We start from the raw sequence: 69,593 nt of genomic DNA, 5'->3' as shown, positions 1-69,593 counted from the left end.
ATCCAATGTCTTGAGCAGTGTAACTCCTGACTGAAACAACTGGATCCTGTCCCTGTTACTCCAGCTTGGCCAGAAATGGAAATTCTGGCTTGCTTTTTATTTTTAAACTTACCCCTTTCCCAATACTTAAAATCTGAAAAAAAATTTCCCATTTTAAATTTAAATTAAATAACATTTAATTTACTTTAATTTAAATGAAATTAAATTTCAAAGGAAGGCTGTCTTGTTGGCATTTTAGGTGGGAGGCTCTCCAGCCTAGTTGTGGGATATTGAATCAACACTCTGGATTTGAAACTTGGATCCTCCAAGATTCACAATTTAAGCTATACGATCTTAGCAAGGTAAATTATTTATCTGTGCCTGTATCCACATTTAAAAAATGATTATGAAAAATGAACATAATAATAATATCTTCCTTATAGGGTTATTGTGAGGAATAAATTAGTTAATACTCACAAAACACTTGCACAATGCCTGACACCTAAGTGATTATTAAATGTTAGCTATTCACCTTTATGAAGAGTGCAAGCCTTGTACAATCAAATGAGCTTGGCTAATGTGGGATACAAATTGATGAAGTTGGTGAGGTGGATGGATACAGTGGAAAAGGGCTGTGAAGACTGAGCTAATGAATTTAGTTGAGATAGATGGACCGAGAAGCATTTGAAAAAAATGTACAGCCTCCCTTATGATAGGTACAAATTAAAATAAGATGTTTACCTATCAATATCAACTTGGCAAATATTAGAAAAATGAAATTATCACAGTGTGGACAAGAAGAGTGCCATGAATAAGAAACTGTCATTGAATGAATGAAGTAAAAACTGATTTTTACTTTCTAAGGGAAAATTTGGCAGTATGAATAAAAGGCCTTAAAATTACATATCCTTTTACCCCGTAATTCTTCAAAGGTGATCATTGCAGCAACAGTATTTATATTAATAAAATCTTGGGAAAATGCCAGATAATAGCCCAGTTACATGGTAAAATATTATCAGGTATCCAAATTTTGTTAAGCAGAACAAAATAAGAAACACAAAACATTTTCTTACATACACACACATGATTATTAGGTAATATTCCAACATGTTAACTATATTATTTCTGGGTAAGGAAATGACAAGTGGTTCGTATCTTCTTTATACTTCTCTGTTTTTTTCCAAGTTTCTACAATAACCTGTATCAACTTAACAATAAAAACATCTAATATATTTTTAAAAATTATTTTAATTTTAAGATAGGACAGCAGGGAGCCAGCAAGATTATTTAGTAAAAAAGGGAAAGGGTAAACACCATATCTAATTCTAGCAGCAATATGTAAAGCGGGATGGGTAAAGGCCCAGATATGCTGATTGACACTCTTCATACACTTGAGTTTCCTTGGAGGCGTTTAGGGGGTCCTTTAGGGACTTGCACAGCACTGGACTTTCCTACCTGCTTCTGTTTTCTTCACTCAAATCCTTGTCTCAGAGTTTCCTGTGGGGGAATCAAACATGAAAAAAACTTTGCCTTAAAAGAAAACTTTGCCTAAAGACAGCATGATATAGCTGGGCTTGCACCGAGGTCTTGGAGGGAGGAGGTAGGGAGGAGGAGGAGGTAGGTAAGAGAGGGAGATTCCCGTGGCAGTTGGGTCCCCATGCTGGGCTATCTGCGAGATCACCTGCCCCTCCCAGCTGGAGGAGGGGAAGGAGGACCTGACATAGAGGCTGTCCCTCTGGTCATATCTGGCCTCTTGGGGATTCTACTGGCTCTCAAGCTGGTGAGCAGGAGGCCAGCCCATCTGTATTTTGCTAGAGAAATCACAAGGAGCCATCACAGCCTCCAGCGTTTTGCTGACAGGCTGGGCTCCCTGCCTGGTGGTTTCTGAGAAGCATGTTAGCTGCAGGGAGAGCCCAGCATGGTGGCCAAGCCTGTCCGGATGCCTCACTAATCTTCACAGCTGGTGAGCACGCAGCAGTCAGACGGAAGAGGTTCTCAACCAAGATCATAATGAACTCCCAGAGAGGGAGTGACCTTGCCTTTGCTTGAAAAAAGTGGGTTAGCATTAAGGGTAGAAGTGGGAGGCATGGGGGATGGGAGGTGGTGAGATAGGCTGAAAGATGAGTCTAGAATTGGGGGCCCTAAAATGAATGTATAGGAAGAAGTAATGAAGATAGAGAAGCAAACATTAAATGGAGTGGACTAGAATAAGATGGGCATTGGATGAAAGAGGAAACCCTAATCAATCCAGACGCAGTCCCTGAGATTCACATATAGGGGAGGGAGAGACCCTTGGTAGCACAGATTTTTCCTTATGAGTGTTAGCAATGTATCTTCATGGTGGTGGTGGTGGTGGTGGTGGGAAACAGAAAGGGGTCTGCAAAGAGCCAGGTATCTTAGCAGAACTGAGTTAATGAGGGTTATCAAAGCTCTGGGTAAATAAAAAGAGTTAATAAAGAGAGCCTCCTGTTTGCCTAAGTGGACAGACCAAGCTAGGGCAGGCCAGGTTAGCACAAACAGCATAGAGTACACAGGTCAGAGTCCAAAGGGTTTAGGGAACTAGAGCCCAGCCCATGAGCCAGGAAACACAGGGACATGACTGAAGAGTGCAGAAAAGCTGAGCATTGATTTGTTGGGATCCCAGCAGAGCGTGGGCAGCACACATCGGGAGTATCATACTGGGAGGTTGGGAGCAACCTTGAGGCCATTGTCTTTTAGACAGGGGCTTTTAGATCTTAGAGCTGTGAGGTTGCTCAGAGGTGACCCAATTTAATCCACCACCCCCCTTTATTTTTCCAGAAGAGAAAGTTGAAGCCCAGAGAGGTGACCATAACTCTTCCATCCCCTTTGAGACTCTTACAACTCAACCACATGACCATCTATCCCTACGTATCAATGACATATAGGGAATTGGTCACAGCTAAGAATCTGGCAGCTGGCCAGTATCTTACAGCTCCTACTATCACCTTGGACAGCTTCAGACTCAAAATCAGTGACAGTGCAACAGTCAAGCCTTTTTTGTTCTTTGACCTTTCATGTCAGTTCCACATACTTTCACTCTATGTCATCCACTTACTCTTGTGGCCATTTCATGTATCTTATCACCTACTTCATCACTTTAGATCTAATATCCCTGGCTACAACTTCCTGCCCTACCAGCTCTTACCACTTGCTGCATCTGTTCTCTCTCTGTCTCACTGAAACTAACATTCTCTTCACTCCTCCAATTTCTTTAGTCTCCTAGATTTGATCTATGATCCATCACTTCAATAACTCTCTTATTAATACCTCGAAATCCATTGCCCCTATGGAAACTTCAACCCTAGAGCTGTACATTTGTCCTCCTTTTCTGACTCTACTATTGTGCTATTGAGGACTGCAGGACAGTAACCCAACCACGGAATTTAATACCAGTACAGATTCATGGTCCCTCACCTGGGCTTGGTTTTCTGTGGTCCTGTGTGTTCCTGAGAGGTATAAACTCTTCTCTTCCCAGTAGCAACTATTGTAAACCTTACCACTTGCCTCAAGTATTCCTCACCATATCCCTTCTCATTCTTTTTTTTTTTCTGAAAATAAAAAGATGAATTTATAACTCTCTCACACTCAATCTTTACCCCCACCCCTAAGGTTGCTCTGTATTCTATACCTCTCTGCCTTATATTTTTTTCTTCAAATCTCATTGAGGACTTAATTGTGTCACAAAACATCATTTTGTCTCCTAGACCTTCAGCCTCTCCTTTTCTACTGTCTCTTTCCTCTCGCATATTCATTCATCTCTTCCATTTACAAAACACAAAAACGTCCTAACCCTCTTTAACTGCTGGCATCCCTTCAAGCTCCTGGAAAGAATGTTCTACATTCATCCCCTCCATTGCTAATTCATTCTTCAGCTTGCTTCAGCCTGGCTTCCTTCCCTGCTGTGCCTCTGAACTGCTCAAGCAGTGGCCCCCAGTGGCTTCCATTCTGCCAGATCAAGTGGACACGTTTCAGTGATCACTGGATTCCTTTGAGACACTTAACACAACTGATGAGAGCCCCTAAACTCTGCCTTGGCTTTTGTGACACTTTCTAATTTTTCCTCCTACCTATCTGACTACTTCTACCTATTAAATGCTTGTTTCTTTTACCTTTACCATTTGTTAGCCAGGATTCTATCCTCATTCTTCTCACTCTGTCTCCTAAGTTATTGCAGTCACCCCTATGGCTTTAGCCATCATCCATACACTGGTGGTTTGCCCAGATACTTGTCTGTAGCCCAGCACTCTCTTCCAAGCTCCAGACCTGTATTACCAATTATTTACCATCCTTCTTCATGAAAGTACATCAGTTACTTCAAACTCAACATGTCTGACTGAGCTCACCATCTTCCATGCTACTTCATTCACCCCATTCCCCAAGTCTGCTATAGTTCCTGTATTTCCTATCTTGACGTATGGCACCACTGTCTGCTCAGTGGGCTAATTTGAAATATAAGACCTTTTATTCTCCCTCCCACTTATCCACCTTCCCCAAACACCTGACAATATCTATTGTTTAATAAGAACTTAACAGATGCTATGTAATTTATGTACATTAATTCTTCCAATCAGTCATCAAGACCTTTTGACTATTACTTTAAATCTTTTTAAATTTTGTTTTTCTAATAATTTTTAATTATAAAAGTAGTATGTTTATTGTGGAATATTTGGAGCAGAAAAAAAAAGAATCCCCCAAGGTGCCAGCATCAGGAGATAGTCCCTGTTAATTCTGTGTATTTTCTCCCAGTTAATGCCTCTTGAATCTGTCCCCACCTCTCCATTCCCTTCTTGTTTCTTGTCCAAACTTCCCAACCAATTGACTTGATACCCTTTTGGACTATGCTTCATATTCCTGCCAGATCGAACTTTAAAAAAAAAAAAAAAGCAGACCTGATCACCTGGTCATAGTCTTCCCTTGCTTCACTGTTTTTCCAGCACCTTCAGGTAGAATCCAAATTCCCTAAAACCTCTGAATCTGCTCCCTGACCACTTATGCTCTTTTATCTCTTGCCTTTCCCCTAACACACACAGTCTGGTTTTGCTCCTGATTCATCCTGCTCCCTTGATTCCCTATACTTTTACACTGGTTGTTTTCCTGTCAGGATTTCATCACCTTCCTCTCTTCACCAGCCTTGCATGAAGGGATCCTTTTTAAGATCAAAGTAAGATATTTTCCTATTGTCTACTTTAGTTCTCTTTCTGCTCTACCATTCTTTCAAAATCTAACTCTTATATTCAAACTCAGTTTTTGATTTCTTCATTTCTATACTGGGAATATGAGGGGGCACGCATAGTTAGAACCTTGAACTGAGCATGCATTTTTGAGACACTGCTTTTGCCTTTGGGGATCTAACAGTCTCTTGGGAACAAAGGTCATGCATATACATCAGGAGGTGACCCATGAATAAATAACTTCTTAGCAGAGTTCAACATCACCAATTGCTGAGGGAATCCAAAACCAAGAAGGGCTAATGCACTTTATTTTTCAAGAGCAAACACTAATTAAACGCATCCTGTATATGAGATACTATATTTGGAATGGGATTACAAAAATTAATAATGTTGCCTTTTGAGTGCTCCCAATCTAAATGTAAGAGAGATAAGCAAATAAATCATGTAAATTGCTAAAGTGGAGGAATACATTTAATTTTTTGAGAGCACAGGGAAAGTGGTCACCAGGCTGTGTCTTAAAAAATGAATAGGAATTTGGTAGGCATTTTCAAGAAAGTAAGGCATTCCTGGTAGAGAGATCAGCCAGTGCTAAGGTTAGGAAGTGGGGAAAAGGGAGAGTGTTAATGGAGAAAAGAATCTATGTGGTTGGAGCATACAGTTTACTGGGGAAGGTCATGGGATATGAGGCTGGAAAGGTCTACTAAGGTCAGATCATTGAAGGTCTTATATATAATGTTGAAGAGCTAGGATTTGGTCAGGGAAAGTGCCGAGGGCTGGCCTAACCCTCAGCAACGGTCAGGGTCCTGATAAGGGAGCTGGAGTCGGCGAAGAAACGAGACATACAGCTTGTTGTGTCTGGGTACGAAGATGGAATCTCCGACCAAGCAGAGCATCAGAGCTTTATTTTTATAATTTTCTACAACATACACACTAGCATTTAGACATACAATACTAGAATAGTTTGGCTAAATTTCAGACATTATTTATTCTTACACAGTGATCAGTGGGTTTGCAGGGACAGATTCCTTGAAGCGTAGCAAGACACAGTGTTCGGGCACAGGCATAGCAGTTCCTATTATTTAGTACCAAGCAACCTGTAACTATTTTTTGTGTTCATGTTTTAGAGTCTGTTAATCATTACCTTTTTGTTTCTTCTAACTAACTCTTTCAAACCTACTTATCTCTTCTAGCTAACTCTTTCAAAGCTTGCTAAGGGGGATTTTGAGCACTAAGGGTGACCTATTGTCTTCTAAGAAAGGAGCAGGCATTTTCACTACGCTGACGCTAATGCAGGGTAAGCTGCTGGCTCATTAATGTAGCTAGGTGTAGGAGCATTCCACCACCACAGAGCCCAAAAGACACCAAATGAGAAAAAGAAGCAGTATGAGTATAAGAAACATATAAGAAACAGCATAAGAAACAAATTCCTTTTAGGCAGGAGTCATAGGTGCCACTCGATCACCACGACATGTACTGAAGGCCCAGGGACCGTGCCACTAGGCCGACTGCCGGGTGCTGAATTGGCTGCCCACAGGAAAACATCTTGAAAGTGAATTCTACTAGTCATAGCAGACAAAAGAACTCAGCACTATCTCCCCACTGAGAATTGTCATAAAGCTGAATGAAATATTTAAAACGCATCAAGAAGTGCTCAAGATAGGAATCAATAGGCCAACATCTACGAAAAGATGAAAATCCAGAGGCACTTGCCTTTCACTCAAAGTTATATTTGCTCTGAGAGCAATTTTCAATCCTAAAGAAGTTAATGTCAAATTGACCTGCAGGTTTGAAGATTTCATGGGGCTAAGATGACAAAAGTCAACTCTCAAGACCTACCAAAGGTAAGACTCTGATAAGTCATCCCCATTTTAAGCTGGGATCTCAAAAGCCTATACCTTTAGAGGATCTCAAAGGGCTACATCCTTAAGATAAAGGTGAACTGGTAGTAAGGCAGCCATGTCATGGACTTGCAGCCCTGCTTCATGCCATCAGGTTGGTCAAGAGACCCTCAAGCTTTAAACTAGGATTAAGATGGCCAGGTGCCTGGCAGAAGTGAACTAAAATTACAGGCCTCAAATTATTTGTATAAACTAGAATACTAGATCTTAAATTATTTACATAAATAAAATTTTCAAATTTAATGGCCAACCCAGAGATTACCAAGAACACAAGGAAATAGGATACCATGAGCAAGAATTTTCTATAGAGAACAGACAATAGAAACAGACCCAAAAAGTCTTCAGATATTGGAATTGTAAGGCATTTTAAAACAGCTAAGCTTACTACGTTAAAAAAAATTAAACCAAACTTGAAGATTTCAGCATGGGACTGGAAACCATATAGTGACACGTAAGACTTGAAAAAGAGACAAATAATTCTAGGGTTGAAATGTAAAATAACTGAAATCTAGGACTTGGTGGGAAGATTTAATGGTAGATAAAGAACTAGTAAATTGGAAGATAGATCAGAAGAAAGTCTCTAGAATACAAATAGTGGACAAAAAGATGGGAAATACAGAAGAGTGGGTAAGAGACATAGTGGAGATGGTGAAAAGGTATAGTGTATGTTTAATGGAAAGGAAGGAGGGAGAGAATGAGGCAAAGGCAATAACTGAAGATAAAATGGCTGAGAAGTTTTCAAAACCTATTAAAGACATTGACTCCCAGGTTAAAGAAAGCAACAAATCCTGGGAGATTTTAAAAGAAATCCATATCTAGACACATCATAGTGAGCCTGCAGAAAATGAAAGACTAAGAGAAAATTATCATCAAAGATTCAGGAACCAACTTGAAAAGGCTCTTACTGGCCAAAGATAGGAAAATTTAAGGATCAAGAGGAATAATAATTACAGTAGCTTGAAACAACAAATATGTTTAAATCTATGCATTCTTAATGACAAACAACAACAACAACAGAGCAAACAAAATGATCACTTGGAGGATTCCAGGGGACCACCTCATTTTTTGAGAACTGGTAAATAAAGGTAAATGATCACATTTATGTTCTGTCTTTCCTATATGAACTGTACCACTAAGTAACTAATAGTAGAAGAGGGGGAGTTTATCCTTGTAGAAGTAGTCCATCTAATAAATGAAGGCATCACAGAATTAGGATATCAATGCTATATAACTCCCAGGAGCTCATGGATCTAGACACTGATCATAAATGAGCATATAAAGAGAGATTGCCAGAAATTGTGTCTCCTAATGAAAGCATAACACTCTCTGTGAAGTAATTGTGCCCAAAGGACAACATTGGGATGCCATTAGCCAAAGGCAGACTGTGGAAAACTAAAAGGTAAGCAAATTTTTTTAACAAATACACTTCCAGGAAAAAGAAGTATATAGAGAGCTAGAAATAGATACAGTGAGAGAGTGACAGAATGAGAGAGCAAGAGATAGTCAGAAGGGGAATCTACAGATTAAAAGAGATTTAAAAAGACATATCACCCAATGGGATTGGGAACATCTTGACCAAAAGGGGGATGCGAAATGAAACAAAATAAAGTTTCAGTGGCTGAAAGATTCCAAGTGAAGTTGAGAGGGCACTCAGATGGTCATTCTTATGCACTACATTGGAATAGCTAGAAGTAAGTACCCGAAACTATCAAACTGCAACCCAGTAGCCTTGACTCTTGAAGAAAACTGTATTGCAATGTAGCTTACAGGGGGTGGCAGTGTGATTGTGAAAACCTTGTGGATCACACTCCCTTTATCCAGCATATGGATGGATGAGTAGAAAAATGAGGACAAAAAACTAAACGAAAAATAGGGTGTGTGTGTGTCGGGGGGGGGTGATTTGTGTGTTCTTTTTTACTTTTATTTTTCATTCTTATTTTCACTTTTTCTGGTACAAGAACAATGTTCAAAAAATAGATTGGGGTGATGAATGCACAACTATATGATGGTACTGTAACAACTGATTGTATACTTTAGATGATTGTATGGTATGTGAATATATCTCAATAAAATTGAATTAAAAAAAAAAAGACATATCACCCAACATACTGTGTGGGTCTTCAGGATAATGAATCAAACAAATAGATTTTTTTTAAAAATGTGTTATTTGTGAGAACATTATAAATTTGAACACTGGATATTTGGTGATATAAGGAATCACTCTTAATATTTTGGTACAATAATGATATTGTGGTTATGTTAAAAATAAAGAGTTCTTCCTTATATTTTACATATTGAGATAATTTCAGAGGAAATTATTTTTTAATCATATTTTTTATTGTGGAATATAGCATACATCCATAGAAGTGATAAGTTTCCAAGTGAAATTTAACAAGTAGTCAGAGAGCAAATTTCAAAGAATGTTATGGTTTACAGTTCCATAGTTTCAGTTATTTCCTTGATGTGAAATATAACATATATGCAAAAAGGTAATAACTTTCAAAGTATGATTTAATAAGTAGTTATATAGGACATTTTTAAAAATGTTTAGTTTCAGTACCATAGTTTCAGTTATTTCCTTATTGTGAAATATAATATATACACAAAAAGGTGATACCTTTCAAATTACAATTTAACAAGTAGCTATAGAGCAAATTTCAAATTTCAAAATGCTATGGGTACCCTAGGGTGCTATTCTAGTACCCTAGCAACTAAGAAAAAGAAAATTATATAGAGATTCAGTATTCATAACATTTTATTAAATTCCATCTTTTCTGTTGCTACCGCTTCCTCTAGTTTACTCACTTTCCCAATTTCAGGGATGTTTGGCAGTGACCACCCTAACTTGTTCATGTTGAAAAATGTTGTCAACATTATGGGGAAAGGGGACACATCTGGTTGATGTTCTTGAAGAGGCTATTGCCTCTGTATTTTTGGACTTAACTGGCATAGGAATTCTCTGGAGGATTTAAATTTCTGAAGAATAAACTTAGTGAGTGAAACTTCTATAGAATCTCAGATAGGGACTCAGGTATCCTTCAGGGTTTTCAGGACTACTATTGACTTGGGCTTATCATACTGTGGCCTTTTGGGATATCTAGCTGAAGCTTGCATAGGTGTAAACTCCAGGACAGCCTCTTGACTCTATTTGAATTCTCTTGGCCTGTGAAACCTTATTTTGTTGCCTTTCTTTTCCCCCCTTTTGGTCAGAAAGGCATTCTCAACCCCTCGATGCCAGGGTCAGGCTCATTCCTGGAATCAGTGTCCCACATAGCCAGGGAGATTCATTTAATGGGGAGGGGGTGGGGAGTCCTGTCCCACATTGGGGGAGGGTGATGAATTTATTTGCAGAGTTGGGCTTAGAGAAAGTCCACATTTGAGCAACAAAAGAGGTTCTCTGGAGGTGACTCCTAGGCACAATTAAAGGTGGGCTTATCCTCCCCCTTTACAACCATAAGTTTCACCTGAGCAAGCCTCAATATTGAGGGCTTGACTTATAAATAGGGAGCTCCTAAATTCAAATAGCATATGTTATATCCATGATAATCCATCCATATCTCACATCATCATTTAGTTGTACAATCCTCATCACTCTCCATTTTAAACAATTCTCATGACCCAAAACACCCCATAACTCTTTTCATCCCTTAATTATTTGTCCCTAGTATTTGTGTGGTAATAGTAAGGTATTCCTATTAATTATAGTCCCTAGTATGCAATAGGTAGCTTTTTCCCATATACCCTTCTGTTGTCAACTCTCTGTGCTAATGTCATACCTTAAAAGTATATCATGGGGAGAACCCAAGATGGCTGCTAGGTAAGAGAGGGCAGAAAAAACACCTCTGTGAAAAATACTAGATAAAAGCCAGAAAGTGACCCAGAACACCAGTTCCAGTGATGCCCCAGCCAGACAAGGTCTGCTAAATGCACAAGGACTGTGCATTTGGTGAAACTGGGAGTCTGCATTCTGAAATAAGTGAGTGAGCTGGCTGAAAGTCTGGCAGCCGTGCTGTGGTGTGGGGAAACCATGGGTTGGTGTTTGGAGATGGACTAGTTCTTTTTTTAAAAAAAACCTGGGACCAACTGTGGATACAATGGTGAGAACCATGCAGTGAAGCACGGCAGGACTGGGCTGGGCCAACGCCTCGGTGTCTGGCGTGGAGGATAGCCCTTCCCACACCTGCTGCTGATTGTCAGGGCCAGGGGGGCAGAGGGGAGCCAAAAGGAGAAAGAAACCGCGCCCCTTGCAACCATCTCCCTGGTGGGCTGGGGACGCTCCTGCCCAGAGCCAGACCCATATCCCAGAGTTGTGCCAAGAAACCCAGTGTGACAGGGAGTTTTTTCTGCAGCACCATGCACATGACACAATATCAGCCATGGACAGTGGCCTTCAGTGCACCCACAGCTAATTGTCCCGGAGCTGGCAAGGAGGAGCTGTGCGAAGAAGGGGAAATTAACACGCCCCATTCAGTCATCTTTACAGCAGGCTGGGAATGCCCCTGCACAGCCCAGTGGCCCAGGGCTTCCCTGGAGGGCCGGCGCACACTTGTGACATGGCACAGCCTTCCCTAGGCAGGGGTCCTGGAAGAGCACGGCTGAGAAGGGGGACCTGCTTGGAAATCCCAGGAACCCCACACCAGTGCAAGGGTCTTGTGGGTCAGCGGCAGAGACGATCTGTGGTGGGACTGAGGTGAAGGCTTGGAGTCTTGCAACAGCCTTAAATCTCCAGAAACACCTAGGAGGTTTGATTATTAAAGCTGCCCTGCCTCCCTAACCGCTCAGACACATGCCCCATATTCAGGGCAGACAGCACCAACAACACACACAAATTTGGTGCACCAATTGAACCCCACAAGAATCAGACCCCTACACACCACAAAGACAAAGTTGGGGAGAACTGACTTGAGGGGAATGGGTGACTCGCGGATGCCACCTGCTGCTTAGTTAGAGAAAGTGTATGCCACCAAGCTGTAGATCTGACAAATTAGAGATTGGTATTTTATACACCCTGAAAGAACCCTATCAAGTAAAGCAAATGCCAAGAGGCCAAAAACAACAGAAAATCTTAAAGCATATTATAAAACCAGGTGATATGGAGAACGCAAACCCAAACAACCAAATCAAAAGATCAGAAGAGACACAGTACTTGAAGCAATTAATCAAAGAATTAAAGTCAAACAATGAGAGCATGGCACAGGATATAAAGGACATAACAAAGACCCTAGAAGAGCATGAAGAAGAAATTGCAAGAGTAAATAAAAAAATAGAAGATCTTATGGAAATGAAACTGTTGGCCAAATTAAAAAGACACTGGATACTCATAATACAAGATTAGAGGAAGCTGAACAACAACTCAGCATCCTCAAGGTCCACAGAACTGAAAATGAGAGAACAAAAGAAAGAATGGGGGAAAAATAAAAAGAATCGAAATGGACCTCAGGGATACGACAGATAAAATAAAACATCCAAATTTAAGACTCATTGGTGTCTCAGAAGGGGAAGAGAAAGGTAAAGGTCTAGAAAGAGTATTTGAAGAAATTGTTGGCGAAAACTTCCCAAACCTTCTACACAATATAAATACACAAAACATAAATGCCCAGCAAACTCCAAATAGAATAAATCCAAATAAACCCACTCCAAGACATTCTGATCAGACTGTCAAATACTGAAGAGAAGGAGTAAGTTCTGAAAGCAGCAAGAGAAAAGCAATTCACCACATACAAAGGAAACAACATAGGACTAAGTAGTGACTACTTAGTGGCCACCATGGAAGCAAGAAGGCAGTGGCATGACATATTTAAAATTCTGAGAGAGAAAAATTTCCAACCAAGAATACTTTATCCAGCAAAACTCTCCTTCAAATTTGAGGGAGAGCTTAAATTTTTCACAGACAAACAAATGCTGAGAGATTTTGCTAATAAAAGACCTGCCCTACTTCAGATACTAAAGGGGGCCCTACTGACAGAGAAGCAAAGAAAGGAGAGAGAGATACAGAGAAATTTAATGGGCATATGTACAGCATTACATCCCAGGTCACCCGGACACACATTCTTCTCTAGTGATCACAGATCTTTCTCCAGAGTGGACTGCATGCTGGGACATGAAACAAGCTTCAATAAATTTAAAAAAAATTTGAATTTATTCAGGGTGCATTCTCTGACCACAGTGGAGTACAGGGGGAGGTCGGTGACCATCAGAGACTTGGAAAATTCACAAACACCTGGAGGGTAAAAATGAGGAGGAGATGAAAACATTCCCAGATAATCAAAAGCTGAGGGACTTCATCACCAGTAGGTCAGTCCTATAAGAAATGCTAAAGGGAATTGAGCAGGCTGAAAGGAAGGGACACTAAACAATTGACTGAACCACATGAAGAAATAAAGATTTCCAGTAAAGATCACATGGTACATATAAATACCAATAGTACTGTATTTTTGATTTGTAACTCTGCTATTTACTTCCTACAGGATCTAAAATACATAAACTGTAATGATGAATCAGTGGTTTTGGACTCAGTGTAAAATATGTAATTTTTGACAAGAACTACATAAAGGTGGGGGAATGGAGGAGTAAAGGAACATAGTTTATGTGTCCTATTGAAGTTAAGTTGGTATCAAAGAAAAACAAGATTGTTATAGACTTAAGAGGTTAAATTTAAGCCCCAAAGTAAACACAAAGAAAGTATCAGAGAATATGACCATAGAGATGAAAAGTGGAATATGGGTTACGAGAAGTGGGGGAAGGGGCAATGGGGAGTTAAGAAAGGAGTGTAAGGCTTCTGTTTGGGGGAAGGGAAATTTCTAGTAACGGATGGTGGGAAGGTGATAGCATTGCAACATTCTGAATGTGATTAATCCCACTAATGGAATGCAAGGGAGGGGTTGGAATGGGAAGATTTAGGCTGTATATATGTTTCCACAAGTGAAAAAAAAAAAAAAAAAGACAGTCTAAATAGATAATGACAATTAAATATCAAGGATGATCCTGGATGGGATCTGAGGATGGAGGAGAGGAGGCTCAAAGGGACACAGTTGGGACATAAGAAAAAAAAAAAGGAAATATAGAATGTAAGCTTTGTATCAATGTTGAATTTCTTGAACTTCTTAGCTGCATTTAATGGGAATGCATAAAAGAATGTTCTTGTTCATGGGAAATCTATATGTGAATTATATTGTTTGTTCAAGGATGTGTGCAGCTTGCTCTCATATGTTAAGACAGAGCAATAGATGATGGATGATAGGGAGGGAGGGAAAGAAAGAAATGGTAAAGTGACAAAATATTGAAGTTGGTAGATCTGGGTATCGGTGGAGGGGGTTTGGGGTATGCTGGAGTTCTGTGTATGGAGTTTGTACTGTTTTTGCAACTGTTCCTGTAAGTTTGAATTTCTTTAAAAAAAAAAAAGTATATCATGCAAGCACTTATCTATATTTGTAGTGCTGATCTGTGGGAAACATGACTTTAAACAACCCCTTTCAATCTTTCAATCCTGTTTGCCTTCAATACAGCTCTGTTACTTATAATCCTATTAACAAACAATCATCACCCCTATCCAATCTCATACTTTTGAATTCACCCTCATTTACATATCTGACCATATTAGATTATCATTCCTCCTCCACTAGCTTCTGTCACTAGGTCCTCAATATTCTACATTGTAAGACATTGATTTTACATTGTTCAGGGAGTTCATTGTAGTGGTAACATACAATATCTCTCCTTTTGTGTCTGACTTCACTCGGCATTATATCTTCAAGGTTCATCCATGTTGCCATATGTTTCAAGACCTTTTCTTTCTAACTGCTGCATAGTATTCCATCATACGTATAAACTACATTTTGTTTATCCACTCATCAGTTGAAGGACAGTTGGATTATTCCCATCTCTTGGCAATTGTGAACAATGCTGCTATGAACATCAGTGTACAAATGTCTGTGTCACTGCATTCAGATCTTCTGGGTATATACTGAGAAGTGGGATTGCCAGATTGTAGGATAATTTGATATCTAGTTTTCTGAGAAACCACCGAACTGTCTTCCACAGTGGCTGTACCATTATACATTCCCACCAGCAATGAATTAGAGTTCCAATTTCTCCATATCCTTTCCAGTATGTATTCTTTCCTGTTTGTTTAATGGCAGCATTCTTACTGGTGTGAGATGGTATTTCATTGTGGTTTTGATTTGCATTTCCCTAATAGTTAGTGAAGGTGTTTTTTTTTTTAGCCATTTGTGTTTCGTCTTTGGAAAAATGCCTTTTCATATCTTTTGTCCATTTGATAATGGGGCTGTTTGTACTATTGTTGAGTTGTAGGAGTTCTTTATGTATGCAGGATATCAGCTTCTTATCAGATATATGGTTCCAAATATTTTCTCCCATTGAGTTGGCTGCCCCTTCATCTTTTTGACAAGGTATTTCAGGAACAGAAGCTTTTGATTTTGAAGAGTTCTCATATATTTATTTTTTCTTTTATTGCTTGTGCTTTGGTTATAAGGTCTAAGAAGTAGCCTCCTAATACTAGGCCTTGAAGATGCTTCTCTACATTATCTTCTAGGAGTTTTATGGTACTTTCTCTTATATTGAGGTCTTTGATCCACCTTGAGGTAACTTTTGTATAGGGTGGGAGGTAGGGGTTCTCTTTCTTTCAGATATGGATATCCAGTTCTCCCAGACCCATTTGTTGAAGAGACTGTTATGTCCCAGTTCAGTGGACTTGAGGTCCTTATCAAAGGTCAGTTGACTATAGATCTGGAGGTCTATTTCTGAACTCCCAATCTGATTCCATTGATCAATATGTCTATCTCTGTGCCAATACCATGCTGTTTTGACCACCATGGCTTTATAGTAGTCATCAAAGTCTGAAAGTGTAAGTCCTCCCATTTTGTTCTTCTCTTTTTTTAAGGATATTTTTGGCAATTTGAGCCCCTGTCCCTTCCAAATAAATTTGATAACTAGCTTTTCCAAGTCTGTAAAGTATGTTGTCGGAATGTTGATTGGAATTGCATTGAATCTGTAGAGCAGTTTGGGTAGAATTGACATCCTAACGATGTTTAGCCTTCTTATCCATGAGCATGGACTATTTTTCTACCTATTTAGGTCCTTTCTTATTTCTTTTAGTACAGTTTTGTGATTTTCTGTGTAGAGGTCTTTTATGTCCTTGGTTAAGTTTATTTCTAGGTACTCGAATTTTTTAGTTGCTATTGTGAATGGAATATTTTTTATTGTCTCTCCAGTTAGGTCATTACTAGTGTATCAGAACATTACTGACTTATGTGCATTAATCTTGTATCCTGCCACTCTGCTGAATTTGTTTATTAGCTCAAGTAGCTTTGTTGTCGATTTCTTAGGATTTTCCAAATATAAGATCAAATCATCTACAAATAATGACAGTTTTACTTCTTCCTTTCCAATCTGGATAGATTTTATATCTTTATCTTGGTGAATTGCTCTAGCTAGAACTTCTAGCACAATGTTGAATAATAGAGGTGACAGTGGGCATCCTTGTCTCATTCCTGATCTTAGGGGGAGGGATTCAGCCTCTCACCATTGAGTATTATGCTGGCTGTGGGTTTTTCATAGATGCCCTTTATCATATTGAGGAAGTTTCCTTCAATTCCTACCTTTTGAAGTGTTTTTATCAAAAAGGGATTTTGAATTTTGTCAAATGCTTTTTCAGTGTCTATTGAGAAGATCATTTGATTTTTCCCTTTCTATTTGTTAATGTGTTGAATTACATTGATTGATTTTCTTGTGTTGAACCACCCTTGCATGCCAGGAATGAACCCCACTTGGTCATGGTGTTTAACTCTTTTCATGTGCCTTTGTATTCAATTTGCAAGTATTTTGTATAGGATCTTTGTATCTATATTCCTTAGGGAGATTGGTCTATAGTTTTCCTTTTTTGTAGTGTCTTTATCTGATTTGGGTATCAGAGTAATATTAGCTTCATAAAAGAAGCTAATATCTTCAATTTTTTTAAAGAGTTTGAGCAGGAATGGTGTCAATTCTTTTAAGTTTGGTGAAATGCCTCTGTGGCACCATCTGGCCCTGGGCTTTTATTTGTAGGTTGAATTTTTTTTCATTTTTATTGAGATTGTTCAGATACCATACAATTATCCAAAGATCCAAAGTGTGCAATCACTTGCCCCTGGGTACCCTCATACAGCTGTGCATCCATCACACTTAATTTTTGTTCAGTTTTTAGAAACTTTTCATTACTCCAGGCAAGAAATAAAGTGAAAGATGAAAAAAGAAAAAAAAGAAAAGGAAACTCTAATCCTTTCCTATCCCTAACCAACCCCCCTCAATTGTTGACTCGTAGTATTGATATAGTACATTTGTTACTGCTTATGAAAAAATGTTGAAATACTACTAACTGTAGTATATAGTTTGCAATAGGTATATAGTTCTTCCCTATATGCCCCTCTATTATTAACTTCTAATTGTATTGTCATACATTTGTTCTGGTTCATGGAAGTGATTTCTAGTATTTGTACAGTTGATCATGGACATTGCCCACCATAGGATTCAGTTTTATACATTCCCATCTTTTGACCTCCAACTTTCCTTCTGGTGACATATATGACTCTGAGCTTCCCCTTTCCACCTCATTCACACACCATTCGGCGCTGTTAGTTATTCTCACATCTTGCTACCAACACCCCTGTTCATTTCCAAACATTTAAGTTCATCCTCATTGAACATTCTGCTCATACTAAGTAACCACTCCCCATTCTTAAGCCTCATCCTATATCTTGGTACCTTATATTTCATGTCTATGAGTTTACATATTATAATTAATTCCTATCAGTGAGACCCTGCAATAATTGTCCTTATGTGTCTGGCTTATTTCACTCAGTATATTGCCCTCGAGGTTTTGTCATCAACCCATTTTTTTTAATATGGTTTTGTTCACTCACCACACATTCCATCCCAAGTAAATAATCGATGGTTCTCTGCATGGTCATACATTGATGTGTTCACCATCTTCACCACTATCTATATAAGGGCATCTACATTTCTTCCACAAGGCAGGAGGGAGAGTCAAAGAAGGTAGAGAGGCAAAAGAAAGAGGGAAAAAAAAAATGACAGCTAGGAAGCAGCAAAAGGAAAAATAACCTTAAATCAAAGTAGAATAAAGAATCAGACAATACCACCAATGTCAAGTGTCTAACATGTCTCCCCTATCCCCGCCTCTTGTCTGCATTTACCTTGGTATATCTCCTTTGTTACATTAAAGGAAGCATAATACAATGATTCTATTAGTTACAGTCTCTAGTTTATGCTGATTGCATCCCTCCGCCAATGCCTCCCCATTTTTAACACCTTGCAAGGTTGACATTTGCTTGTTCTCCCTCGTAAAAGAACATATTTGTACATTTTATTACAATTGTTGAATACTCTAGATTTCACTAAGTTACACAGTCCCAGTCTTTATCTTTCCTCCTTTCTTGGGTGTCTCACATGCTCCCCACCTTCCTCTCTCAACCGTATTCATAGTTACCTTTGTTCAGTGTACTTACATTGTTGTGCTACCATCTCCCAAATTTGAGTTCCAAACCACATACTCCTGTCTTCTATCACCCTGTAGTGCTCCCTTTAGTATTTCCTGTAGGGCAGGTGTCTTGTTCACAAAGTCCCTCATTGTCTGTTTGTCAGAAAATATTTTGAGCTCTCCCTCATATTTGAAGGACAGCTTTGCTGGATACAGGATTCTTGGTTGGCAGTTTTTCTCTTTCAGTATCTTAAATATATCACACCACTTCCTTCTTGCCTCCATGGTTTCTGCTGAGAGATCCGCACATAGTCTTATTAAGCTTCCTTTGTATGTAATGGATCGCTTTTTTCTTGCTGCTTTCAGGATTCTCTCTTTGTCTTTGACATTTGATAATCTGATTCTTAAGTGTCTTGGCGTAGGCCTCTTCATATCTCTTCTGTTTGGAGTATGCTGCGCTTCTTGGATCTGTAATTTTATGTCTTTCATAAGAGATGGGAAATTTTCATTAATTATTTCCTCTATTATTGCTTCTGCCCCCTTTCCCTTCTCTTCTCCTTCTGGGACACCAATGATACGTACATTATTGTACTTTGTTTCATCCTTGAGTTCCCGGAGACGTTGCTCATATTTTTTCATTCTTTTCTCCATCTGCTCCTTTGCGTGTAGGCTTTCAGGTGTTTTGTTCTCCAGTTCCTGAGTGTTTTCTTCTGCCTCTTGAGATCTGCTGTTGTATGTTTCCATTGTGTCTTTCATCTCTTGTGTTGTGCCTTTCATTTCCATAGATTCTACTAATTGTTTTTTTGAACTTTTGATTTCTGCCGTATATATGCCCAATGTTTCCTTTACAGCCTCTATCTCTTTTGCAATATCTTCTCTAAACTTTTTGAATTGATTTAGCATTAGTTGTTTAAATTCCTGTATCTCAGTTGAAGTGTATGTTTGTTCGTTTGACTGGGCCATAACTTTGTTTTTCTTAGTGTAGGTTGTAATTTTCTGTTGTCTAGGCATGGTTTCCTTGGTTATCCAAATCAGGTTTTCCCAGACCAGAACAGGCTCAGGTCCCAGAGGGAAGAAATTTTCAGTATCTGGTTTCCCTGTGGGTGTGTCTTAGAAAATTGCTCCACCCTTTGATGCCTCAGGTCACTGTGCTTTTCTGCCCAGCAGGTGACGCCTGTTAGCCTATAATTCTTGACTGGTGTGAGGAGGTATGGCCGTGTTCCCTGAGGCTCTGGGGTCTGGTTCTGAATGGAAAGGGCCCCACCCCTTTCCTCCTAGAGAAGACAGACCCCCCAGGTGGAGGTCATTAGCATTTCAATGGTCTCGCTCTCTGCTTGTGCTGTCTTCACCCTTCCCCAAGTCACAGCCCTGGAAACTGAATATGACTGGGGCTTTCTCCACTGAGCCGAAAAAGAAACAGATAGTCCCCTTCAGACCCAGTCCAAGGCGACCCTCTGGCTCTCCAAGGTCAGTCGTCACCCAAAGCCTCTGTCTGTTTTTTGGGGGCTGCGTACCTGTAGTGAGCAGTTCACACTCGCTACTTAAAACCCCAGTTGGAGCTCAGCTGAGCTATATTCACTTGCTGGGAGAGAGCTTCTCTCTGGCACCACGCGGCTCTGCAGCTCGGGCTATGGGGGAGGGGGTCTCACGACTTGGTTCCGCAGGTTTTACTTACAGATTTTATGCTGTGTTCTCGGGCATTCCTCCCAATTCAGGTTGGTGTCTGATGAGTGGATGGTCTCGTTTGTCTCCCACGCAGTTATTCTGGAGTATTTACTAGTTGTTTCTGGTTTTTTGTAGTTGCTCCAGGGGGACTACTTAGCTTCCACTCCTCTCTATGCCGCCATCTTGCCCCGCCTCCTGTAGGTTGATTTTTGATGACTGATTGGATCTCTTCATTTGTGATTGGTTTGTTGAGGTCTTCAGTTTCTTCTTGGGTCAGTCTAGGTTGCTCATGTGTTTCCAGGAAATTGTCCGTTTCCTCTAAATTGTCTAGCTTGTTGGCATACAGTTGTTTGTAGTATCCTCTTATGATTTTTTTTTTTTAATTTATTTGGGATCCATAGTCATCATCCTGCTCTTATTTCTGATTCTTATTATTTGGGTCTTGTCTCTTTTATACTTTCTCATACTAGCTAAGGGTCTGTCAATCTTGTTGATCTTCTCAAAGAACCAAATTTTGATTTGATTTATTCTGTTGTTTTTCTGTTCTCCAGCTCATTCATTTCTGCTTTAATCTTTGTTATTTCTTTTTGCCTATTTGCTGTAGGGTTAGTTTGCTGATCATTCTCTAGCCTCTTCAGTTGTTCAGCTATGTCTTTAGCTTTAGCTCTTTCTTGCTTTTTGATATATGCATTTAGAACTATAAACTTCCCTCTCAGCACTGCCTTCGCTGCATCCCACAGGTTTTGGTATGTTGTGTTCTCATTTTCATTTGTCTCTAGATATTTACCAATTTCTCTTGCAATTTCTTCTTTGACCCATTGGTTGTTTAGGAGTGTGTTGTTTAACCTCCATATATTTGTTAAAGATCTGGCTCTTTGGCAGTTGTTGATTTCTAGTTGCATTCCATTGTGGTCAGACAATGTGCTTTGAATAATTTCAATCTTTTAAAATTTATTAAGACTTGTTTTGTGCCCCAGCATATGATCTATCCTGGAAAACATTCCCTGGGCACTAGAGAAGAATTTATATCCTGGTACTTTGGGATGTAATGATCTATATATGTCTATTAAGTCTAATTCATTTGTCGTATTGTTTAGGTTCTCAGTTTCCTTATTGATCCTCTGTCTAGTTGTTCTATCTATAGAAGATAATGGTGTATTGAAGTGTCCCTCTATTGTTGTAGACATGTCTATTGCTCCCTTCAGTTTAGCCAATGTTTGTCTCATGTATTTTGGAGCTCTTTGATTGGGTGCATAAACGTTTATAATTGTTATTTCTTCTTGGTGAATTATCCCTTTTACTAATATATAGTGTCCTTTTTTTATCTCTTATGACATCTTTGCATTTAAAGTCTATTTTGTCTGATATTAGTATAGCTACCCCAGCTTTCTTTTGATTTCAGTTTGTGTGGAATGTTTTTTTTCTATCCTTCCACTTTCAGTATCTTGGTGTCACAGGGTCTAAGATGAGTCTCTTGTAAATAGCATATCACTGGGTCATATTTTTTAATCCATTCTACCAGTCTGTATCTTTTAATTAGTGAGTTGAATCCATTCACATTCAAAGTTATTAGTGTGATGGGAGTTCTTGAACCAGCAACTTATCTTTTGGTTTTTAGTTGTCAGATCTATATTATTTTTTCCCTCTCTCTTTTTATCTCTTTAAATTACCCTTACTAATAACTTTTCAGTTCTGTGCTCATCTCGAGACCTCTCCTTTCTTTTTTTTCAAATGGTGGAGCTCTCTTTAGTATTTCTTGCAGGGTAGGTCTCTTGTTAACAAATTCTCTCAGCATTTGTTTGTCTGTGAAAATTTTAAACTCTCCCTCAATTTTGAAAGAGAGCTTTGCTGCATAAAGAATTCTTGGCTGGCAATTTTTCTCTCTCAGAATCTGAAATATGTCATACCACTGCCTTCTTGCCTCCATGGTGCCTGTGAGTAGTAAACTTAATCTTATGTTGTTTCTCTTGTATGTAGTGAATTGCTTCTCTCTTGCTGCTTTCAGAAGTCTCTCCTTCTCTTCAGCATTTGACAATCTAATCAGTATATGTCTCGGATTTATTTGGATTTATTCTTGTTGGAGTTTGTTGGGCATCTTTAATTTGCATATTTATGTCATTTAGAAGGGTTGGGAAGTTTTCCCCAACAATTTCTTCAAATACCTTCCTAGTTCTTTACTCTTCTCTTCCCTTTCTGGAACACCAATGATTCTTATATTTGTGCACTTCATGTTGTCCATCATTTCCCTGAGATCATTTTCAATTTTTTTGATTTTTTTTCACCATTTGTTCTTTTTTGCTTTCACTTTCCATCACCCTATCTTTGAGGTTGCTAATTCATTCCCCTACTTCTTCAAGTCTGGTGTTATGTGTCTCAAGAATATTTTAAATTTAATCAACAGTATCTTTTATTTCCATAAGGTCTACTTTTTAAAAAATTTACTCTCGCAAATTCTTCTTTATGCTCTTCTAGGGTCTTCTTCATGTCCTTTATATCCTGAGCCATAAGATATTTGTGTGTACTTCTTTAATTAATTGCTCCAAATTTTCTGTCTCTTCTGGCTTTTTAATTTGTTCACTTGGCTTGTCCATATCTTCTATACCCTTCAAGTGCTTTGCAATTTTCTTCTGGTTTCAGGGCATTTGCTTATCTTGATAGTGTTATTTTGGGAAGTGCAGAATTAATTGAGCCTTTATATATAATTTGGTTTGCTGGAGTGCAGTTTCCCAATCCTACCAGCAGGTGGTGCACTCAAGTAGGTCTTCCCTGAACTTCTCCAGTGTGATGGGTGGAGTCCAAACTGGGTGGGGAACCAGTGTGCCAGTTCTCTGTGTGCTCTGGGGAATCCCGTTACTGGAGCTGCAATGTGGGCCCCAAGCAGGTAGGCAGGGAGCCTGATCGAGGGCACCCCACAGGTGGGACATGGGCCCTGCCTGCCAGTTCTCTGCCTGCCTTGCACCTGTGAGTCTCTGGCATGTGGATGGGGCTCCCGATCGCTGGTATAGCTCCTCTCTCTTCATCATTTCTTGCTGCTACACCCTCCCCCTCCAGACTTCCATGGGGGAAGAGCAATTGCTGCCCAGCAGGTTCTCTCATGGGAGCTCCCTGCTGTCGGGCTGTGGAAGATCACCCTCCAGCAAACTGTCAAGCTAGGTGGATGGGAGAGGAGAGCTGCTGCTTACTCCCTTGCCCACTGGTTTTGCTGCTGCTGGTCTGATGGGGGGGCTGTCTGGATAGGGAACACACCCACCACATCCCTCCAGCCACCATCACTCTTCTGTTTTTAGTGGGTGTCCCCTCCACATACTGTGGGGGACCCTCTATGGCTGGTCACACCCTGGAACTGCAGTCCCTTTCTAGTTACTCTGATGGAGGAGAAGCCTGTTCTGCTTCACCTACTCTGCCTTCTTCCTGGAAGTCCTCACCATTTGTTCTTTTGTGCATTTGCATTCAATTGTCTGTCCTATAGGTCACCTATTGTTTCTTCGGCATCTTCAAATCTGTTGTTGTGTATCTCTAGTATATTTTTAATTTGATCCAGTGTCTTATATTTCCATAAGATCTGCTGTTTTTTAATTTACTCTTTCAAATTCTTTATGCTCTTCTTGAGTCTTCTTGATTTCCTTTATGTCTTTGCCATCTCATTAAATTGTTTTTGGAGATTTGTGTGTACTTCTTTAATTAATTGCTCCAAAATTTGTGTCTCTTCCTGCTTTTTAAGTTTTTCATTTGGCTTATCCATATCTTCTAGATTCTTCAAGTGCTTTATGATTTTCTGTTGGCCTCAGGGCATTTGCTTGTCTTGATAAGGTTATTTTGGGAAATGCAGGATTATTTGAACATTTATATATAATTCGACAGAGCTACAGCTTGCTGGGTTGCAGTTCCCCTATCCTACAGCAGGTGGCGCTCTTCAGCTGCCTTTTACTCTCAAGTCTGTCTTCCCGGAACTTCTCTTATGTGCTAGGTGGGGTCCAAACAAGGTAGGGAACCAAACAATGCAGCAATTCTCCATGTGCACTGTGGACTGCCTGCCCTGAGGCTGCGATATGGGCCCTGTGCCCTTGGGCAGGGAGTTGGCTCAAAGGCACCTTCCAGTGCAAATATGCTCTGCTCCCTGCCTGCCACAAGCTCAGGAGCCTCTGAGGTGCTGGAGGAACTCCTGATGCCTCTGAATGGCCCCCTCTCCCATCCCCGCTTCTTGACAGTGCACGTTCTGGACTTCCGTGGGGGGAGAGTAAATGCTGCTCGGGTTCCCTCATGGGTGCTCCTGGCCATATGGCTGTGGTGGATACCTTCCCACCTAACTGCCAAGGTGGGTGCACTGGAGTGGAGAGCTACCACTTACTTCCCTACTGGGCCATCTCGCTGCTGCTAGCCAGGGAGGCAGTCATTCCCGGCCAAAAAACTCACCCCATTCCTGAAGGCACCATCTCTCCACATTTTTCTCCCCCCACATCTGAATCACTTACTGTAGGGAGCCCTCTATGCTTGGTCACACCCTGAAACCATGGACCCCGGCATCCTCTGGCCCCTCTCTAGTTGCTTTCATGGAGAAGCCCATTCTGCCTCATTCACTCCACCACCTTCCTGGAAGTCCAGAATTTATTTTTTAAGTGGTTAGAGAAAAAAAATTACTTTCAAAGGGGCAATATACTACAGCTGACTTCTAAGTATCAAAAAAAGGAAACCAGAAGACAGTGGAATTATGTCTTCACTGTGGTGAATGAAAATACTTACTACCCAGTGACGATCTCTATATTAATTATGACAATGCCAGCTTTTGTAACAAAGAAATCCCAAAATTTCAGTGGCTTAACGAACATAGGTGTATTTCTTACTGACCTAATAGCCTCCCTCTACTTATTCATTCAAGCACCCAAACAGGGAAAGACTCTACCATTTTCAACACATTGCTTCCAAAGTTGCCCTGAGGGTCATCTTTTTAGCCAGCCCAAAGTAGAAAAGAGCATAGAGGAGCTTATGATTGAGGAGGCAGGTTGTAATTTTTGAGTTAACCATTGTAAGAATAGGAGTAGTGTGTAGAATTTCCAAACTGCAGAGGATTAAAATGAAATGTGTTTTTAAAACATTCCTAAGAAGGCAAAAGGAAAAGAAAAAGAAACAGTGTGGTAGATATAAACTCAAATATATCAGAAGGTGATTTCTAAACTTATGAGTATCTTGTAGTTGTAGGATATATGGAATGATTTATTTTGCTGGACAACTGCCTTGGAAGCTCAGTTGCCCCCCTTTACCCTCAAAATTGCTCTTGCAGTTTACCTTCACATGCACTCCCCAGTCTGAGCCCAACCAAAGGTATCGCTTGGCTGGTCCTTTTCCTCTTCAGCTGGGGAAAGAGCTCATTGGAAGGTTTAAAGCAGTGGGCACAAATGAGTGGTTTGTGGGCTTGTTTGGTTTGGTCTATACAGCGTTTTTTTGTTTGTTTGTTTGCTTTGTTTTAATAAAGTCCTTTGTATTAGTCAAAATCACAATCACCTTAATTAAAAGGATGGGACACTCCACCTTCAACAAAAAACGATATAGTTTATAGAAAACCTCCCCATCCCACTCCCGTCACCTCGATTAAAAACTGGAAAAAAATCTACCTTCCTTCCCTGCGATGTCATGGTAGTCTGACTCCTCCAGCAGCACTGCAGCTCTGGAGTGGGCCAGCTCACCGCAGCACCCTCCGCTTCACCTTGGGGAGAGGAAGGATGCTGGTGGTTACGGAGGTTAAAACCATCAGTTCCAGTAATACCAGTTCTCAACCCCAAACATGCATGCCCTTCCTTCCCCCCAGGACCTGGGACCAAGGAGAAAGGGGGACAAATATGAGCCCAGCCAGGAGGAGCAATTTGAGGAGGGAAAAATATAGCCCAAGATGGTTAGGAGAGGAGTTCCAATATACCTCCCCCTTCCCCCACTCAAAAAAAAAAAAGGCAGTTTGGAGTCTTTATCACACCAGAAATGGTTCCCTTCAGACCTGAGAAAAAGACCAAGATGTCCAGTCTGGGGAGGGGATACTGGGAAACTCAGAGCCCATCTACCCTTGAGCCTCTATCATCTCTGGGGCAATGTCTAGGCTAGGTCCCTTTTCTTGGCAAACTGCACTGTCCAGAACTGGAGAAGGAGAAACACAGGGTGAGGAGATCAGGAGGGCACCCCAGGCCCTGGGGTCTCCCACTGTGTTCCCTCAGTCCTCAGATGGGATGTGCAGGGCAGAATACACCCTCACCCGACTGTCTTCCTGCCTTCGGCCTGCAGAGGAGAAGGGGGTAAGTCTTGGGCAGGGGGAGAGCAGAGCAATGACACATAGGGAGCCCTGGACAAAAAGGGGGTCCGGTGGTGGGGATAAGCGCAGATTCAAACCCACCATTCAGTGACTGGCTGAACCCAGGCTATTCCTGGTAAAGCCTAGAGACTAAAGGTCACAAGTGGACAAAGCAAAACACTGAAGGTGGTGGGACAGACCGATGAGAAGGAGATGGAAAACGGTGGACAATGGACCCGGGCTGGGGCTGGTCTCAGTCATGGTCAGTGGACAGGCAGGTGAGTGATCTGGCAGGCGATCAGCCCAGGTAGTCAGTCATTACACGAGAGGCTGAGCTAGATACTTTGCAGGGACCCTCCAGCTGGGATGAAGGCCCAGAAACCAATGGAAACAGCAGGCTGGCCTTGTACCAGGGGTTCAGGAATGTGAGTCCTGATGTCAGCAGGTGACTCCCAACCACTATGACCAAAGCCCAGGATCGTCTCCTCTCACAGGCATCAAAGAACAGAGCTCCCCAAAAGAAAAAGGAGCAGGATAACGGCCCCTGTCAGAAAGGCTGAGGTCAGGAAGTCATATGGTGAGTCTCCATGGATCCCAACCACACCTGGCCCAAGTGCATCAGCCAAAATATTGATAGTAGAGAAGACCCCACTGATGACACCAAAGGAGAGACCAGAAACATGAGCCATCTGGCAGACGGAGATGGGTGATCTCTCGTCTTCACTCAGATGCTAACTCCTCACCTGCCTTCGTAAGCAGCTTATAGTAGGCAAAGCGGAACATCTCCTGCAGAAGGACTGAAGCTGCAGCACCAAAAAAATTGGAGCCGGACATCTGACCGGTCAGTCTCCTGGACCAAGATGAACCAGACCACAGAGGCCAAGAGCAGGGAAACCAGCCAGAAAAATGCCCCCGCGACCAGGATGATGACGCGAAGCAGGTGCCCAGCCACTGTGATCAAGAAAAGTGTGAAGGCCAGGCTGAATGTGACAAAAGTGCATCCAAAAAACACGGCAGCCCCATGTCTGGGCAGCTGGGACAGGTGGAGGCTCAACCCAGAGAGGTGGATGGGAGGAGTGCACCAGGTGGGGAGTCTGCGTGGTTTGGCAATGCCACCCTGCAAGGGATGCAGTGCAGTGTTACCCACAGACCCCAGGGAAGGGGAAGGGGGGCCTGGAATGAGGGCCAACATTTATAAATAGGAAGATTGCATAAAAATTTGGATGTCCAGCTTCTCTTGGAAAATTGTAACATGACACGTGCTCTGTTGCCACCATCTCTGCCATGCTTTATTGTGCATGACCTTGTAGGCCTTTGGGTTCAAGACCCTAGAGCAACCCCCTATTAATCACATTTTCTAGGGTACCCAGATGTCTGTTCTTCCCCAACCTTCCCTTTCTCACATGAATGGGCACTAGGTATTGGATTGAATATTAATAACTCCATTTATTGGGGAGGAATTGGAAGCACTATATATACATCTCATGTACTTGTTACAGCAATCCTATGAGAGGGTTTTTTTTTTTTTTTTTTTTTAATCATCATTTTATTGAGATATATTCACATACCACGCAGTCATACAAAACAAATCGTACTTTCTATTGTTTACAGTACCATTACATAGTTGTACATTCATCACCTAAATCAATCCCTGACACCTTCATTAGCACACACACAAAGATAACAAGAATAATAATTAGAGTGAAAAAGAGCAATTGAAGTAAAAAAGAACACTGGGTACCTTTGTCTGTTTGTTTCCTTCCCCTACTTTTCTACACATCCATCCATAAACTAGACAAAGTGGAGTTTGGTCCTTATGGCATTCCCAATCCCATTGTCACCCCTCATAAGCTACATTTTTATACAACTGTCTTCGAGATTCATGGGTTCTGGGTTGTAGTTTAATAGTTTCAGGTATCCACCACCAGCTACCCCAATTCTTTAGAACCTAAAAAAGGTTGTCTAAAGTGTGCGTAAGAGTGCCCACCAGAGTGATCTCTCGGCTCGTTTTGGAATCTCTCTGCCACTGAAGCTTATTTCATTTCCTTTCACATCCCCCTTTTGGTCAAGAAGATGTTCTCCATCCCACGATGCTGGGTCTACATTCCTCCTATGAGAGGGTTTTATACTCATTTCATAGATGAGGAAACTGAGGCTTGGAGAAGTTAAAGAACTGTCTCATAATCACATACCTAGTAAGTGTTGGAACTCTCTGGTGAATTTAGAATAAATTTCAAACTCCTGCCTGTTGTCTACAAGCTGCTGCATGATTTGGCTCTAGCCTTTCTCTCCAACCTCATCTCATCCCACTCTTCCAGGGTCTTCCCTGGTTCTTCACAAGGCTACCTCCTTGTCATCTCTCACATCTCTACTTAAATGCCATCCCCTTGAGACATCTGTGCACATCCCTTCTGAATTCAGCTTCTCCACTCCTCCTCCTTCCCCTGTCCAAGCAGGGTGCTGGAGCTGGCTCATATTGGCTCATGCAGGCTCATGACAGCCATTTGTTAAATTTTCAGGAATTTTGCAAAACAGTTGAAGTCACCTTGGTAGCTTGAAATCAGCCATGGTGGGAGTATTTACACTATGAAAATTGGCAAACTCCACGAAATAGTGCTACCCCCACTCCTCTCATAACTTGTTAAGCATTTGCTAGCATACCAGCCACTGTCTATTCTATTATCTATTACAGTACCTCATTTTCTTCGTATCACTGACCACAATTTGAGATTATGTGCTTAGTTTCTTGTTGTCAGATGATAATACTTACCTTATAGGGTTTTGTGATGATTAAATGGTTTATAACGATATAATGCTTAGAATAAATATCTGGTACATAGTCAGCACTCAGTAAATAATAGTTATTATTATACTATAAGCTCATGAATATAGAATCTATGTGTATCTTGTTTGTTATCCAGTGATGTGCTGAAGCCAGCTTATACTGGCTCATGATAATCAGTTGTGTGCATCTCTTTCTAGTTCCACATTTGGTGACTTCATACAGCTTAATATCAGCTGTGCTGGGAGTATTTACACCATGGTAATTGGCAAATGATTATATCAGGGCATTTTTCTTTTTCTTTTTGGAGGTCTGGTTTATCAGCACACCATTACCTAGCCCAGTGCCTGGCTCTTAGTTGGCACTCAGTAAATATTTTTTAATGACTAAATGTGTGACATCAAAGTCCATGTGTTGAACAATTTCTAAAGTCTTTTTAGCCATGCCTTGAACTGAGCAGGGCTCAGTACAGAATTCCTTGTCATAGGATACTCTTGCTGTGGGCATTATTGGGGTGCTATTTGCATATTACCTGGCTACTCCTCAAAAGCAAACCTTGATATCCTTCCCCTTCAGTTTTGGCTTCTTTGAAACATTTGGCAAATGGGGAGAAGGAGGAGAAGCAAGAAGGCCATCAGAGGTGACTCATCCTGATGGCTAGGGCTGTTTCAAGTTCTCTGGAGTCAGGATCCAGTATATTTGTGTGTGGAGCCTGTTGTGGCTATTTGGGTTTTGTAGCCTCAAGATTTCTGTAAGAGCATCTGGTGAGTGAGGGAAGGTCACCAGATCTAGTGTGTATACTAGGCTAAGGAGAAAGTGTTTCATGGAGTTGATGGCAGATGTTTGAGACCATCTTTGGAGGAGCCCTGGGGTATGTGAGGGTCCGTAAGAAGGTATGGAGTGGAACTGGGGCATAGGAGGGGAGGGCAGGAAGGAGACAGACTCATTTTGAAGAGGGTGCCAATATAAGGCTCGCTGAGGGGAGAGTTCAGGTGTGAGGGCCTCTGCAGCAGAAGCAGGTATGAGGTCATGTGTCAATCTAGCTGTTACTTCCCTCCTTTCTGCCTCCTTTCTTCTATAAAATGATAGTAAAGCATAATCCTTCCCTAACGGGTATTAATTAGAGGAAGGTGGGGATGGAGAAGGGAAGGTATATGACATATTTGCATAATAATTATTAGTAGTACTATAGGATAGTAGCTTCAGCATGAAAATGTCATCGTTTATACTTTATAATAACAACACATGACTATTTTATTTGATCTTTCTACTTGATTCTTTGACGTAGGTATGGTAGGTAATATTATACTTTAGTTTTAAATTTATGTTTTGAATAGGTAATACCTCTTATAGTTAAAAAATCTTAAATATAAAATACATGCAATGAAAAATTGACTTGCCACATCTGTCTTCTAACTGCCCATTTCCTTCTCCCCAGCGGGTCACCTCTGTTATTTGTTCTTGTTTATCTTTCCAGACATTTGATTCCATAAGCAAGTAAATACAAATATATTTAAGTTTCCCCTTTTTTATACAAACAGTAATATCACATTTCTGCCTTTACAATTTTTCTCTTAAAACAAATCTTAGAGGTTATTTCCACATTAGTATACAAAGAGATTCCTCTTTCTTTATGACAATGCAATGCTCATTGTCTGGATGTGCCATAATTTGTTTAACCAGCACCCTACAGGTGGGCATTTAGGTTTCTTCCAATATTTTGCTATTAAAATCATGCTGCCTTGAATTTCCCTAGTAATTTTGCACCTGTTCCAGTATGTCTGCATTGTCCCTATTTCATAGACAGGGCAGCTGAGGCTCAAGGTGATAAAATGACATGTCCAAAGTCACAAATGGTCAACAAAGCAAGTTCTACAGCTCAGCTGCAGGTGAGAGGTTCTCTCCACTACCACAGGGAGGCTGGATTTCTGTTCAGCAGCCTTTGTTTGAAAGCTGCCATATGCCAGGTCTTGTCTAAGTGCTAGGACCATAGAGATTGACAGAACCCTGTCCCTGCCCTGGTGCAGCTTGTGCTCCAGGATAATTTCCACAAGATGCAGTAAGTGCTAGGGTAAATCTATGCACAGGTGCTTTTGCAGCTAGAGGAAAGGCAGTTGACTCTGCCTATTGGGGGTCAGGATAAGCTTCTGGGCAAAATCCTACAGGATGAGGAGGAAGTAGCCTAAGAAGAGAAAGGGTAGGGCCTTTGGGCAGAGTGAGGAGCAAGCACACAGAGCACGGAGGCACAAGCAATTGGGCACCACCAGGGTGTCAAGTGAGTGGTGGGAAGTGGCTGTAGATGTGTTTCTGTGAGTATCTGTGTGGGTTTGTGGGTGCAGTGGTGAACTCCTGGATCCCCTGCTATATGGAACTTGTACTGGTTCTTTAGATCTCAACCCAGAGTCCATGGAATTTCTGGAGAAAGGTTAACTTTCCTGTCTTACTTTTAACGATAATATGAAAGACGAATGAGCATAATCATATTTTGGATCATCCGGGTGGCACTTAACAAAACTACATTGCCAAATGATTTCAGAATCTGTGTCTGCTTTTGTGTTTGTGATGAGTTGGCACCAAGTAGAGCTGCTTTAATTGTTTCAGCTAATGAGAAAAGAATAGAGGAGGACTTAATATGTAAATGATGCGTTTGTGCCTAGAGGAGGCCAAATGTCCTCTCAGCAAGCTGCATGAACAAAGGGTTAGCAGAAATTCTAATAGAGAAAAGTGATGGGAGAAATGAGTCATCATGCGGCATGCCAAACTCCAAAGACCACTGAAGCAATCAGGCCCACGAGCTCATTTTGAGCATCAATTAGTTTCAACAAATATCATCTGTTGCAATAAATTAATGTTATTATTTTTAAATGTATTGGTTTTGTAATTTTGTTTCTATTTAATTGGTAACTTGCTATTGCTTTTACAGTTTCATGTGTCATAAATACATATTTGTACCTAGGATTATGTTCATACTTATTTAAATGACATTGTGGTACAAATAAATTACCAACAGTGAGGGTACAGGAAAATTCTTTTCCTTTCAGAGGGAGCCACTGAAGGGTTTTAAGTTACGTGATCAGACTGACATTTTAAATAGTGCATCCTGGCAGTATGGAATACAGATTTGAAAGGGACAAGATTAGACAAGAGGCTGATGAGTGTCTAAACTAGGTCAGTGTAGAGTTGTCCAGGAAAGAACAGATTTGAAAAATGTTTAGGAGGTGAAACTGATAGGATTTGGAGACTGACTGGATGTGGGAAGTGAGGGAGAAGAAAATGTGGGCTGACACCCTGGTCCCTGGTTTCTGCTTGGGTGTAATTGGATGGATTGTGGTATCATTAGCTAAAGTAAGAAACAGACAGAAGAGGGGAGTGGGAGACAGCGGAGACAAAGACTTACTTTTGGGACATGATGAGTTTGAGATACCTATGGGATATCCAGGTGGAGATGCCCAGTGGGCAGTCTGACTGAGTAGCTAAAGCCTGAGGGTGAGGTTGGGGCCAGCAGTGCAATCTGGGAGCAATCAACATTGTGGTGGTCACGGCAAGGAGAGAAGACAAAATCAAAACCAAATAGGAGGCATGTGTAGAATAAGCAGAGCTGTGGGCCAGTGCTCTGGAGACTGGAGGTGGCGTTGCAGAGGAGAGCCCAGAAAGGAGAATGAAAAAGGACCATCTTAGGAATAGTGGAACTGGTTGGGGATGGGTCTTGGCAGCTAATGGAACAAAGGATGTCAACAATGCCCCATGCAGAGGAAAGGTTTGATACGAGAAAGACCAGAATGGAGTCACTGGATTTAGTACTGCGGAAGGCATGGCATATGTGCACCACTCTCCTTCCCAAGCCCCAGCACAGCCATGGAATCATTCTTAACTTCTGAGCTTCAGGCAGCCCCTGTCAATTAATTGGAGTTGCCACAAGAGTTGAAACCCGTCTGACCTTCCTTGTTTGGTACAGGTGGGAGGGGTTACATCACTGGGGAGAGGAACAACACATTCCTGGGACTGGAAGAAAAGACCGTACAGGGGAGGGGAACCCAAGTAGAAGGTGAAGTCAATGGTGGAAAGGAAGGAAGTGGGGTATGGGCAAGGGCAAAAGTTTAGAATAGAAGCTGAGAGCTGACCCAGAACAAGCAGAAGGCGTGTGAAAACCCAGATGAGGTTGGAGAGAGTGGCTTTACCGTGGCGCCAAGCCTCGTGGTTGTGGGACTTTTCTCCACCAGCCCACAGCAATTTGGCTGTAGGAAAAGTGCATGTGAACCATGGGGTCGAATCACAGCTAGGTTTTGCTGTTTCTAGTGCCTGGGACAACTTTCTCCCCAGTGGCCTTTGAACCCTCAGCTAAAAAAATAAATGGGTTGGAGTGGATGGTAATCTCTGGCTCTATTTTAAATTCCTGGCAATGGTCCGTGCTGCTGTGTGGGTCTCATTCATTAGGATGCAAAACGTCTGGCCCAAAGACCAAATCTCCCCCATGGCTTGATTTCCTCTGGCTGACCCCTCCAGGTAATTATTGCTGGGCTCACTCAATTTTTCCCTGGTGGGTTGCCAGTGATGGTCTGAGCTTTTGAAAGGTTAAGGACAAAGCCACAAATGAATTACAAATGGTAATTAATTGGCTATAGTATTAACATTTCAAATGGAAATTACTGCTCTCAAAGTGACCAGAGGGGAGTCTTACAAAAGTGGTCTATTTTTTTTAACACGGAATGAGGGAAGTGATTCAGGGAATCTTTCCTTCCCCCCTTTCCCCCCAAACCTTCTGAAGAGCACTCCCCTTTTGATTTCCTCTGTTTTTCTTGTTTCTTTGTTTGTTTGTTTGTTTGTTTTTCTGTTTTGTTTTGTTTTTACCTATCCTTATTTCCTTCTACACTCCTTATCTGGCTGTAATATGAATTTGAAATATCCTTTAAGTATTGTATGTATTAATGAAATAGTCCTTGTTCCTAATTTTAAAATGAGAGTCCAAGTTATAAATAGTAAACAAGTGTAAAAATGTTAGGTTTCCCTCACCACTACTAAAGAAATACAAAAGAAGATAGTAATGATGTAACATTTTACTTTTATTAATAAGAGTAGTGAAAGGCAGGGAAAGGCTGCAGCTGCTGATGCTCCAGGAAAACCCATCTTTCGCAGCTGGCATCCTAGACTGGCTTTGAGCACATACCCGAGAGCCAGCCTGCCTTGGTGTGAACCCTGGCTCTGCAGCTTGTCATGAACGTGACCTTGAGCAGGTTATTTTGCATCTTGTGCCTCAGTTTCCTCATCTGTAAAATGGGATGATAGTCGTGTCTGCCTCATAAAGTTGTTGTGAGTATTGAATGTGTCAGTGTATGTGAAGGACTTAGGGCAGGTCTGGTTCATAGTAAGTGGTGAATAGTCGGGGCTGTTACATTATAATCTTTAGGAGGACAGTTGGACAATATGTACCTAAAGCCATTAAAATGTCGACATTTTTGATCCACCAATTTCACCACTCCTGAGAAATTGTCTCAAAGAACTAATTCAAGGAAAGAAAAAAATAATCCATAACCATGGGCAAAGGTGTGAAACTGCTTTATTTACAAGCCAAATAACAAGAAACGACCTAAAAGATCAGCAACAGAGAGATGGTTAAATGTGTGCTGTATCAACATGACAGAATATTCTGCCATGGTTAAGGTGATCACATTATCTATAAACAAGCTATGAAGTGTTTATGAAGTAATATTAGATGAAAAAAATAGATGACGGAATTGTAGCTGGGTCATAACATCATAAGCAATCACACATATTACCTGGCTATCTGAGTTCGGGAATTAGGCTGGACTCCTTAAAACTTACTTTTAGGTACCTTAAAGTAGGCTGATTTCTAAATAAAATTTATGTTTAATTTGGGTATGACCATTTCTGACGGAACCCTTCCTCCGCAGCTCTGTGCTCAGTGCCCTGCTGGGATTTTTGGTCCCGGTTTATCTGAGCAGGCCCTGTGCTGGCCTCTCCTTGCAGCATACCACCTCCACCCCACCCCTAACCCGCCTTCACAGAACCTCCCCTGCCAGCTCTGCTTCTCACCTGAACCCTCACTTTCTATGCAAAGTACTGACTTCCTTCATGCCGCCTGGAGCATTTCCCAGACGGAAGCATCTTAAGGGCAGGTACTTTGAGTCCTCAGTATCTGGCAGCACAGTGTCTGGCATATAATAGGCATGCAATAAGTGTTTGTTGAGTGATATATCATGTATGACCTTTCCATTTTTTTCTCCCCTCTGGGTCAATGATTCCAAAGCTGTGCTGGGGGCTTGGCAATGGAGAGTGTTGCATCCATGCCGTGCTTTCTCCAAGACTTCCGTATTCCTAAATCCAGGGACCACATTTTGCTTCTCTGCATGGAACAATATTGTTGACGTTTTTTTCTATTAGGGGAGAAAAAACAGGGAGGGTGGGGATTTGTCCTGCTGCCACAAACAACTCAGGGGAGCAAATACGTTGCTTTTGTTTTTTAACCCCCAAGGCCCCTTCTTCCGTATGCTAATCAAGTGTTCTAGTGAAAAACTACCTTTCATTTGACAAGTGTGCTGAGCTATCACTGACAATACCAGCTTTAGGGTGACACAGCATTCATGCCCATCCGACAACTAGAGGCCACCACCGGACAATATATAACCAAGTGTTGAACTGCACCTGAAGAGAAAAACGCTTACTACTATGGTTATACTAAAAATCCCCCACAGGAACAACTTTTTACATTTCCCTCTCAACGTATAAAATATTCTTATTTCTAGGGAATTTTAAGGGTCTCTTAAACTCTCAAGCCAAGTGATTATGGTGAGATGGAAAGAATGTTGACTGATAATTAGGAAATTCATATTCTAAATTTGGCTCTGTTTTTTGTCATGCAATCTTGAGCAAGTCTCTTTCTCTGGGTCTGTAATATTAGGGGTTTGAACTCGATGATCTCAAAGGTCCCTTCTGGTTCCTAAAGCCTGGGAGTCTGACTCCCTGAAATTCTGCTTGAAGCTCATGAGTGCTGCTGTCCATGTCTTTGGTATGAGAGAGCCAAAAGCCAAGAAGCAGGTGTGGTTGGTGAGATGAGTTCTCTGCCTCTTGTCCTGGTTCCCCAGCTCCTAGAAGGCCGAGTGTCTTCCCCATGTTGTTCCCTGGTGAGGCTGATGGTTACAGGTGGCTAGTGGGTATGATTTCTAAGGTAGATGGCTGTACACCATTCTACCAAATGAACTCACAACCTGCAGAGTTTGTCATCACATTAGACCTGTTGGTTCTTTGGTGAAGAGTCCGTGATCTGCCAAGGGGGGTTGAAATGGGAGCGTGCTCATAAACTGTTTCTACCCCTTTTCCTCTGAAATTGCCCACACAGCCAAGTCCAGGGCTCTGCGCTCTTCTGATTGCGGGTATTGATTCAGGCCACCAGAGGGCACTCTTGCAATGAGTAAACCACCAGTTCTCTCTTGCATTGCGGGGTGCCTGGGTCCCATCTTTGCCAAAACATCAGGACTTGCTGAAGCCAGACTACTCCTATCCATCCATCCTCTACTTAAGTGGTTCTCAACTGGGGGAAAATATGCCCATTCTCCTTTCCCCAGGGGACATCTGGCAATATCTGGAGACATTTTTGTTTGTCAAAACTGATGGTGGGTAGAGGCCAGGGATGCTGCTAAACACCCTAGAACGCACAAGACAACAAGACTTAAGCAGCCAAAATGATAATAGTGTCGAGGTTGAGAAACTCGGCTCTACTCGAATCTATTGCCTAAAATCTGGAGTGCACCGCCTGGAAGTTTAAATCCTCTGCGTCTGAGCTTTCAGTGTCCTTGGTTCACCTACCCCAGAGAGAAATTTTAGAACAGTGACCTCAAAGCAGTTTTCATTGCCTGAAATGTGGGGTCACAGCAACCACAAACCGCTGAAGAGGGGGTGGTGTCAGGCAGAGAGCACATGACAGTTCCCATTATGAAGAAAACCCCCGATCTGGGGCTGGCCTCTCTGAACAGGGCCTGGGCCCCATGACAGCGCAATCCAGTTCCTTGTGCTGCAGCAGACAACACTAGCTCTTTGTCTCCCCAAACTGGGCAGGGCAATGGGAAAACCCCAGGCAGGGGGCTCCTCATTGCTACAGGGCTGGGGATGGGCCTGTGGTTTGGGAGCAAGGGAAAAGCAGCTTTCACTCCCTGGGATTTCCTAGGACAAAAACTCTGGGGTCTCCTTTTTGGGGGGCATCTGGGGTGGGGATGGAGGATCACTGAGATGAGGAACACCCCCAGGGGCTGGGTTCCTTGCCAAGCTTAACCTTTCTTCAGGGTGAGGGTCCGCCCCTGCCCCTGCCCCACTTTGAGGCTGTCTTCCCTGTTCCAATAACGAGAACAAGGCATCTGCTGCAAAGAAGGACTCAGAGGATGCAGAAAGCAAAATGAGAGAGGGGTGCACACACACCCACTCCTTGGAATTGAGGGACAGGGACAAATGATTCTTGCTCCTCGTCATAGAAAGGAAGTGGAGACAAATCCTAAACCCCGTAATTGGTGGCCTAGAGACAGGAGAGCAATGGTGTTCAATCTTCTTGGTTCCTGGAGCATCCCTCTCTATTGGTATTTCCTTGGTTGAGCAAAAGACCCTCTCGCTCACATGCCCTCCCTTTACCCCCAGCCACACAAGGCTTCGAGTTGGCTCCAGCTCCCCTTGTCCTTCTTAGGATATGGGGAGCAGAGGAAGAGGAGGCCCTGCTCATCCAATGTCCCCCTTCTGCACCTCCAACCCTTTAGAATTTTGCTCAGAGGCCCTCTGGGGGGATTGAATGTCACCCGGTAAAGACCCTTGCTCTGTTTTTAAGTTCTTCCCTTGAAGCTGGTTTCTCACATCGCCCTGGGAGCTCTGGGTGCCTGTGGCCTCTGCCTTCAGCACTTCTCTCCGGGGGGAGGAGGCTGACTCCTTGATTTTGGGTTCTACTCCAAGCCCCGAGCCCTCACCCAGCCTCCCTCGTTCCCTTTCTGCCAGGAATCTTGGGAGGTGGTAGCTGCCGACCAGATGGGTGGGCAGGAGGGCTGCAGGGGCCCACAGGAGGCAGCCACTGAGAGGGCAGCGTGCCAGGGGCATTTTATTCACGGTCTGCAGGGGGTCTTACCGAGCAGCTGGAGGCCAGTCCCTCCTTGCCCCACCTGCCTTACCTGCCTAGAGGAATGGAGATGGGAGGAAGTGCCTGCACTGCATGGGGCAGGGAGCTTCCAGGGTCGCTGAAATTAGCGGGATGAGAAAGAAGCACAAAGAGGGCAGGGAGAGGGACTGGAGACCTTAGCCCAGGTTAGGGAGATGGGCCTCAGAGAAGAAAGGAGTTGTCCTAAGCCTCAGGAAGCAAAACCCCAGGACCTTCCCCATGGGTTTGGGGTGGGCAGTTAAGGGATGCTTCAAATGATGGAAACCTTAGTCTCCTCCCCTTCAAAAATAAATTGAGATAAGAATCACTCCTTGTTTTGATTAGTAGTTTGTTGGGAGGGGAGGGGACACTCTGCTTCAGTCTTCCTCATCCCCGCATACACCCTCTCCCACATGGACCCCTCGAGAGTCCAACTCCACCACTTCGAATCCCCTTGAGCCAATGTCCAGACAGGGGTGGGGCTGGAAGGTGCAAAGCCAGAAGGAAGTGGGGAAGAAGAGAGATGGAGTTTGGGGGACCCCCACTTCATACCTTCCTCCCCAATTAAGGAGGATCTGAGGGCCACGCTGCTTTGAAGGTCTCCTGATTCCGGGGTGCAGGCCTTTCCTCCCCAGTTTTGAGTCTGTTAGCCTCTGAGGAGAAGCCTCCCCTGGGATCTGGGCACCCTTTTGCCCCCAACATGGGATTGGGCTCTACCCCCAGCCCCCCAGTCTTCAGGGACAGGAGCCGCAGCCTCTCTCCAGCCCCCAGTCTCAGCCCCGCCACCAGGGGAAGTCTAGGAAAGTGCCAGGCCCCCGGGGGGCACCCACTTCTGGGAAGTAGGGTGTCTGGCTTGGAGGTTCCGAGCAGCTGCTGCTCTGCAGGGTTAGGGGGCAAGAAGGACGCTGAGAAGTGAGTCCAGTTGCCAGGCAAAGGGGGTGGGAGGGGAGGGGTGAGGGAGGCAAAACTTGGCAGCTGGTCTTGAGGGCTCCCAAGATGGCAGCAAGGGCCGAGTCTGCAGGGGCCTGGGGCAGCACCAAGTCCTGGGGAAAGAGAGACAAAGGGTCAAAGGGAGCGCCCCTAGCTGAGATGCACCTTTCTTCTCCCATTTCCCACTTATCTTTTGCTTATGACTCCCTGCGCCCCACCCTTTCTGTTTTTGCTTTGCTTCAGGTCTCATTCTAAATGTCATTGCCTTGGGGAAGCCCCCCACACCTCCCCAGCCTAGGTGAGAGCCCCTTGCTGTTCACACTCATCACACCGAACTTTCCACCAGGGCCCTTTGCTCGGTTAAAATTACATAGTCGTTTGTGAGATTATTTATTTAGTGTCTGTGTCCCAAACTCTGTGGGGGCAGGAACCGTGTTTGTTCTATCAACCCCTGTATGTTCAGCACCCAAACCCGCCTGGCGCATATTAAGTGCTTAATAAAACTGTGTGGACTGACTGAATGAAGATATTCTTTGCTATAACTCAAGGAATTCATTCTTTGCTCTCCCTGTCCCTGCAGCAAAGAGCTCTACTTTGAGCTGGGCAAAGATCTTCCCATGAGCTTTAGGGCTTGTTGTTTAAATTCTCAGGCCTCAGTTTCTTCACCTCTCCTGCCTAAGGGCAAGTGACATATCTGGTTGGAAGGGGCCTGCAGAGTGAGAGGCTGTGGGCGGGTGGGCCCTGCCTTCCTCCTCTCCGTCTGGCCCTGGGGGACAGAGCTCCCTTCTCCTCCAAGAAGCTTTCCCTCTTCCCTCTCCTTCGCAATCTGCCTTTTTCCCTGTACCTCTCTGCTGGGATCCTCCCATAGGGGCGCCCAGCCTGCGGTCCTTTGTGATGATTATCTACACCTTCATACCATGCTCTATATTTCAAAAAGCCTAACCCCAACTCCACATTTTATCTCAGCAAGGCTGCATCGTTCAACAAGAGCAAGGGCCTTGGCGTTCACCTGGAAGAGTATCAACCCAACGTGGTCATATCGGTGGGCCTACAGTTAACAAAAACTGGGAAAACAAATGAGCTATTCCTTAATGCATTCAGTTAATTTGCTAGGAACAATATTTTGGACGTTGGGCCTATGAAAGGGGGGAAATAGCAAAAACGATCCTCTGTGAGGAAAAGTGTGGAGAGCCCCGCCGTAACGTATGGTCTCTTGGGTCATTGCCCGTTTCCTTGCGTCCTTAGATGAGGTTGTGTGTCCTCCCTCCATCCCAGGGGCTCCTGAGGTCAGGGCTGTATCTGCCGAGATGTTTCTAAGGGCCCTCCTCCCACCTTTCTCCCACCCCTTCCCAGCACCAGCCCTGCAACTTCCTGGCTCAGGCTCAATGGTTCAGCCCCTCTTCTGCCCAGAAGCAGCTTCTTTTCTTGGCACCAGGTACTCTGAGTGGGAGTGGAGCTGAGGAGCCTTCTAGAATCTCAATCCAGAAACAGGGCATGCGGCTGCTCCTAACCTCCCGGTGACCTGAGCCTGCTTAGTGTCCCTCGGGCCCAAGTACAGGCAGAGCACGTGTGTGTGCCTGCAGGGGTGAGGGGCTGGGGCAGGGGAGTGTGAAGGGAGGGAACACTTTTTCTTTCTCACAGTTTCCCAAAGAGAGAAGCTCTATGCCCAAGGCGTTCCCAGAGCTGGGAGGGGGTGGGTGGGAGTGGAAGAACAGGGAGGGCTGTCCAGGTGCTCTCTAGCTCGGGGCTGCCCGGCTGGGGGCCAGGCGAGTCCCAGCAGGCCCTGGGCTGCCACACGCCCACGCCCACGGCCTCAGCGGCGCTGGTGGGGCCCAGGGCCGGCTCCTTGTACTCTCTGGGAGGTGGGGCTAAGGCCAAAGGTCCTTGTTCCGTGAAATGCCCTAGGGTGGAGGGATAGGACTTGAGCCTGTCTTAGAAGAGCCTTGGGTTGGACCAGTGTCTTTGTGATCTTTTTCCACATAAATCCTGGTTTTGTCACTTCCCATCTGAAGGCCCTATACCTGCGGTGTCTACCTAATATGCACCCCCTTCTCTCCCCGTCCATCATCATGTGCCCTGACTCTGGCGTACTCCCAGATCCTCTTTTCAGCCCCAGCACCTTCGCACAAACTGTTCTCTCTGCTTGTCATGTTCTCCCTCTCCCTCTGAGCTGAGCTGACACTTATTTACAATTTGGGTCTCAGCTCAAATGTCACTTTGTCAAGGTCAAGGAAGCCTTTTCTGATGCCCTCAGCACCCTGAGCTCCTCTGTAGCAGTTAACACAGTTGTAACGATGTATCTATTTGTCGGGTTACTAATTTGATGTCTGCCTCCTGCCTCCTGCCTACAAGCTCTATAAAGGAAGGATTGCTCACATCAGCGTCCCCAGCCCCTGTGATGGTGCCTGGCACACGAGGCAGAAATATGTGTTCAAAGAAGAAATGAATGAATGAGTGAGCTTTATCTTCCCAACCTCTCTCCAGTTGAGCTCCCTCCCTTCTCCATCCCTCGACCCTTGCCTCGGTTCTAGCCCCCATCGTCTTCTGCCTAGATCATCTTCAAAAATCTCCCAGCTTGCTTTAGGTGTTCTTTTTTTTACTTTAACTTTTATTCTTATTCTTTTTTGTGTGTGATAATGAAAATGTTCAAAAAGTGATTGTGGTGATGAATGCACTACTATATAATGGTACTGTGAACAACTGATTGTTCACTGCAGATGATTGTATGGTTTGTGAATATATCTCAATAAAATGGAATTATTTAAAACATAAACAAAAACAAAAACCCTCCCAGCTACTCTTCTGACACTGCTCTTATGATCCTCAACCCAAACACAATTGGAATAATCTCCATAAAATGAAAATCTGAACAAGCCTCTCCCTCCCGGGTCCCTCCTGCCCAAAGGACAAAGACCAACCCCCTTAGCAGGGCTTCTGAGGCTCTCGGTGACCAGATACCTGTTTCCCTTGCCGACCTCATTTCTCACCCTTCCTGCTGGTCCCCACCCTTGTAACATAACTTACTCTCTGACTGTGGCAAGCTACTAGCAGTTCTTCAGATTTGCTCTGCACGCTCACAGCATTTTATCTTACAAATGACTTCCCCTCTGCCTGGGCATCTTTCTCCGTCTTCTTCACCTGTTCTGTGTGGCCTCCTCCAAGAAGCCCTAATTCCTTTTCTCCACCCCTGGGGCATCTGGTGCTTCCCCAAATCCCAGAATCAGCCCCTGACAGTCCTCCCATCTCTGCTCCCCATTAGCCTCTGAACTTCTTGAGGACCATCTCTCATCGCTGAACCTCCAAACCCAGTAAATAGCTGGTGCTCAATGAATGTTCACTGAATGAATGATTTGCACTATCCCTTGTCTCAGGCCCCTTCACCCATATACTCAGCCAGAAGGGTCCTCCTCTCCTCTGGATAAAATTCCCTGGGCCCTCCCCATTCTGAGCACTCACTGTGGTCACTGCTGCTGCTGCTTCCCTTCTTGTCCCCAGAGGCCCCTGGTGGCCCTTGGGAGGTCCGCTGCCCAGCCAGCTGCTCCACCATGGCCCGATGGGTGAACAGCATGCTGTGCAGGAGCTGAGGAGGGAAGAGAAGTAGTTGTGGGGAGTGGGATGGGCTCTCCCTGGCACCCATTCCCCACAGTATATGCTGGTACAGTGGACAGTTGTTAAAACAATGAAATACTTTCATAATGGTTGTTAAACCAGCACTGCCCAAGTGCTGCCTGCAGTCTCAGATGCCCTGAACCCTCCCCTGGGGCCCCCACTCCTTTCCTTATGACCTTCCCACATTGGGGTCACCCCGACCCCTGGGGTCCTTGGGAACTAGCATGCAGCAAGAGATGCGCATTGGAGGCTGATAGACCCCTGAGGCAGCAAGGAGGGCTGGGGGCCTCCTGGGCAGAGGGAAAGGGCCTGGGGGAGCCCCGGGGACAGGTAGCCTTCATGCCTACCTCACTCTGCAGGCCCATGGGCACCAGTGCAGGGGCCCCCAGCAGCAAGTGGGGAGATGGTGGTGCCTGCACCTCCCACAGAGGGTAGTTGACTACAATGAGCTTGCTGAAATTGAACTTGTACGTGAACCTCTTGCCTTTGGTCTTGTGCAGGATCCTCTTATTGTAGTAATACCTGGAGAATTCGAGGTTGAGGATAGAGAGTTGGCCCAATGGGCAGGGTTTGGAGTTAGAGCCAGCCACCCCCTTCCCTGCCTTCCCAGGCCAGCAAGGCAAACCTGAGCTGTTCTGGGGAACCTCCGGGCATCTTATCACATTCAAGGCCATCTCCCCAAGCCTCGGAGGGGTGAGGATGGGAGGGGGCGAGAAACTACTGTTTGAACTTTCTTTGAACTCTGCCCTTTCTGGCCATGTTGGCTGCCTCCTCTCACCTGAGGGCCCGGCTCAGCTTATCATAATTCATCTGTGGTTTGCACTTCCTGCGGCCCCAGAGGCGGGCCACCTCGTCTGGATCCTTGATGACAAACTCCCCATACTCTCCCTGCTGCCAGGCAATGACGTGGCGGAACTCTTCCTTCTGCAGCAGCTCCAGGATGAAGTGCCACAGCTGGATCTGCCGGGAGCCCGGTGACGACTCGGCTTTGTAGGCCCAGTCGGGGAAGGTCAGGCCTGAGTGGAGAGGGGCGCGTGAGGGGCCACGCGGCCGTGCCCGAGGCCCGGTCCCAGGGCCGCCCCGCTTGCCCGTCTGCAGGAGTGTGGGTGGGGACCTGGTGAAGGGCTCACCTGAGATCCAGTAGTTGCCGGGAAAGGCAGGGATACCCTCGGCCAAGCAACTGCAGTGCATGGTCCGTAGCAGGGGAGAAAGAGGCTGTATCTGCGTCTTGTGGTGAAATGATCACTGCTGAGGGCTGAGAGGAAGGGAGAGAAAGAAGGCAGGCGAGCAGGAGGTGAAGGGGAAGGAATGGAAAGGCTGAGAGAAGAGCAGGGAGGAAAGAGAGGGGAGGGAAAGGATGAGCTGGTCAAGGAGAGCAAAGGGAAAAGAACTGAGTCTGAGCCAGGAAGCTTCCCGGTACCTGGGGGCCGGGCCTCCTCTGGGGACCTCCAGGCTGACCCAGGGCTCTGGGCTTGGGGTTGAGCCACTTATATAGATGGATGGGAATGCAAAGGGTCCTAATATCCTGCCCCTGCTGAGGGATTTAGAGAGAGAATTAGATCTCTTCTCAGGGTTTAATGGGATTGGAGTTTTTCCCAAGAGAAGACTAGAGAAAATGCAATTAATCGCTGTCTCTTTCTAACCCTTGTATAGGAAAGAGGTGGCATGTATACATACCTGCACCTTTATTGTACTTAGAGCAAGTTTGCATTTGAGAAGAACAGGAATTTTTGTGTATTTTTTCACTAATGGGTCCCAGGTGCCTGGAAGAGTTTCTGGCACATAATAAGTGTTCAATAAATGATTGTTGAGACAATAAATGAATGGTAAGGAACTTATCAACAGTGTCATTATTTGTTTACTATCTCTCTTCCCTGTTAGAGTGTCAGCTCCATGCGATCAGATCCCTGACTATTTTGCTCACTGTTGTCTCCCCAGATCCTGTCCTAGCACAGGGCCTGATACTCACAGATGCTCAGTATATTTGTTTATTAAACGTGTTTATTGAATTAACGAACCATGGGCTTGTGGAACGAACTCCAGTGAGATAGCATCACCTGATACAGGCAAAAAGAGGAGAGGAAACATCTAAGCCCCAAAGTCTTCCAGATGGAAGTGAAGCTAGCACAAGGCTGGTTTCTAGTGTCCCTAATGGAAGTTGAAACTTTAAGGAAGAGGCCAGTGGGGACAGCGGGATGTGGGGGATAGGGGTGAGTCAGGGCACTGGGGAGTTTTCTGGCTGTTTAGGACTAAGTTTGGGGCAATTTAGATGACCTTTGTCTCTGCATTTTCATCACCGAGGAAGTTAGTATGAAGGGAGCATTATTCTTAATTGGAACTTTTTAGGTTATCAGGTCTGGAGGGCATGTGAGAGTTTGTCTGGAGTAGCTTCCTCGCTTTACAGGTGAGGCACAGAGAGGCAAAATCACTTGAGCAAAGACAGTGAATTAGCTGCAAAGTCTAGAGCCACACTCTGGACTCCTAATCCACAGAACTTTCTCATATACTGCATTGCCTTAAGACTTTAAAAAAATCATCTAAGGCAGTGCTTCCCAAACTCTAATATGCATATGAATCACCTGGGAATCTCACTAAAATGGAGATTCTGATTCAGTAGGACTAATCTGCTGAGGATTTCTAACCAGCTCCCAGCTGCTGATCTGGGGACCACACTTTGAGAAGCAAGGAACTACAAAACACAGTAAAAAGCGACTGCAAGTTGTATTAAAGAAAGTCAAGGAATCCCAGGAACCTCAGGTTGTGAGATCCTCCCTGCTACCCCTACCCACTGGTCTCTTGCTCTGCCTTTCCTGGGGAACCTCTCGGGGCCAGGGAGGGCAACACTAAGCTGACTTAGGCTGTAGGAGGCAAGAGCTTGTGGGGGTACCCAGTCTGGTCCAAGCCGCAAGTATCTCTGGAAGGAAAGAAGGTAGGCAGGATGGTGAGTAGGTCCATGCCCACACTAAGTCTGGACCAATAGAGTATCCCACCCATCCCTCTGTCTCTAAACTGACAGCTGACATTCAGGAATCCTTTTCTCTCCTTCCCTTTCTCCCCAGAAGCATATGTCCCCACTCCTTGTCCTCCCGCCTCTCCTACCTAGCCTTAGGATAATGGATTGGGAAATGGCGGTGTGCAGAGGTGAGAGGTGAGAGATTCCAGGGATGAAGACTCTTCCCTGGGGGGAGCTGATAGAATTCCTATGGCTTGCCGTGGTGTTTGCTGGATCTGATGGTGTTTCTTGGTTCAGGGGGATCTGGCAAGAAGAGAATGATAATAACTACTCCCCAGACATGCAGTGTGCCTTGCAGGTGCTAAGGAATTGGCATACACGGAAATGTCACACTAAGTAGGCAAATTGGACAAAGAGATGGAGGCTCAGAGGGGTTGAATAACTTCTCTAAGGTCACACAGCCCTTAAATGAAAGAGTGGAAAGCAAGACCTTAATTCAAGATTTATAATTTACACCTGCCAACCCTCTCCCCATGACCTCTCCCCCCACAAAAGAAGAAAACCCAAAATACAAAATCAAAGTTGTGTCAGTTAGGTGAGGTCAAGTCTTCCAATTTCCTAATGCCAGCAGCCTCCTCCCCATCCTCCTCCCCACCCTCTCCCTGGTTCTCTCCCAGATCTTCAGGTCTCCTCCAAGCTTGCCAGCTCTGGATGTGGAAATCCTCCCTGCTGACAAGTCCTGCCAAACACCAAATCCTTTCCTTTCCGCTTGAGCCTGTGAGCTGACTCTGCGGATCCCTCAGACAGGAATTTTCATTTCTACCTTCACGTCCAAGAATAATTGTTCTTGGTATCTAACCTTAATTCCTTGTGCTTCATTTTCACCTGGTGGTGGTGCTCTCAGGATTGGGGAGGTCTTCCCACTATGCTCTCTGCTCCCCAACTCGCCAGCTCCCTCCCTCTTGAACTGTGACTTAAACCCCAACCTCTAACAGGCTCTGCACAGCCCTACAGCCGTGACGTGGGATTGAGGCAGTAGCCTTAGCAGACAATGAGTATTGAGAACCATAAATCAAAAAGGATCATAACACAATCTTGAATGATCACAATGGCTTCTTTCAAACTTTGTGTTTCTTGAAGCTTGGGAAGTAGGGTTAGAGCAGCAAGCACCTATTTTTGTCATCATCACCATCATTTAGATTACTAATAATTAATCCTCTTGGCCAATGTAAGTGCTCATTACAATGGATGTAGGTTCTAGGTCATTATGTAATAAAAGCAATACAGATAATGATGATAACAATAGAGATTGAGCCTTAAATTAGGGTTTGGAGCCAAAGAAATTTTCCAGAGCAAATTTTCATTTTTAACAATTTTTGATCATTTGACTTATCATGCACCCAGTTTTGGGCTTGCCTATTTTTTTCATGTTACTTCTAATCTTTACAGTAATCCTTCAAGGTGGATATTATTATCTTCATTTTGCAAGTTGAGGAAATTGGGGCTCAAAAAGATGACTCGTCTTGCATAAGAACCTGGTGGAGTGGGAACAGGTTTGTCTGACTCCAGGCTCTGAGCTGTAATCAGTCAAATCAGGACAAAAAAGTTGAGGGTGAAACTTCAGAGCAAAGAGGCAAGGCTGGCAGGAGGCCCTGGGCTGTGGAGGAGACTTTCCAGTCTAATCCTAACTGTGGGCTCTTTGCCAGAAGAAATGATCAGCAGAGGCTCCAGAAAGTCAGAGGACAGACAGACAGATGGGCAGAGAGAAGTACCAGAATAAAAAAAAAAAAAATAAATAAATAAATAAATAAATAAATAAATAAATATCTTGGGACATTCAAGGCTAATGCTGCCTCTATGCAAAGAGAAATTTGTATCAAAAGTGACTTTGTCTTTGGGGGTGTCTAAGCAGTTGAAGTGGATTGACTGCACAATCTGATTGATTGGACAAAACCAAGTCTTTTCAGCAACTGCTTGATTGATTCTGAGGGAAAACTGTTTATAAATACAAAGGCAGCCAAAAGAGACAGGGTGTTCTAGTTTGCTAATGCTGCAGAATGCAAAACACCAGAGATGGATTGGCTTTTATAAAAAGGGGGTTTATTTGGCTACACAGTTACAGTCTTAAGGCCATAAAGTGTCCAAGGTAACACATCAGTAATCAGGTACCTTCACTGGAGGATGGCAAATGGCGTCCGGAAAACCTCTGTTAGCTGGGAAGGCACGTGGCTGGCGTCTGCTCCAAAGTTCTGGTTTCAAAAATGGCTTTCTCCCAGGACGTTCCTCTCTAGCAAGCTTGCTCTTCTACAAAACGTCACTCACAGCTGCACTCCATCAGTCTCTTTGAGTCAGCATGCTTTATACGGCTCCACTGATCAAGGCCCACCCTGAATCGGTGGGGTCACACCTCCATGGGAATATCCCATCAGTTATCATCTACAGTTGGGTGGGGCACATCTCCATACAAACAACCTAATTCAAACGTTCCTACTTAATCCCCACTATTCTGTCTGCCCCACAAGATTGCATCAAAGAATATGGCTTTTTCTGGGGGACATAATACATTCAAACCGGCACACAGGGTAAGAGAGAGTCAGAGAGAGCAAGTTAGTGTGAGGCACAGCGATGCAGAAATGGGGGAGTTGTGGACAGAGGTGAGTACCAGAATCTGACCCTGGGGACTGAGAGATCCGGGTGGGGAGAAAGCAGCCCAGAGGGGCGAGAGCCAGGAGAGAAACCCCTCGGAGACACAGAGATGGCAGTCCCCAGGGGGATATTTTATGCTTGTCAGCAATGAACCAACTGTGCATCCCTCACCCCTCTGCCAAATCCCCAAACTGATTAGAAGCCTCTGGTGTCTCCCCTTGAGCTCAGCCCCAGGTAGAGAGTGGTTAGTCCTGAGATCTCCCTTAACGCTATTAGCTAAAGATGCTTAGGTAGGAGAGCAAGAGGGGCTGGAGGTGTGAGAAGGGCAAAGCCAACCTCCTTTTCCTTAGGAAATCTGGGGGAGGATCAGGGATAGAAGCCCTTTTTACCTCTTCCCTCAGCCTCCCTTCCCTTCTCCCCTGAATATGGACATGCTGGCAGAGACCCCCAAGGACACCCTGTCTTTCCTTCTGCCACAGGCTGCCAAACCTGGGGGTCCCCGCCCAGGGCAGAGAGGACCCCTCCTTGATGCTGGGGGGTTGGGAATTCTGCCAGCTGAACCTCATCTCCCTCCTTCCTTTGGTGCTGGGCAAGACACGGCCCCCTCCCTGCCTGCTCCCCCAACAGGGCCCAACTTCTCCCCCCACCCCACTCTCCCCAAACCCACCACTCCCCCTCCCTGCACCCCCCCGCCCCAGTCCTGAGCCCTATCTCCAGGCTCCCTCTTGACCTGCTCCCATTGCCCAGTCCCTCGGCCAGTCTCAGATGTCTAGCCCATCCTCTAGTCCCAGCCCCCTCCCCTTGCAGGCTCTTGCCTCTTCGGTCCCTAGGGGCCATGGGATTTAAAAGGTTTGTGTAACTCTATGGAGCAGAAATCCAAAGCCAGACTCTCCCACGCTCCGCTCCCAGACCTGTCATGCAGGACAGTTGAAGGTCACGGCAAAAGTCACGGCCTGACACACACCCAACGGGCCTCTAAAAGGCTGTTGGAGGCTTTTGCAGACCCAGGGAAGGGAGATGAGGGACATGGGGTGCAGGAGACCCGGCTTCCAGCTCTGCAGTCATCCTTCTGTCTATCTGACCCCTCCAGGCCTCTTTTTCACTTGGTTTGACCTTTTAACATTCTTCAGCACATTTCCTCCTTCATAACTGTTTCTCTCCTCTTCCCTTCCAGTCTAATTCCTTCTTCCTTCCATTTTCCATCCACCAACCTTCTCTCCATCTTAACTTCCCTGTTACCATTCGCCTCTACTGCCTGTCCTCCCACTTTCTTTTCTCTCTTCCCTTGTCCGTTTTCTGTCTCTCAGTTTCTCTGTCTCTCCATTTCTGTCTAAAGATCCTACAGCCTCTGTCTTTGTCACTGGCTGTGTCTCTCTTGCCCCCCCCCCACCCCAGGTTGCCCATTTCCTTCCTCTAGAGTGTGGTCTCAGTCTCACCACTTCTTGTCAGCGAGGACCAATGTTTTGCAGTCTCTGGCACTGTCTCTCATTGCACTTTCTGTTTTCTTTCCTCTCTTTCTGTCTTTCTCCCCCTGACTCTCTGTCTCTCATCCAGGCTTCAAAGCTAGAAACACAACACTAGCCTCCCAGCTTTCTGCCCCTGGCTCTTACAGCAGCCTCCCAACCCACCCCTGCTTCTTTCCCGAATCCCTCCAGTGCCCATGTCCCAACCCCAGGGGAAACCTCAGCCTTGATTCCTTCCTTCTCATTCCCATCAGCTACGCCTCAGGGGATCCCCCCTGCTTGGACACCCCCTGATCCTTCCCTTCCTTCTCATACCCAGGGACAAGAAATCCCCTCCAGCAGATGGTGAGGTGGCTGAGAAGCCAGGCTGGAGGCAGAGGAAGTGAAAGCTCCAAGCCCACAGCTGAGCGGAGTGAGTTGGCAGGGAAGCACGGGGCTGAGTAATGGGCCAGTAAAGCAGCAGGCATCGGCGTCAGCAGCAGACATCTGAGGTGCCTCTCACCAGCTGGGGGGCCTCTGACATCTTTTGATTGAATCCCCAACCTTCAATCCCGTGTCACTTCCAGCCTCAATCCCAACGCCCACCCTCAACCCCAACCTTAGCACGAACCCTAACGTTGACATCCACCAAGCCCCAAGCCCAACCAAGGCTCTGCCTATGGGCCCACCCTCACTGGGGCCCTGCTGCCGTGGGCCTAGGGGTGCAGTGGCAGCGGCACCCACCCTTTTCCCCTACTCTTTTCCTCTTGGCTCCTTTGGAAAGGGGTTGGGAAGAGCAGGACCCCTGTCTGCCATGGGGACATCATCTCACATAGCTTGTACCTGCCCCCCCCACCCATTCCCAGGGGCTCTAGAAGAGAAGGGGGATCTCATGTTCTCAGATTTCAGGCCTTTTGGTCCTAGTTCTCTGGGAAGGATGCCAGGAATTTGAGGAAGGGAGGGTGGCAGGAGGATGGGACAGAATCCCCTCTCCCCAGCCTGGCTCAAATGGGAGGGAGCACAACCTTAACTCTCCCTTGCCCTCGGCCCATCCCCTGCTTCTTCTGGCCCCATGGTCTCATGCTCACACCCTCACCTGTCTCCCTCTGCCCCGTAGCAGCCACCAGCTGATTGTCAGTCCTTACCCACTGCCCTTCAAGCTCGGCCACACAGTGAGCTCACTTAGATGCAGAACCCCCTATATGCTCAGACAACAGGGCATGAGGGTGGCTGAAACCATCATTCATTCAGACCTCAGAGCCCAACTGGACCCCATTAATCCCAGGAGTCGTGTCTCCACAAGTGTGCCGACATCTGACCACAGCTGTGCCCCATCTGAGAGAAGCGCCTACTGCTGTGCCGGACCCGTGTCTCTAGGATGTCCTGCAGGTGCCAAGGTCCCCATTCCTCTCTGCCCTGATCGCCCAGCACCTGGCTGGGCACCGTCGCACACCTGGACGGAAGAGCCCTGCCACCTCTCAGGCAGCTTCGCGTGGCCCTTAGGTTTCCATCTCCACCCAGAACCTGGGTTTCCTTACTTCTCTCCTCTCAATTACCCCACAACTGGCTCCACAGCTGGGGTGGGAGTGGGGGCAGAGAAGGGCGCTCCCTGCCAGCCCAGCCACAGACTTGCCTCCAGAGTCCCTTACCTCGGTGCAGCAGCTGGGTCCCTGCTCTCCGTCTGGCTCCTTCTGGCGCACTTCTCGCCCAGCGACCCCTCGCTCATCACACGCTGTGTTAGGGTTACTTAAAATGAGAGCGGGATCTCCAAGCTCCCAGGGGAGCTGATGTGGTTTTCAGACAATAGCATTAACCCTTTGGGGGCCAGTGGCACTATTGTCCTGCGACTACTGTCCTGTGCCCCCTCCCATACGCCCTCATCACGGTGGGGGGTGGGTGGGAGGAAGCATCTCTCACAGCGTCCTTTGCATCCGGAGCCTGCGACTGGGGCAGAGGGCTTCTAAAACATCTGACCAACAGGGAGACTGGCGAGGAGGCTACCCCTTCTTCATCTGTAGGAAAAGGGATGCTGAACTACACGGAAGTCCTTCCAACTGTCTACCCTCTACCCTTCTCACTATAAGTCAGCCTTTCTTTCATGGAGCTTTCTGGGGAATATGAGCTGGAAAAGAATCCCCCTTCACTACCTCTGACTGTTGACACCACCTCACTCCTTGTTTTATCCTCTGAGCCCCAGGCTTCTTTCCTGCTAGTATACAGATGCTAGCTCACAGTAATTTGTAACTTCCTCTTGGCCTCAAGTATTAAAAACAATACTAATAATTTACTGAAGCTCTTTCTTTAAGGGTTTTTAAGCACACAAAGTGTCTCTTTCCTTTTACAGTTCTAGAAAGTACATTTTCATTTTTCCTATTAATATGACTGGGAAGTTAGATAGTAGGAAGAACTTCCAATTAAGGGATTGGCCAGCTAGGAGAAAGTGGCTGCCGGGGCATCAGATACCTGACCAACGAAATGGTAGGAACAAGATAAAGGGCAGAATTCCAGAATATTCTGGGGAGGGGGTTGAAGGACTCAGATAACTGACTACAGGAGAGGCTTTGCAGGGTAAACTGAGGTGGGGGGGGAGTCAGAGACCAGAGCCACTGTCTTTAAAGGCCTGGGGACCGAGTGACCCTGGAGCTTGTCAGGCCTGTCCAATCTCCCCAATCCCTAGTGGGGAAGAGAAGATTGATGAATGTCATTGGGGGAATCGATATGATTTTCTTTTTTTTTTTTCTCCCCTTGACTCTGAGAGTCCAAGTTTCCCCCCTGCCCCTGCCTCCGCCACCCCACCATTACACAGCCCCTCCCAGCCCTGAGCTGATCGAGATGGGAACAGAGGGCCATGGAATTAAATTCTGGGGGTTGTTTTCTGGTTAAATCAACCGAAGCTAACATGATGGAAAGGTGAGGGCCAGAGGCTGATTGATGGGATGGGAGCTGGGGGCCACGGAGACAGGACCCTGGCAGGGAAGGCAGGGAGGCAAGGGCTGTGAGCCTACGGTGGGTAAAGAGGAAAGGGGCTGCAGAGGGAGGGGTGGTACAGAAGGCCGTTCTAGGGATTGGCTCCAGGGAGATGGGGGCATAGCAGCAAGGGTTAGGCAGACTCGATCTCCACAGAAGACAGAGAAGTTCTGCAGCAAGAGAAACAGGTTAGAGTGCAGACTTGGTGTCCTGGGCAGTCCTCTTGGGTCACTGGCATTTCCTTGCCTGGAGAGCTGGTCCTGCTCCTTCCTCCCCTCCCCCCTACTTCCCCACCCCTTCATTTAACTTTCAGGACTATATGAGTCTAGAGCAGAAAGATGCCATGGCTGGGGATGCCATTTCATGGAAGCCCAGGTCAAAGAGGGGGTCAGAGCAGAATCTGAAGTGGGGAGATCGGGGTCATTCAGCCCCCCACCCCCACCCTGCCTCCACAAGCTCTCTGGGAAGGCAACTTCAGACAAAGAAGCTAAAGGTTCTTCTGCTTTCCCACTTCCTGCCACCATCCCAGCTCCCAGGAAAGTCCCTCTGGTGGGCTAACTTCAAGTCCTTTTGCGAACTAGAGGAACTGCTTCTGAGAGGAATAGGGTTTTCATCTCTTTTCTTCTGCTGCACCTCCCGCAGTCCCTATCCACGTCCTCTCTTCTGGGAAACCTGGTGAAAGCAGTTCTGCCCCCTGCTCTTTATGCCCAGCTCACACCTCAGTCGCTGGGCCTCAGAGAGGAGGCTGGGTATGGGGATAGGAAGCCGGGCCTTGAGCTCAGACAAGGGCTTCTGGGAGGAAAAGCTGAATCTCCTCTGTTCCTTCCCCCAAACATAAGCAAATGGCCTAGTGGCCTCAGCGTGAGGGCAGGGGATCTGCCAATGATTATTGAGTGAACACAGCAAAAGGTATACCCCAGCCAGCAAACCCCACTCTAGCCAATCCAACTATCCTAACTTGAAACAGGCACCCTCCACACATTTAAAAGCACCGCCCAAATACCCCAACTTTATTTTCATTAACTGTACCTGGCTCAATCCAGCCCCCTTTACTCCCACAATCACTGGGTCTGGGTCAATTGAGGTGGAGGCGGAGACTCTTCTCTGCCTGGAGACAGGGGATGGGGGGGAGGCAGTCCTTCCCATTTTGAGGCTTAGCGCTGGCTCTGGGTGTCTTGCAGAATCCAGTTGGAGAGGAGTCTCTTGAATTGGGTTGGGACAGGGGGACATGGAGCAGGGAGGGGCTGGGAACAGCCTCTTTTCCCCAGCTCCCCTCCTGGATCCCACAGCTTAATGGCACAGATTCAGGCCTGGAGAGTAGTACTTCTCACCAGAGTAAACCAAAGGGTGCTCTATTAGCGCCTAGGATAGAATCTTCCTGTTCTAGTTAGTGGCTTTTTTTCATACCTGAGTAAATAGCTGGGTAGGCTGAATCCAGAGCCTATTGACACTGTCTGACATAGTTTATATCAAGACCTTACCACCCCGAATGGGTACTCTCAGGCCTCACTTGTGCCTTTGCAACCATCTGACGTTAAAATGGGCAGGACTTGAAGACACAAAGGTGGGATTGGACTCTTGGGAGGGCTGCTAGAGGGGCTGCACAGGAGGTGGGGTTGCAAGGTGGGGCAGAGAAGAGAAGTTGGTGCCACCTGCTTCCCTAAAGGACAGGAAGAAGCAAAGAAAAAAGGCTCTTCTTACTCCACTTCTCCTCCACTCTCCCCTCACTCTTCTGCTGGGGACCTGGCCTGGTGTCAGGGCACCCAGGATGGCAGAGGTTGAAGGTGGGGGCTTGGCTGGTTCCAGAGGGTCTGTCTGGCCACTCTGGTTGTCTCAGGGGAAGAATATCCTTTCATAAGCCCTCCTTGCAGCCGTTGGAGAAAGAGGGGTTGTTCCCACTGGCTCATTCCCTACCATCCCCTAACGGCCACCCCCCCACCCAGGACAGGGAGGGGGCCCAGTGCACCCCCATCAGAGATTTGGAGAGGAGTGGTGGTGGTGGAGCCTGGACTCAGAGGGAGAGAGAAGAGAGGAAGGGAGAGGAGGGAAAAGGGACACCTCTGATTAGGGGAGAGGCAAAGAGGAAAAGGGAAAAGGAGAGGAAGTGCCGGGTACACCAGAAGACAAAGACGAGGGAGAAGGAGAGGAAGAAGAGGAGTGAGCAGGAGGGGAGGTGCAGCAGGAGGCACGGCCTGGCGGAGGCAGCCCCGGAATGCAGCGTCTGGAAGCAGCCTGGGAGGGGAGGGGGCAGGGGCTGAGGGGCGGGCAGGCTGGGCGTGAGCGTGTGCGGTGGGTGGCTCTGGGGCGGTGGAGACTCTTCACGTCCCATTAGCGGCAATGGAAGGTGACATGCGGGATCGATACCAATCGAGGCAACAGACTCCCAGTAATAAACCCATTTCACTCACACTTCTCCACCCCCGCCGGCCCGACCCCCTCTCCCAGAGAGGGAGTGAGGGCTTCCCACCCCTGACCCCTCTTCAGAGGGGCTGCTCCCCGGACTGGCCCCAGCCCTGGCACTGGGACAGGGATAGGGGGCCTCCCCCAAGCCTGGGAGGAGCCATCAGCAGGGATGGCCGTGGGTGGTCCATGCTGTCTGGTTCTGCCAGGCTCGAGGCTTGGGCCCAGGGTCCACAGGCTCGTGGGTCTGGCATCTTTTCTCTGGGGGAAAGCAGGAGCTGGGCTCCACACCCAAGTTCTGTGGGTATTTCCATGGTAGAACCGGGAAAAGTGCTGGAATCTGTTGCTCAGCACACTCCGTGGGCGCAGGTGAAGCTGTCTTTGTATTCCTGGGTCTATAGGAAAACGCCTCTCTGTTGGTGCCTCGGTGTGGGTGTCTGAACGTGCCTGTCTGTCTCTTTCTCCCATGGTAGGTGCTCACCCATGGGTCTTTGAGGTTATTTGAAATGAGTCCACGTTTCTCTGTGGATGTCTGTCTCTAGGGACATGTGTCTTTGTGCATGGGTATTTGTGTCAGTTTTTGTGTTTCTGGCACATGTTGTGGGTGTGCTGTGAGTGTGTAAGCCCCTGTAAAAGTTCTTGGGGATATGCACGTGCATCTCTGGGAATGTGGGTGCGTGAGCCTGGTTTGCCGGTGTGTGAATCTCGGTGTGGGTCCATGTTTCTAGGGTTGTCTCCCGGGTACGTGGGTCGTGCTTTGTTTTTGTGTGTGCGTATGTATCTATGTATGCTTGTATGATTGTGCCTGTCTTTGCCTCCCTGTATGTGTGGGGAAATACTGCTGGCCTCTCAGGGCTTGCACCAAAAAACCTGCCCCAATCTGGCTGCTTGAGAGGGGACTCAGACAGTATCCTACCTTCCAAGGAGGGCACCCAACTATCCTGCTTTGCTAGGGTCTGAGAGGTTTTCTGAGATCAAGAACTTTCAGTGATAGAACCTGGGCAAACTGGGATAGTTGGTCACCCTACTTCCAGGCCTGGACACAAGGAGGCCAAAGTGAATGGCAGCACAGGTGTCAGGGAAGGAAGGATGGGAGAAAGGTGGCCTGGAGAAAACTGAAGGAGGAGCCAGAAATGTGGAGGCATTTGGAGAGGGGAGGAACCAGAAATAAAAAGGTTGTGGTTGCAGTAGGAGGAATGCTGGTTAGACTAAAGGAGGGACTGTCCCAGGGCACAAGGGTGGCACTCTGGAAACCAAGCTAGGTGGGAAAAGGAATGGGTTGTCCCCACACTGGAAAACCCTAGAGAAGAGATGGGAGTTGTGCCCGACAGGAGGACAATGGCAGGGAGAGAGAATGATGATGCTCACCTGCTTGTGGCTGGTAGGGTGCACCCAGATAGCGGACCCTGTGGGGGCTCCACCCTCCCACATGGGCATAACCCCTCCCTGGGTGGAGATTGCGCATGCAGTTCCAAGATGGGACTCCCAGAGTGCTCGATGGGTGTGAGGGTGCCCTGCTGAGCCCTTCCCTCTCTCTGCCCAGTGGGCTCCCTTCCTCAAAGGGGACACAGCAGGGCTGGATGGCTCCGGGTGAGGGGCGTGGATCTGGGGGAGAGGAGAGTCAGGAGGCTGTGGGGAGGGGGAAAGCTGGTTTATAACCTCCAAGAGTCTGTAAACTCCACCAGGAGGGTCCAAGCCTTATCTGTCATGGTCACCATGGAACTCCCAACTCTGACCTCAGTGCCCAGCACATAGCAGGCCCTCAGGAGACTTTTTGATTAAATTCGTAGCTGAGAGTGTTAGCTGTCCTCCTTGGAGGCAGAGGGTGCGGTTGGGCCCCTTTATTTCTCTGGCATTCCTTCTTTCAGCCCTATCCTTCCACTCCTGCCCACTCTAGGGATCTCCTGCCCCGGCCACGGCGGGTGAGCACTGCCCAGCAAATCTCATTCCCGCAGAAGTCTCTGAAGGCCCAATAGCAGGCGAGCTCCAATGGAGGGGCCTCTGGTCTCTGCTGAAAGCTGTCCCCTTCTGTTTTTTCTCCATGCGGTGCCCCAACATTGTCTCTTTAGAGCCTTCAAGGAGTTTGGGGGGTTGGCTTAATCAAGGAGATTTTAAATTGCTTTTGGAAGTCACACAAGGCTCTTATCTGTTTTATAAACTGAGTTCTCAGTAAGAGTTTTGAAAATAGAGCTCCAGTGCCACTGGCCCACTCTTGATGTTTGGAGGTGCCTGTGCAAGACTGCAAAGGGACAACTGCTTCCTGGGCCCCTGCTAAGGAGGATGCACCTGGAGTGAGGCCCAGGCCGGCCTGGATATGGCTCGGGCCACCTGGGCAGGGAATTCCAGGGTGCCGGGAACCCAGAGCATGAGCTGGAAGTGGGGATGTGGCTCTGGGGAGGAACACCCCTTCTGGGCCCACAGATTCCTCTCTGGGCAGGAGCCCTGGTTGCTCTGGCGTCAGGGTGTTACTGTTTGTCCCTCTGGAAACTGAATCTTGTCCAGAATCTGACCTCACTTTCCCATTGGGCCTTGCCTTTTGTCTGTGTGGGTGTACTTCTGTAGTCCTCAGGTGGATCTTCTCCTTCCCCTTTGCCTGGGGTCTTCAGGAAGCCAGGAGTGTCCTCTCTCAGATTAGGGGCTCCCTGGGGCAGCTGTATTTCCTCCCCCAGGCAGAAGCCCCCCAGGGGAGAGGTGCTGAGTCTTGGCTCCTTTTCCCACAGCTGGAGACCAGCTCTGTGGCCTGGGCCCGAGTGGGTGGGATGCTGGGCCAGGGGCATGGAGAGTGCTACCCAAGGTGGGGTGTGAGGAATCGGGTAGGAAGGACACAAACGTAGGCTCACAGAGAGGGCAGGGGGCGAACTGGCCCTAAAAGAGCAGTGAGACGGATGGAGGCAGGACTCTGGAGCCTTACTGAAGGGATGTCCCCAAGCCTGCCTGAGGAGCTGAGGGCAGACCAGGCCTTGCAGTTTGGGGGGCAGGATAGGGTGGGAGGGCAAGAAGAGGGCAGGATGAGGCTGTAACTCTGGGCGTCTACAGTTTGGGATCTCTCATGGGTTCTCTTCTTCCAGCTCTTTTCTGGTCCACGGAGAACCTGCAATGGGCTGACATTTCCACCATCTGGAGCCAGGAAGGATTTCTTGGAAGAGGAGAACTCAGGGGCTCCGAAGGCCTCCCTCCCTCTCTCCATCCCATCCCCTCCTCCCACTCCAAACACCAATCCAGGGTGGGCTAACCAAACTTTTATATATAAAAAAAACATATATATATATAGTTTGTTAAGGAGCCCTGTGTCAGGCTGATAGGAAAAAAACAAGAGGGAGAGAGCAGGGAAGCCAGGAGAATGCAGAGCTCAAATGAGAACCGAGATAAAGCAATTACCTGATCAATATGGGTGAAATTGAGTAATCTAGCAGATCAATACCATGGGCAGGAGGCTGGTGGAGGGGGGCACTCCCTGCTCTCAGCCCCCTCCCCTGCTCACCCCCACTGCCCTCCCCTCCTCCTCTACTCCCCCCACCACCCGCTCCTCCTCCGGAATTCATCTCTAAGTCTGCCTTCCATCTCAGCCTCCCCACTTGGGCCCCAAAGTATCACCCCCTGACCCTCCTGACCCGCAGCCTGCACTCAGGCTTTCACCTCCACCAAGGACTCCCTCTCATCTCCTCTCCCCTTCCCCTCTCCCCTTTCTTCCCTTCCCAAATGGATCCTTTCTGGGGTGATGCTTCCTCTCTCTTTCCCCATCCCTCACTTCCTCTCCTGCACTGGGGGCTACAGCTCAAGCCAGAGGGAGAGAGCCAGCTGCCCACAGGCGTGCCCCGGTGCAGACGTGGGGAGGTGATGTCACCCCCCACCCCGACCCCCAGACAGGAACTTTCTGAGGACAAGAACTAGGGGTTTGCAGAGACCAAGTCTTCCCCCATCAGCCAGCCCTGACTGGAGATGAGATCTGTGTCTCTTATTTCCCTCTGTTATTGGTAATAAAACATAATTACTCTGTTTACAGGGCACTCTTTGTGTACTAGGCACTGAGCTGGATGCTGGGGCAGGGAGCTGGGAGGAGGACACTGGCTCCTGTCCACAAAGGTGATGGTGCAGGTGCTGACAGTGAAGGGCACTTGTCCAACTGGAGATGTCCGTGTCCAGAGAGGTATCTTGCAGCTCTGATTATTTTCAGGAGGAGAATGAGGGAGGGTGAGAATTTCCCCAGTATTGTGGGAACACCTGAGTTCCTGCCTGCCCTAGTCAGTACTGAAAATTCTATGACAGCTAGAAAAGTTGCAGCTTGCTAGGGGATGAAAAGAAATGCCCTGGCATTGTGGAAAGAGCCCTGGAAGGAGAGTCAGAGCCTCCTAATTTAACCCTCTTCCTTCACTGCTAGATTGGAAGCTCCTGGTGGGTAAGAAGTGTCTAAGGACAGGACTGGCATCCAGCGGTCCCTCAGGAAATGCTAGTGGAATATGGAATGACTTTAGACCCTGCCCTAGCCTGCCTTATATCTCAGCTCATTATGCTGGCTCATTTCCCCCACTAAACTGTGAGTCCTGAGAGAGCAGGGGCCAACTCTGTCTCCTAGCACACTGCCTGGCATCCAGCAGCCAGCCAATAAATTGTTGTTTCATGAATGAATGAATGAATGAATGAATGTATGACTTGGGTCCTTACCACACTCTGCTCCCAATTCTCTTTTAAACTTCCCCTCTCTGGCTTTGACGTGGTTCCAGAGGATCTCTGAACATCAGTGATTCCACAAGGAGGCCCTTAGAGAAGTCAGGGGCTTCTTTAAAAGCATCTCAATCCCTCTCCCCCTTCCTTCCAGGCTCTGGGTGTCATCCCCTGGAGACAGAGGTGTGTTTGAGGAAAAACATGGACTTTGGAGTCCGGACCTGTGGGCGAGTCCTGGCTGGATGACTCAGTAGTTGTGTTGACTTTGGACAATTCACTTAACTTCTTTGAACTTTGTTTTCTTCATCTGCAAAATGGGGATAATAGTAGCAGCTTCTGCAGAAGGTAATTTTGTGGATCAATTAAGTTAGCCTAGTGACAAGAACATGAGTGTTAGTTGTGATTTTCAGCGTGGCTGTAGGAGGAGTTGGTCAGCTAAGGGCCAATATTTCGAAACATGCTGATAAAGACTTTTTTTTCCCCAGCTGCACAAAACAAACAAACAAAAAACTTCCTCTACCTGTTGTATTCTGAAGACAGATGGAGACCCACATACCTCAGTTGACCTTCCCCTGCTTTCTTCCAGTTAGTTGCTGATAAGACAAAGAAGTCACACATCTCAAAATGCCCACCAAATTTTGACTGCCCCCCACTCACCTGCCTCAGTGGGGGTGGGGGTGGGGAGCATAGAAGGAAGTCTTAATGACATGCTGGAACCAAAACGTCCTTCCCTGCAGCCAAAATCTTGGTTTCAAGGCTGACCTCTGTCAGAGAGGAGTCCTTCCATCTCTCCTCCTCCTTCCCTGCCCTCCCAGGCGTTGTCCTTGCAGAACTCCAGGTGAGAGGACAGGGATAGCCTCTCTTGCGGGCCCTTAGCTCTCTGGGACTCAGGTTGTAAGGCTTTGACTGTCCTCCTAGACCAGCCATTGGGCCAAAGACCAGGTGGTGGCACCAACCTGACTGAACTGGGACAATGGGTGGAGATGCTGGGCAGAAACCCACTGCTACTTGGCTCCAGACCTTCACTTCCCAATCTTGACCCATAGTCTGGGCTGCACCTCTGGGGTGTATGGCTCCCTCCCCATTATGGCCTATGCCAGATCCCTGGACCCCAGAGCTGGGAGTGTAGAGGCAGTGGGGCTCCAGTTCCCATCAACACGGGTCTGGGCTTCCATGTCAGTCAGGGTCGGGGTGGGCTAAGGCCTTACAGAAGGCTCAGCTGCTTTCTGGGAAGGCTTCTTTGGAGACTTTGATCTCTATTCCTTTATCCCTCCTTTGTCCCTGCCTTCAGCCCCCAGGCCTGGAGGTTGTTTGACCAGGAGTTGAGCGCTCCCTCCCCTGGGCCTGGCAACTGGGGCTCACTTCCCCTTCTGCTGGGTTCTTGCCGTGGTCTCAACACTCCAGACTGGGACCTGCAGCCCCTCACCTGGAGAAACACTTCAGGTTGGGGGTGTCCCCCTCAATTCCTCATGTCTGATTCTTAGAGGCTGGGAGGAAGGTGTGCTTTCACTCTGGCTTCAGAGATACTGTGGGGAACGAGTAGGCAATTTGAAGGCAGAAGTTTCCGGATTGAAACACTGGGATGACTCACCCACTCTGACCTCATTTTTTCCCTCTACAAAACGGGGATCATAGTACCTACCTTCTCCTAAGAGGGGCCTGTAAAAAAAGCAGATGTGAGAGGCAAAGCCCCTGGGGTACAGAAACCATACTGATAGGGCAGGCCCTCAAACAAACTTCTTGGTCACTTCATTAGAAAAAATTGATTTTGAGTACTAAGTGCTTTAGGTGCATCATCTCATTGAATCCCTCACAACCACCCTATAAAATAGGGAAATTGAGGCACAGACAGCTTCTGAACCTGCCCAAGGACTCACAGTAAAATGGCAGGGGTGGGGTTAGGGATTGGAGCCAGTTCCTGAGTATCTCCTTCCTCAGGGTGTGAACATGCCCAGCCCTGTGGATAGGAGGGAAGCAGGAGCCCTGCAGGAGGGGTGGGGGGAGAATGGGGAGAATGTTTGAGCTAGTGAGCCTTCTTGGGGTTTTTCAGCTGCTCTTCTGTCAACCTTTTTTTTTTTCAGGACAAGGGGGCAGGTGAGTGAAGCCCGAAGTGAGTCTGAGTCTTCAGAGGGGAATCGGGAAAAGCCCAGCTGGGGTGTGGGGCTCTATTTAGAACTATAGGTGTCTTGGGAAACTGGGAGCACCTCTGAGGATGGAGGGTTCTCTATGATCTCAGCTCATTTTTCTCCTGTCCACAATCTGGGTAAATAAATACTTGGCAAATATGCCCTGTGTGTACCCTGAGAGGAGGCAGATTTGAAGGAGGGAGGGGGTACAGGTACAGCAGAAAGAGCGGACGGAGAGGGACTGAAGTTAGAGGAGAGGGAGGGGATAATTGCTGGCTCAGGGTCCTGGAAGATGGGAGGCAGCTGGGGCTAGAACAAGAGCCGCGAGGCTCAACACCCGGAAGCTTGACCAATGTCATCCTCCCGTCATCCTCCCCTCATCCCTCAGCCTGAACTCACATTCCAAATCTGCAACACCCCCACCCTTCATTCCCTCTTCTCTATCCCAACTGTCAAACCGCCTGCATATATTTCTTGCTCATCATTTGTTCAACAAACATTTATCAAACCTCCTTTGGCTCCAGGCAATGTGCTAGATACGGGAGAAAGGGAGATGAAGCCAGCCCTGCTCCAGCCCTTGGCGCCCGCCCTCAGCTTCTTGACCGTCCTGAAAGAAGCCAGACAAGCCTTGTACTGACAACGCGGTGTGGGGAGGGCTATGATACAGAGGTAAACACAGGCTGCTCTCCAACACAGAGGAGTGGCCCTGACCTGCCTGGGAGAGGCCCCTGGGGGCGGTGACATCTGGGTTGGGTTCTGAAGGATAAGATGTAATCACTGGCCGGGAAGTGGAGGAAAGAAGGGTGTTCGGGCAGAGTGAGACAGACTAGGCCAGTACTTCAGTATGGCCGAGAGGCCTTAGGGCAGAGTGGCCTTAACCAAGCACAATTACCTGTGTTTGAACCCTGATCATCTCAGTTAACTTCACTGTGCCTCAGTGCTCCCCTCTATTCAATGGGATATACACAGCATCTACTTTGGAGGGTTGTCATGAGGATTAAATGAGTTAATACATGTCAGCCCTTAAAAGTGCCTTGGCACATGGTAACTGCTCTATACTGTTGGCTGCTATTGTGACTGCAGCTTAGGCTTCATGTGGGGTGGGAGGATGTGTGGGCTAAGACCCAGGCTGGATGGGTATTCAGGGGCCAGATTATGAAGGGCCTTCTAAGCCATATTAAGGACTGTCACAGAGAGGTAATGGCGAGTCATGCAGGCTTTAGTTCCTACTCCCTTTGAAGGGCTCTAAGACTCATCTTTTCCCCTCGTCTCCCCACCCCCACCTCACGTGCTCCCCCCCCCCCACCTCCGGCCCCTTATCTCTTTCCTCACTTCCCCATGCTCACCATCACTTTCTCCCCTTTGCTCAGAATTCAAACAATCACCATCCTATTCTAAACACTCAGTATTCAGTTTGGATGGCAGAATCAGATGCCTGGGATCCTGATCTCAAAACTGTATCCAATTTCATTCCTAAAATAAGTCTCCTTTTGCTTTCAGAGGCATGAGGAGGGGAGAAGCAGAAGGTTCTCCCAGTAGGAGGGTCTCATCCAAGCCATTCCCAGCTTTTTGACTTGTGTTGCTTGAGGGTGTTAATCAAGCAGACAGTCCCTGCTACTTCACTTTTCCCCTCCTAAATGAGTTAAAATAGCTTTATTGAAGAGAGATGTTAACTTGACAGAGCAGTTAAGTTTCTTGGGGCTGTGGCCTTCAATACTACTCACTGGCTGAGCTCATACTCTTATAAAATACTGGGGAGAGCAGAATAAAACCCAAGGATACCCACAGCTAGCACAATAAATTGCACACTCTAGGTGGCTTCTAAGACCCTTCATAATCCACCCACTTCACCTTTTCAGACTCAGCCCTCTTCATTAATTCCAGTCCTTCTGACTATTCATGGTACTTTTAAATAGAAGTCAAATTTAACACCTGGCTGTGATTTCTATGAATGTTCTATGAATACTAGGACCTTGAGAATGTCATTTTGCCTCATCTCCCATGGTTAAAATGCACCATTTTTCTTAGGGTGTGTTTTGTGATATTCAATACCCCATCAGGATTCCTTTTTGCCTTTCCTGGATTCTTGTCTTCTGTTGGGGAATAGGTTTTTCCTAGTACTGATATGCCATGTTTTGTTGTTAACATAATTCATATAAACCATAAAATTTACCCATTTAAAGTGTACAATTCAGCTTTTATTATATTCAGTTTTGTGCAACATACCCATTATTTAATTCCAGAATATTTTCATCACCTCATAAAGAAACTCCATACCAACTGGCAGTCACTCCCACCCCCCCCCTGGCAATTACTAACCTACATTGTCTCTACGGATTTGCCCGTTCTGGACATTTTTTATATATGGAATCAACAGTATGTGGCTTTCATTTCCCAACTTGTGTCCCTGGCTTTGGTTTTCCTTCAAGGCTCTTCCAGCAACCTGGCAGCAGACATTGACCCAAGGTAAGTGACATTTTCCAAAACGGTTCAGAGACCATCCACATTGGCCCCTATACAATAGGAATAAAAAGTGGGGGTGTGGGGCTGGTGATGGTGGTGAAGGCCACTAAGCTGGATGTTGGGAGTTGAGATGGGAAATTCTGTAGTACATGTTACCAGAATTTAAAAAGAGAAACTTAAGAGACAATGACAATTTAAGCATTATATCAACCTGGGCTGGAAATAATGGAAAAGAAAATGCCCAAAGGACAATGTTGGGACAACTGAAAAAACTTGGAATATAGACGCCTGATAATGTTAAATTTCTTGGACTTGATAGATAACTGTACTTAATATGGTTACCTAAGTGAATATCCTTGTTCTAAGGAAACAGACTTGGAAATATTAAGTGGTAAAGGAGCATGACGTATGCAACCTACTCTCAAATGTTTAAAATATAGATATAACAAATGTAGCATAATGTTAAAAGTTGGTACTTCTGAGTATACGGGTAGGGGGCACATTGGAGTTCTCTGTATTACTTCTGCAACTTTTCTGTAAGTTTGAAATTATTTCAATTAAAAGGTTAAAAAAGGGTGCGTGTGGGGTGAAATGGCACTGACTTGCAAGTTCTGTGGCCTGACCACCCTGGCTCACTGCATACTGCTTTTTCATGAACAAAACCAACACTCCGCAAACATTACTTAAAAGTACTTTTTTATTTAACTTTAATTTCTGAGGTAAAATACTTTTTTCTTTCAACTTCCATAACAAAATACAGAGCTATCAGATACCCCTGGAAAAAAATATGTATATTATACATATATTTCTATAACATTACATCATATATATATATAATATATATATGCAAAAATTTGAAGACTTTATAGAAAGAGGAACATCTAAAAGGCACTGCACAATGGAGTTAAGATTACTTACATTTTATGTACATATACACACTTTATTCTGCTTAAGTGGATAACTAATGAAGCCGTCTTTCACATGTGAATATCTCACTCACAAATCCCTGCATCACAATTTTATAACTCAAAGAATGCCTGAATATTTAAAAACAAATTAACTGGTAACTCCCCACCCTCAAAAAAGAAATAAAAATGGAACAGTTCTTGAAAGACTGGATCCAAGATTTGACAGAAAAATTTTAAACAAAATAAAAAATGAATGTTTCATTACTGTTTACAAAACAAAAAGCACAAACATAATTATGGAATAAATAAAAAGCAAGGGACAAACAGCCAACTGACTCTACCCGCTTGTTGAGAAGTGATATTTTGATGATTTTTTTTAATGCTTGTGAAAATTCCTTGGCCCATGGAGGACTTGAGTGCAAAATTCCCTAAGTTAGTGAGTTAGATTTAATGCAGTACAGCTTGAAAACTGGGGTGAAGGGAGTTGGTGAATTGTCTTTTCACTTCTACCTATTGTTTAAAAAAACAAAAAACAACAACAAATAAAAGGTGAGCTCAGCAAGGCTGGATGCCCTTAAGAGCGATCTCTAGAGGTTATTTTCCTGTAGCTAAAAAAGCAAGCCGTTTACATGAACGTTCTTGATTAGTGACATTTCAAAAGATTTTTATTTGCAAAGTTTTAAACATTTGGCACAGCAAAATTTGGGAAAAAATGGGGAGGAGAAAATAGATCTAGTTTTGTCCCCCTTTCTCCCACTTGCTGCTGGACAATGATGAGATGTTCACAAAAGAGAAAAGCCTGGCTTTGGACCAGGCTGGTGACAGGTGCTGCCAGGAGTGGGTTAGAGGGAGAAAAACTCCCTCCCTCTTCCTTTTCCCAGGAAATACCAATGACCTTTGTATTCCCTGGTCCACTTCCTAAGCAAGCCCCAGTTCAGATCTCTATAAGGAACCTCTCCCCACCCCACCCCCAGTGTGCAGTGTAAATCAACCAACAGTTTACTGGTGGAATGGCAATCTAAGGAAACAGTTAAACACCAAAAAGCTTTTAAAGCCAAAAAAACATTTTTCATGGAGTTGAACATTTCTTGAGTGTTTTTTCAAGTTCAAAAGCAGTGACTTTTTGTTCAAACAGAAGCAGCATTTAGGAATTAATTCTGGCACTTGGGTTCTAGGGGGTTACAGGTATGCGTCATGGATTTTTTTTCTTCCTCTCTTATTTTAAAGGCCTCATATTTCTATTCCTGAGTTCATACCGACACCTGCTGGTCCTTCCCTGTAGGGGACAGAGGGTGGCTGGCCAGCCTCCCTGGTTAGATCGGGCAATGCCAAGCAGAGGTCCCTCCTCCACCTGCCTGGGCTAGCTTTCTGATTCAGAGGTAAGTCGAGGTGCAGAGAAAGAAACTGAAAAAACACAGCAACCGAAGGCAGCCTTAATAGGGAGCCCTTTGCAGCCTGACCAAAGCCTGAGTTGCTAGGGACCACTCTCCCAATCCCTTTTTGGGGGAAGATAAGTCACTCATGGAATTTGAATCAAACAAGCAGGACACTTGCCAAAAAATGGCATGATGAACTAAAGCCATCCCAGGCCATCTAATGATTCATTCACCTGCTCTAGCCTTGCCTTAGCCCGTTTCATGCATGCATTCCAGTTTAAAGAAGAAAAAACAGCCCCCACATTTGAAAGACAACCCTCAAATGCATCTCACAGGCTAAGATGGAGTCAGGAATTTCTCCAATTCCTGGACACCATCCCCAGCCCCTCCGCTTCCCCCCATCAGATGTATTTATTTCTTCTCTCCCCACTGCCCAGGCAAATCTGAGCTGGTCAGATATTGACGTACACCACACAGGTACACAAGCACACACAGACAGTTGGCTGCTGCTTCATTCTTTCTGCCCCGAGTCCAGGCCCCTTAGCTTCAACATAAGAGCAATACTTTCCCATTCCTTTCAAGTTGTTGGAAGGGAACTTCCCTTGGGGGAAAAAAAAAATTCCCCAGTGTCTATAATCTGGAGTCTCATGTAGGATAATCCACTGATCACGAGAATCACAACAATCTATGGAAATGGGTATGGCAAGAATGGCAACACCACAACAGGACTGACACCAACTCTTATTCATACCAGGCCTTTCGGCATCTGGTTGTCTTCTCTGTCTTCTGCTCACCTCTTCCTTTAGTCTCAAACATTCCCTTGTACCCCCAGCTACTGTCTGTTTCAGGTGTCATCTACCCTTAACTCCCACAATCTTGCCTTTTGCTACCCATCCCACAATAATATCAAGAAGGGAAAACTAAATGCTAGCTGGAAATTTAACCACAACTTAATATTCCCAGACTATCTGAAAAGTTGTCCATGCCCTTTTACAGGTTTAGGTTGACAGACCCGTATCATGTTAAAGTATGTTTGTTGTTAAGGCTTGACTTCAGAAAATGGTAAGAGAACCAGACATAAAGGAAAGACGTTTTCAACAATGTTGTCATGCCTCTCAGTGAACTTGCTCACAGTCACTTTGGTTTGGCTCCCCAAACCCAGAATGGCAAAGGAAAAATGAAGATTTTTGTTCGTTTTGTTTTTAAAGGCATTGGGTTATTTCTTCCTGCCCTCTTCTTTCTTCCCTGAACAAGAGTTTATAATTCCTCATGGCTTCTTTAATAGGTGAAGTAGGTGAAAAGTCCAAGAAACTCACAGCAGGGCTTCCTGTCTCAACCATGTAGCTGAGAGGTGGACAGCTCCTGTGCCTTCCCAGCCCCACTCTAACTGGCAGCACATTTCATGGCTCCTGAAAACTTTTTTTTTAAAGGAGAAGAAAAAAGGCCAAACAACAACCAAAACAAAACAAAATGCAACATCTGAATACCCCTCCCCACCAAGCAAGACTGTGATTTTCTTATTCCTCCCCTGAAATAATTATAAAGAAACATTTCAGGTAAAATACTTATTATTAACGATCTCTCACTGCTCAACTTCCCAACCACACCATCTTCCTTTTTATGTAAATGTCTCTCAGAGCAGTGAGAAGAAAATAAATTCATTAACGGCTTTCCATATATAAATACAGTAAGAAAGAAGGATATCTAGAACCTAAACTATTGGGGACCAAAAAGTACCTTGGTCCTTTCAGGAATTTCCTTGTCATGTAAGTGTAAGCCTCAAGAGAAAACGGAGGCTCCTTCTCCTTTAAGTTCAATACCCTCCCTCTGTCCTACTCACCAGGAAAACAAGTGTGTTTGTATCGCACCTAATTTACAACAGAAGAGATTCCCATCCCATCCCCCAAACATAAAAATACAAGTCTATGCCCCTAGAATGATCAAACCAGCCTAACTCCCTCCCTCCCCACCCCCACCCCCCCAATCTTGCTACATAAATACAGTATGTATTTGATTATAATATAAACAGCTTCCAATCTACTTCCAGTCCTAAGCATCAGCAGCTGCTGCTGCCAAGCCCCGGGGTCCTGACCCATTCCAGATGAACTTGCCATTCTTACTCAGCTCTCGGGCTTCTGGGTCATCATTCCAGCGCCGCTTTAATCGAAGCTTGGGGGGCATCAGGGCATCTTCTTTCTTCTCGGGTACGCTGGAGTCTTTACCAGGCCTGTCCTCACTGTCGTCAGTCACCTGTAGGGGTTCTTCACTTGGGGTGCTAATGGGTACAGAGGGCCAGATGGGAGGTGCGGCTGGGCGGGCAAAGATGGTGCTTTTCTCTTCTATGGTCCGGCTTGGCATTGTGCCCTCTTCTTGAGAGTGCTCCTCTTTTTCTCGTACTGACTGCCTGAGACTCTCAGGATCCTTTTCAGAGAGAGGCTCCACCTTAATTCTTGGAGGGACTGCAGCCATTGTGGGAGCAGTGACAGGTGCTGACTCCTCACTCTCGACCCTCTCCCGGTTCTTCCGCCCAACTGGTGGGGGCTGCAGCTTGATAGAAAACTGGGCTGACTCCTCAGGATGCATTTGGCACTGTAGGGGTGGAACCATGAGCCCTGGGTAACGGGGAAAAGTCCGGGGACTCAGGTGATAGTTGAACACAGAACAGGCTTGAGAATGAAGGTAGTGTTTCATTTCCTCAGGGTTGAA

General features: G+C 45.7%; 2 protein-coding genes and 1 pseudogene across 4 annotated transcripts in view; all 3 read right to left on the bottom strand.

Annotated features, from left to right (window-relative positions):
- Nucleotides 1–26,421: 26,421 nt before the first annotated feature.
- On the bottom strand, nucleotides 26,422–38,368 carry LOC119512740 (annotated as a pseudogene).
- Nucleotides 38,369–38,969: 601 nt separating this feature from the next.
- LOC119512732 (ETS translocation variant 3-like protein) lies at nucleotides 38,970–44,150 on the bottom strand. Its single transcript, XM_037807566.1, has 5 exons — nucleotides 44,075–44,150; nucleotides 43,723–43,960; nucleotides 43,292–43,466; nucleotides 42,792–42,915; nucleotides 38,970–39,448 (listed from the first exon to the last, which is right to left on the bottom strand). The coding sequence occupies exons 1-5, from the start codon at nucleotides 44,133–44,135 to the stop codon at nucleotides 38,970–38,972; spliced, it is 1,077 nt and encodes a 358-aa protein (XP_037663494.1). The 5' UTR covers nucleotides 44,136–44,150.
- A 24,726-nt stretch (nucleotides 44,151–68,876) lies between these two features.
- The window catches only part of LOC119526519 (ETS translocation variant 3), a 10,716-nt gene continuing 9,999 nt past the window's right edge, over nucleotides 68,877–69,593 (bottom strand). For all 3 annotated transcript variants that reach the window (XM_037825652.1, XM_037825654.1, XM_037825653.1), the window contains exon 5: nucleotides 68,877–69,593. This exon is cut by the window's right edge and continues 479 nt beyond it. In XM_037825652.1, coding sequence (XP_037681580.1) covers nucleotides 68,937–69,593 — 657 coding nt within the window. In that variant the 3' untranslated portion in view covers nucleotides 68,877–68,936.

Source organism: Choloepus didactylus, chromosome 2 (genome assembly GCF_015220235.1).
Source record: "Choloepus didactylus isolate mChoDid1 chromosome 2, mChoDid1.pri, whole genome shotgun sequence".
Taxonomy (NCBI): domain Eukaryota; kingdom Metazoa; phylum Chordata; class Mammalia; order Pilosa; family Megalonychidae; genus Choloepus; species Choloepus didactylus.
Note: the sequence above shows the minus strand (reverse complement) of the source record. Positions and strands in the feature narration are given on the sequence as shown.

Bases quoted from the DNA above. Each gene is read 5' to 3' on its own strand.
- LOC119512732 (XM_037807566.1), bottom strand. From the start codon at position 44,135: ATGCACTGCAGTTGCTTGGCCGAGGGTATCCCTGCCTTTCCCGGCAAC. The intron at 43,467-43,722 runs GTGAGAGGAGGC...CGAATTCTCCAG, and splicing joins AAGCTGAGCCGGGCCCTCAG to GTATTACTACAATAAGAGGA. The intron at 42,916-43,291 runs GTAGGCATGAAG...TTCCCTCCTCAG, and splicing joins CCATGGGCCTGCAGAGTGAG to CTCCTGCACAGCATGCTGTT.